Source organism: Arvicanthis niloticus, chromosome 21 (genome assembly GCF_011762505.2).
Source record: "Arvicanthis niloticus isolate mArvNil1 chromosome 21, mArvNil1.pat.X, whole genome shotgun sequence".
NCBI classification, from domain to species: domain Eukaryota; kingdom Metazoa; phylum Chordata; class Mammalia; order Rodentia; family Muridae; genus Arvicanthis; species Arvicanthis niloticus.
The window spans coordinates 50,635,938-50,695,937 of record NC_047678.1 but is presented as its reverse complement, the minus strand read 5'-3'; the positions used below and the strand labels follow the sequence as shown (position 1 = coordinate 50,695,937).

The following is a 60,000-nucleotide window of genomic DNA, read 5'->3' as shown; positions in this document are numbered from 1 at the left end:
GGTATCTCTTCTAATTTCTTGAGTTCTTCCCTCTCTACAGCCAGTCATTTGTGGAGATCCCTAATACCAAGTGAAGACTGTCATTTTGCTTGAAGATGTTCCTTCTTGACTTTAAATCAGCTGCTGTGTGGATGGAGTGATGACTGTGTCCTCCAGTGGGAAACGACCCAGGGCATTAGGTAAACCCCAGCTGGGCATGAACTTCACTGGTACAGCTACTGACAGAGGAAATGAGGGCAGAGAGACCTGCTGGGATCCATCCAGGACCAGGTTCATGAAAGGCTAGGGAGGCAACTGCCTGAACTGCCTCCCAAGGTCCCAGCAGCACACTCTGAACACCTTGACCTGGTAAGTCGTTATTTGCTGTAGCCACAGGGCAGATAGGATGGGCAGCCTGAGAGAAAAAAGACCAAGAGGCCTTGTCAGGGACAGAAGTGGACTTGGGGCTCCCGAGTCAGCTTTGGGTAGAGGTACAATATATGTGGTCACTTTTTTTTTTTTTTTTTTTTAATAATGAAGGAAAAATTATTGAGAAGGCTAGGCTGACTCCATGACAGGCTTTAAATTGGTAATTCAGGCCTAAATCTCTGTTTCCAAGAACTGGGCAAATCCAGGCCTCAGAAGCTGCCCCACCACCTGGCCTGAGGCAAGGACAATGGGTCAGCAGCAGTTTCCAGACTTCCCCAGAAACAGTTTCCAGACCTCCCCAGCAACAGTTTCCAGCCCACATGCCCCAGTAAAGGAATGTCTCTAAAGATGGAGCAAGATAAAGGTCATCTACCCTGGAATCCCCTAAAGTGCTTTAAATCAGGCCTGCAAAGCTCACTTGGTTGTCTCTCTATCTTGGTAATGGGAGACGCCAGCATGCTGGACTTCTGCAGAATAAAACACTCTTTGCGTTTACATACTACTTGAGTCCAGGGTATCATTCTTCAGTGAATCATAGACACTTAGGTTATAAAATTATAAACTGTGACAGTGGATGTGACAGGCAAGCCAGTACAGAGGTTCTTCCATCTTGTATTCTTGCTGGGGCTATTTCAGTTGTAACCAGAATTTGATCCCCTTGGTGGAGAATCCTGTGGAAAATTACACGAGTGTGTTTTAGGAACACGAGGTTGAGATGCCTCAGCTAACTTACACTGGCTTCTGTTAAACTGCTTGTCTCTGTGAAGACCCCTGCAGCTGCGGAGCGAGATTCAAGGATGTTGTTTTTGCCTTAAAAAGGTACTATCTGCTGCCAGGTTATCTGCTGCCAGGTGATGCTGGCACACACCTTCATCTCAGCCCCGGGGAAGCAGAGGCAGGAGGATCTCTATGAATTCAAGGCTAGCCTGGACTACAGAGTGAGTTCCAGGACTGCAAGGGCTACACAGAGAAACCCTGTCTCGAAAACCCACAAAACAAAACAACCCTGTACTCTGGTTACTCAGGGCTACCAAACTTAGGACCCAGATACCTGAGCATAGCCGCAGCCGGCTGGAATGGACTTTCAGTTGGTTGTAGACTGTCCAAGCGTTCATCTCCGCTGGGCTCCCTACGTCGAATCCTGATGATGCATATTGAACAGTGGTGCAGACAAGAAAAAGCAACTACAAGAATCTGAAGGGGACCAGCTCTTGGACCTTCAAACAGGCTAGGTTGACGGGATGTCATCGAGGGTGACTTTAAAATCCTATGTCTAAGACAGGCATAGGCAACCTGGATCCTTTTAGCTAAAGAGAAAGGACCGCAAGAAGACTCAAGCTGGCTCCCTCTGCAGGAAATCTGGGGCAGTGCAAGAAGTGACCTCAGTGGTAACAAAGCCAGGCTTGTGTTCCAAAGAAGTCACAGCTTGCTGCTCTGGCAGGCAGGACACCTGATAGTCTCCGATCTAGGACTGCGGGGCGCTGGGGGATTCTGTGTCGCTCCCATTGAGACTTTTCCCCTATGAAATCAGACCTTTCCTGGAATGTGAGCATGAGTTTAATGCCAGAGGCAACGAATCATCTCAATGATGTCAGACACAAAATGCAGAGAAGCACGTGAGCAGAGGAGCAGGCCGACGCGGTGCTGGGTTGGGCAGGTGCAAAAGCGTGCCAGGACTCAGGACATCTTCCTTCCAGCCATCTCCCCTCCCCCAACTCGGAGAGAGGCCTACCAGGCACCACCCAGGGAGAAACTGCCCTGTCCTTGGCTCTTCCTGTAAGAAAGGAGTCCTGGGATGGCTTCCCAGGGGCTGCACACACAGGCGTGAGTCAGAGGGAAGCACAGCTCACAAGCTCACAGAGGGATTGTCTTATCCGGGCTACTCTGAGGAAGAGTGGTCCATTTCCCTTCTCTGTAAATTCATCTGAGCGCAAAGATCAAACAGCACTGTGGTACAGCCGCCCTCAAACTTTTTTTTTTTTTTACTTTTTTTTTTTTTTTTTTTTTTTTTTTTTTTTTTAAAGCGCAGAGCCTGACATTCTTGGGATGGAGTTAGTTTATGCCCCTGTTACCTCGGTGCTGACATCGTCTGTTCTCTCCTGGCCACTACTACCAGCTGCCACCAAGTAAGAGTTCATCTTTTTCAAGACTGTCTGCACAGACAGCAGGTCCCACATCACATGTTAACATTCACAGCTCAATAGAAACACTTCAGAAGAGCACCTAACATATGTAAAAGGCGCTACACAATCAACAAGACAAAGCAAGTGACTGGAGAAATAGGAAAAATGCACCAAGATCACAGTGAATGCTGGGAGTGCAGTTCAGTAATAAAGTGCTTGCTTAACCTACAGGAAGTCCCTGCATCACAAAACAGCAACAGCTACAACAGGAAGCACGGTGACATGCCACCATCTACCTATCAGAATGGGGAAAAAAATGAAAAGAAGCAGCTCAAGTTAATAATGTGTATTTGTATAAATAATAACTATACTTATTTTGTTATTTAAACAAATTTTAAATTATTTAAATGATAAATCAAATGATAAGATCCAATTTAAATATTTAAATAACCTAATTATTCAGCTAGATGTTTGATCTTTGTGGGTTTGTTTTTTTTTTTTTTTTTTTTTTTTTTTTTTTTTTTTAATGGTTTTTCAAGACAGGGTTTCTCTGTGTAGCTCTGGCTGTCCTGGAACTCACTCTGTAGACCAGGCTGGCCTCGAACTCAGAAATCTGCCTGCCTCTGCCTCCCAAGTGCTGGGATTAAAGGCGTGCACCACCACCGCCCGGCAATTTATGTTCTAAAAAAAAAACAAAACAAAACAAAAAACAAAAAACAACAACAAAAAAACCAATTCTGCAATTGATTAACCCAAACAGAACAGAATACCAGAAAACTTCCAGGGCAGTCTGGCCCTGGGCTTCTGGTGACAGCTACTGGTCTGAGGCAAGGGAGTGTCTCCTCACCTGCTTGTCCTGCTTCCTGTTTGCTCCTCATCCTAACTTGGGGCCTCTTCTAGCACATTTTCTATCTAACTCCAAGTCCTCAGAAGAGAAACAGACAAATTTAGACTCCCTTCCTTGCTCCCTGAGAACACTATGTGCTAGCTGGGGTCGGTGGGACCCTAACTCCACTGTGAGCACTGACTGGGTTCGAAATCTCAGGAGTCATAGGACACTTGATCTCAGTTTTCAACTCCGAGCAACTTTGCTCCTCACATGGAACCTGATGGTGCAGTTTCCTCCCAGCCTCTCAGAAACACATATATGTGTATATGTATGTGTATGTATTTGTGTTTGTGTGTGTGTTTGTGGTGTGTGTGTGTGTATATAATATATCCCCCATGTATACAATCCATTCTGTTGTTAGGAATAGCCTCTGGACCAGCCCCTGTCTGGCTTACAGAGCTTTCTTATCCATAGCACTCCTGGCTGGCTCATTCCTCTCCTTCACTGCTCCTGAGACATTTGTTAAGGTTGACTGGCATATCCAACTATGGACTAGGGAGATAGCTCAGAGAGGTTAAATGATTGCCATGTATGCAAGGGGACTGGAGATAGACCCTCCAGTACCCATGTTTGAGGGGCATGGTGGCTGGCCTGTAGCTCCAACCCAGACAGAAGAGTCAGGGTGATTCCCTAAGGGAGACTAGGCTATAGGCAAGCTCTGGGTGTGACAGACAGACCCCGTTTCATTGAGTAAGATGGAAAAGCAGGGTTGTCTCCCATGTCAACCTGGGCCTTCACAAGCATCCATCTACCCATGTGGTCATGCTCCGCCCCCATGACCACATGAACATGCATGTGCACACCCCATGACTTCACGTATACATGCATAACACACACACACACACACACACACACACACACACACACACCCCAAACAAAAATGGCTGTCTTCCTTAAATAGTACTTAGGAAACGAAAACAAAACAATAAAAAACATTTTACCCGCCGGGCGGTGGTGGCGCATGCCTTTAATCCCAGCACTTGGGAGGCAGAGGCAGATGGATTTCTGAGTTCGAGGCCAGCCTGGTCTACAGAGTGAGTGAGTGAGTTCCAGGACAGCCAGGGTTACACAGAGAAACCCCCTGTCTCGAAAAACAAAAAAAAAAGACCCCATTTTATCAAAAAAAAAAAAAAAAAAAAAAAAAAAGAAAGAAAGAAAAAGAATTACCCTTAAGATTGTTATTGTTATCACACTTTGTATATCTGTATATTGTATTGTACTCTGCTTACTTCTAGATATTTTGTTCATTTGGTCCAAGACAGGGTTTCTCTGTGTAGCCCTGGCTGTCCTGGAACTCACTCTGTAGGCCAGGCTGGCCTCGAACTCAGAGATCCGTCTGCCTCTGCCTCCCAAGTGCTGGGATTAAAGGTGTGTGCCACTTCTGCCTGGCTTAGAATGTCTTTATATCTAAAAAAATCTTCAGTCCTGTATTTAGGAAATTGTCTCTATGTTCAAATGGAATTTATTAGATAAAACTATTGCAAAGATCTAGAGTCTAACAAAAACACATTCCCGTTATTGATTATATGTGATACTCAATCTATAAGTTTTAATTATGCATCCACTTTACATACAGTGTAAAATATTCAAGATTGTATTTGGAAATGAGTTTACAGAACAATGTTTGCAATACAATCACTGGTGCTCTGCCTCCACCTAGTGGAAACTTCACGTTACTGCAGCAACAAAACCAAGCCCGGGGACGAACGAAGCATTTACCTGTGAGGCACAGAAAAGACACACAAATTCACACAAATTCAGCTTACGGTGCATCCGATAACATCTCTTGTCCCAGGTAATACCGGATTCGAGAAAAGCTTGGTTAAGTCACGTCAGGTGAAAGCTGGACACCAGAGCAGACAGAGAAAAGAATGCCAGGGAACCTGGCCAGGGGCTTTGCTGCTCTCTGCACAGGTACCTGGAGATGAAGCCGGGAAGGGCTTTGCACTATGTGTATTTTTGATAAAGTTGAACATCAGATATGAAGCTTGTGTTCACACGCACAGCCTGGAGTGTGGGCAAGCCGTGAAGATGATTAAGAAGAATCCGTATGTTTAAAAAGCACCAGGCAGACGGTAGAACTGGTTCATGTCTGGTGAAAGATTATAACGCCAATGGGGGTGATCGAATGTGGGATGACGCCAGGTCTTAGTATTCAGGTTTCTCATATTGGCTTTTGTAAAACAGGTTAGCACAAGGGGAAAAGAGATCAAAGAGACCAATATTCAAAAGCAAACCTGGACTGGCTGGGGCCAATCTGTTCCTTTGGCATTCATTGCCCTTTAATTCCATAATCTACCTCAGGAGGGATTTTGGTTTTAGATGTCATATTTATGGCTTAGAATCTATTTTGAGTTAGTTTCTTTCGAGTTAATTTTTAACTGATACAGAAAATATAAAACTTGTAAATACAGAGTAACATGTGATTGTTGACTTAGCATTGTGTTTTTTTAAAAAAAAATCAAAACATATTTATTTTATTTTAAATTATGGGCATGTGGCATGAATACAGGTGCTCACAGAGGCAAGAGGGAGCTAAGCAGTTTTCAGTAGCCTGACAAGGTGGGTTCTGGGGACCCAACTCTGGTCCCTTGGAAGATCAGGAAACACTTCTAAACCACCGACTCATGTCTCCAGCTCCCAATACTTTTTTTTGTTTGTTTTGCTTTGTGGGGCTGGGGGCTGAACCCAGGCAATTTTTTCATACAGAGGCACAGACCTAAGTTCCTTTTAAAGCAGATCTCATGATCCTTTCTCCCTGTGTCAAGTTGATCCACCCTGCTGAATGGTTTCATTTTGTCTCCTCTTTGTTTCATCTTTCTCCTCTCCTGTCAGTGAAGATTGACAAGAATTAGTAACCTCAGATAGAGGAATGGGGACTCTCTGGCACCCAGGAGTACAACTCACACATGTAAGTAAGATAATGAACGTCTCAGTAAGTTAAGACACAAAAAATTTTTTAAAACTTGCCTCTGTGTATAAAATTCAGAGTTAGCTTGTTGATTTCTGCAAAGAATCCTGCAGAGATTTTGATTGGACTGGATTGACTGAATCCATTGAAAGTCATGAGGAAAGAGACACCTTACCAAGAGTGAACCTGCCATCCATAGAAATGGCATTCTCTTCAGAGTCCAGGAGTGTCTGCCCTAGAGCTTGGAGTCATCGGAACTAGGTTGAACTTGGGTGAGTGTGTGTGTAGTGACCACTGGGCTGAATGGTACCCTGGAGTCAAGAATGCTGTCAGCTTGGGGAGGATCTCAACTGAAAGTCACATGAACCATCAGTTAGAAAACCAGAGGCTCAGGTTTAGCACAGTGGCTGGAAAGTGGGAGGACTTGGGTTCTCTCCATTTTTCTCATCTGACTCTCCTAATATTTTGACAACGTTTTTAAAGCAGGATTCCTTGACAGCTCCAGGACAGTTGGCAGAGTTGTAAGCGGTCCGTGATGATCACTCCCTGAACACCTGAGCACACAGCTCTTTAAAAAGCGATCTCACAAATGTTCGGCAGGCATGAGCTGAGGTTTGCTGGCAAAGGGCGGTGGGTCACACGGTGGTGGATACCTGTCAAGAGTTATTCCTTGGCTGAGGGAAGGCAGGTCCTCCCTGGAGGCATGTGGCCCCATATCTAAATAAAATGAGATACGCCAGGGACGGCCTCTGGATGCAGGCCAACAAATCTCGTACTCCTCAGAGCAGAGAAAGATAAGCAGAGAAAGGGGTGTCTAGGATGTTCTGAGGATGGACACTGAGGGCTACAGAAGCCAACCAAGAGACTTGAAGATGATTTTATTGTTTTGGGCATAATTCTGACATAAAAGACCAGCTGGGGCATACATACATCAGCAGTAGAGTAATAGCCTAGTGTATGTAAAGCCTTAGGTTTGATCCATACCGAGGAGTGAGTCCAGTGGAGGAGAATTCACAGGCTTGCAGGGTTTTTTTTGTTTTTTTGTTTTTTTTTTCTGGTTGCCAGAGAGCCTTTGGGAGGCGCACTAGGACCCCCGAGACCATCCTCAGTGCCTAGCACACTGAATTACAGTGGTTAAGGTCTGGTCTCTAACACTAGGTTAAATAGGTTCAAATCTTGACTACTTAAACATCATTTAACTTGTGTGTTTCAATTTCTCCTACTGAGATACAGGGTAAGAGATGAGTGAGTATCTCCCTCACACCCCCACCCCAGCTCACAAGAGGACTTGTGAGGATAAGTGTCTGTGAGCCTTGTGTAATGAGGCCCGGCATCCAGCAAACAGTAATCAGCTGCTGCTGTTGGTGCTATAACCTTAAAATAAAATCTAAAAATAATTTTAGACCAACAGAAGATTGGAAAAAAAAAAGAGATGTAGCAGAGATGCTATATTCTCATTCCTACTTCCTCTAGTGGTGCATTTCTTTCTTTCTTTCTTTCTTTCTTTCTTTCTTTCTTTCTTTCTTTCTTTTTTTAAAGATTTATTTATTTTATGTATAAGTACACTGTTGCTGTCTTCTGACACACCAGAAGAGGACATTGGATCCCATTACAGATGGTTGTGAGCCACCATGTGGTTGCTAGGAATTGAACTCAGGACCTCTGGAAGAGCAGTCAATGCTCTTAACCACTGAGCCATCTCTCCAGCCCTGTGGTGACATTTCTGTGCCACCCTTCCCTTCTCCCTCCCACTCTGGCCCTGCTCACTCAAGTACACTGTAGCTGTCTTCAGACACCCACCCGAGAAGAGGGCATCAGATCTCATTACGGATGGTTGTGAGCCACCATGTGGTTGCTGGGATTTGAACTCATGACTTCCGGAAGAGCAGTCAATGCTCTTAACTGCTGCGCCATCTCACCGGTCCTTAAGGTGGTGACATCTTATCTGAATAAAATGTGATAGGCCAGGGATGGCAGTTGGATGCAGGCCAACAGATCTCACACTCCTCTGGAGCAGAAAAAGGCAAACCGAGAAGAGAGGCAGTGGTGGAAATCAGCAAAGGGGCATGTGTACAGGCTGCGAGCTGGTCCTGGACTTTAATCTGTTTTTTTTTTTTTTTTTTTTTTTTTTTTTTTTTTTTTTTTTTTTTTTTTACAATGTTCGGAACTAATGGGTGTTGCAGGGTTAAGATCCTTAAAGGGCTGAAAAGCCAAGGCAGAAGTGTCAGCTTTACTAATACAAGCTAAGCTTTTGCTGCCTTACAAGGCTTGAGATAGACATGGGGACCAGACTCATTGCTGGCCTACCTGGGAAACATCATGGATTTCTCTTTTGGTGCAGTATACCCTAGGATACAGTGAAATAAGCATTTTAATGCTTAGTTGTTGAACTGTGTTTGGACTTGCACCAATTTTTTTTCCCCCCCAGAGACAGAGTTTCTCTGTGTAGCCCTGGCTGTCCTGGGACTCACACTGTAGACCAGGCTGACTTTGAGCTCAGAGCGCCATCTGTCTCTCTCTCCTGAGTGTTGGGGTTAAAAGCACTCATCACCAATTGGTGCAGCACCTGTTGCACCATTTTTTAAAGAAACAAAACTTGCAAGGTTTAGGAAATTTTGTGTCTTGCCCACAGACACTTCCGTTTTTTATTTCACTTATGTGTGTGACTTGTACTCCTGGGTGCGTGTGGAGGTCAAAGGACAGCTTTCTGCAGTGGGTTCGTTCTCTCTTACCTTTATGTGTGTTTCGGGGTTAGGTTTGTGTGGCAGGTACTTTTACCAGCTGTACTATCTCGCTGGACCTTGGGTTTTGTTTTTAAATATTATTTCTCAGGGCTGGAGGGATGGCTCAGTGGTTAAGAGCACTGGATGTTTCCCAGAGGACGTAGGCTCATGTCCAGTGTCCACACAACAGTCTGTAACTCCAGTTCTATGGGATCCCCATCTTTTATGTCTCGGAGGGCAGATACACATGCTGGCAGGGGACACAAAACAAAGACTGTTCTTATTTATGTGTATGCCTGTGTGAATTATGTGCACCATTGTGTATGTGTGCCACATGTGCATATGTGTGAACCATATGAATAGATTCCTTTGGAGATCAGGAAGCCTAGGAGCCCCCTAGCAACTGGGATTGCAAGCAGTTGCGGACCGCCTGAGGTAGGTGATGGGAACCAAACTCTTTTTTGTTTTTTTTTCAAGAGCAGCAAGTATTCTTAAACACAGAGATATATGTCCAGCTATTGGCTTTCTTTTTCAAGACAGGGCCTTGTAACTCAGGCGCCTTCTGTACTTCTGTGCCTCTGCTTCCCGAGTGTAGGATTTCTCTACAGGTACGTGTGCCACCACACCTGGTGCCCACTGAGATGTAAACATCAACATGGCAACCAGGTCCCTTCCTTCCCCAAGTTCCTTGCATTTCTCATCAGGAAGAGGGAGAGCCTGGCAAGTATGGCTTCATAACGGGATCTAGTATGAGCAAGAACAGAGTGGGCCTGGAGGTGACAAACCGCAGACTATGGTACGTTTGTAAAAATGTCTTTTCAGGACTCTATACTGATGCATCTACATCATTTTTGGTGCAGGAGCTCAATATCTTTAAGCACATTTTTTGCGTGACACCATCCCTAACATCCATCTCCACAGCCTTTTATCTTCTCCACCACCACTCCACCCATTTCACCCAGGCTCTCAGCCCCTCCCCCTTTCCCAGCATGCTCCCTACCAACACTCCACCCATTACACCCAGGCTCTCAGCCCCTCCCCATTTCCCAGCATGCTCCCTACCAACACTCCACCCATTACACCCAGGCTCTCAGCCTCTCCCCTTTTCCCAGCATTCTCACTCTACCATCACAACCTAGCTCTTAGCCCCAGCCCCTTCCCAACATCCTCTCTACCCATTACATTTTGGCTCTCAGCCCCGCCCTCTTCACCGAGCCAATAATCATAGTCCGGTCTATGAATTTCAGGACACACAGAGTGGAATTATATAGTAGTCATTCTGTAATTGGCTCATTTTACTTAGGGTGACGACGTTAAGGTTTTTACACCTTACCATTGTTATCACAGTATATGGTGGACTGACTTTGATTTAAAACAAATATTTTTGAGGGGATACGAGACAAGGTCTTGCTGTGTAGCTACGGTTGGTGTGGAATGTGCTAGGTAGACCACGCTGGCCACGGTATTTCTGGCACTGCCTCCTGCGTATACACTGAATAGTATCCATTATTTCTGAATCACGTGCGACTCCCCACTGTTCAGTTGACAGCCATCTGGGTTTTCCTGACTTTGCACTACTGTGAAGACTGGTGCCATAGGCACTGCTGGAAGAGTTTGTCTGATACCCGATCTGCTTCCTGAGTGCACACAAACCTAGAAACTGAGTCGCTGGATTGTGTGAGAGATCCATGCTGAAAGTTCCAGAAACTGCCAGTGTTTTCCATAGAACAAGCACATCATGCTTTTCTTACCAAAAAACACTCAGAAGATTAAGATGTGAAAGAGACTGTGGCATGTGTAACTTATAACTGCACAAACACATGGCAAATTCAACTGTCATTCATAAATACAAAATTTTATTTGCACTTCATTAGTGTAGAAAGACCACGATGCTTCTCATACCACAACACTCAAGACACGCCAAGTTATTCAAATACATACTTATTTACCTTGACTAAACAAAACAGTGCAGTTTAATAAAAGATATACCAAAGATAGAGTTCACAAATTCCTTATCAGACCAGAAAAAAAAAAAAACCCTCAAGGAAAAAAAAAAAAACAAGAAAACTCGAACACAGTCTAGGCTTAATAGGAATAAGCTTCACCATCAAGGGGAGAAGTTCATCATTACAAAGATACAGAATGTTTAGGCAAATGCATGTATTTTCCTTGATATACTAAAATGTAACTCCTAAAATCCCTTTAAACAGGATTTGTGTAGGACAGCAGTGTGATTTTAAAATCTTTTCTATAGTTTCAAAAATGCTTCTTTTTCTTTATCTCTTTCTTTCCTTGTGATGATGGGGACTGAATCCAGAGACTCATGTATCCTGGACAAATGCTCAAACACTGAGCTACAATCCCAGCCCTTCGGTTCTTTCTCTATTGACTCTTTTTCATTCTTAAAAGCAGGTCACCGCCAATGGGAAACCAACCCCCAGGATTCTGCAGCCACAGGACCAAGTCCAATCCAGTCCCCTATCCAGGAAAACCTTCTCACTAGCCCATATGCAATTTCACTGGTGGCTGTGAAGGGAGCTTTGCTTTGGGGCAAAGACACTCCAAACCTTGAGATGTTACATGGAGAAAGCCTCATAAATAAAGAAAAGGCGGTTGTCATGTCTTCCTTTTCAAAAAAAATCTTCAGATTTTCATTTTGTAGATTTTCATTGAAACAGCAAGTGAAGCACCAGGTCCTCTATTCTCATTGGAGTGTCTGCCTTGTAATGTAATTAACAAGGACATTTATAGTACTTGAGAAATATTACATCTTTCTTCTCTCCCATTCTTCATATTAGAAGTACTACGTCTCCCAGTGTGTGCACACTAGACACTGGGGTAATGAGGAAATATAATTTGAAGGGAAGTGTGTAACTTATATAACCCAACCTTACCCAGGATTGCGTATTTGCATATTTACAAGTTAGTGTATAGCTGACTTGGGTTACAAAGTGCGAAAGGAAATTGTCACGTGATTGTAGTGCAGAACAGAATGTTTTCCCCCTTCTAGGAATTGCTTGCACCATCTCCAGAGTATCAAATCAACAGCATCGGACATGTGGTCTCGGTGGAGGCAGCTCTGGTGGGATCTCGGGCTCTGGTTGTAGGGAAAGGATGCTATTGGATAACTCGTTTCTCAAAACATCGAGAGGCATCTAAAGGAGAAGAGAGCACAGATATACCTCAGTCTTGCAAGTGACAGGAATGTCTTAAAAACTTTGATTTCATGTGTATGGGTGTGTTGTCTGCATGTATGTCTAGGTACCACATGCCCATTAACCAAGGAAGCCAGAATGGGGAACTGGATCTCTGGTAACTGAAGTTATTGATGGTTGTGAAATGCCAGATGGGTGCTGAGAATAGAACCTGGGTCCTCTGGAAAAGCAGCCAGTGTTGTTAACCACTGAGCCATCTCTTCAGCCTTGGAAGTATTTTGTAAGGTTCTTTGGAAGAGGCTGGGACGCAGCTCGGTGAGAAGTGTTTGCCCAGTATGTGTGAAAAGACCCAAGGCTTGGTTCCTAGCACTATGATAAAAACCACCATTTCCTTGCACAGAATCTACTATGATGAAAACTCAGTGGAAAACTGGTCTGTTGTGTAAAGAAAGAAGCAACTTCCACCAGGTACGTAAACAACTGTTCATTAGAAACTTCTGATTCATGTCACATCTGTGAGATTCTACGGGCTGGTCCTGGGGCCTTAGTAACATATTTGGTTAGTGCTTAACAGCCCTCTGCACTGAAGTTTCTACACTGCCAAATTTAATGAAACTCTGAGGAAAATACCTAGAAGGAAAAAAAAAAAAAAAAAAAAACTGTGTCTGTAATGAACACCCACAGCTGTCATTAAATGCCACAAACACGCTGCAGCTGTTTTACTCTGAGTCATCTATCGATTTCAGGTGGTTTCAGAGTTCCTAGAATCACCTTTCTGGTGAACATTAAATAGTGGCTGGAAGACATCCAACTGTTGCTGATCTGTCAGGCTGCCCAGCATCCTCTGCAAAGGACTCTCTCTGGAGAGCGGGGCCTGAGGGAAGCAAGTGGCAGTGGCCTTTCTCTAAGCTAGGAAGACTGCACACTGCTCAAGGTCTCCATATTAAACTTAATTCTTGTGGCAAAGAAGAAAAAAAAAAAAGAAAGAAAAAGAAAAGGAAGTGTCAAATAAACATGGAACTTTATTTACATATAGTGCTGGAGACTGAACCCAGGGCCTCGTGACCGCACACAACACTACACTCTCAGGCCCAGTCTATCTATGTACACAGTACTGCCCAGGAATCCAGGGCCTCAAGGAAGCTAGGCAAATGCTCTACCACTGAGCCACAGCCCAGCTTCTCACAGCCTTACTCACCACAGAACATTCTATCTCAAGGCAAAGCAAACAGAATGTCTGTCGACTCTAAGGATTCCACAAGCCCATGCATGAGCAACAGCCACCGTGGCAGCCAGCTGAGCAGACACATCCATCTACCCACCCACTCTTTTTTTTTTTTTTTTTTTTTTACCTTTTTCAGAATATCATCAACGAGTTTCAGAAAGATCTCGTCCACATTGAAATTGTCCTTGGCACTGGCTTCGCAGAAGCGCATCCCGGTTATCTGCTGTGCAAACTGAGAAGACACGTGCCTGCTTTAACCATGAGGTGCCGCCCACACCGTGTGCGTGTGCCAGGCTGCACCTCTGACAGGACCACAGACTCTGGTTTACCACTAAGGGGGGGTAGGTTCATTTATGCTCAAATATTGAGTTCATAGGGACAGCGAATTCACGTAAGTAAACAGCAATGTATAGAACAGATCTCTAGAGACCTTTAAATCCCATTATGTGTGTAAGAGTCTAAATGTACAATGTATCTGACACTTAAAATGTATCACTGTGTCTCTATGATTAGATCCTTAGTAAAAGCCAAGGCAGGAGAGATAAAAATCATGAAACCAAATCTTATAACCTCCAAACACTTGTTCTGTATAAAATGCCAACTTACATAATAATACAGTATATATTAATGTGCTTTTGCCCTCTGCGTCAAAATGAACCCAAAGAAGAAAACAGGAAGTGAACAATGGGAAGGGCAAGCCTGGACAGTCTCTGCACCCACTGTACTTTGGCGGCACACCAGTGAGCTCTGAGAGGGCTGCAGAGGGCAGGCGCTGCCTGGGAACCCACACTCACGCACCTTTTCTCCTTGCTGCCTGGAGATTTCTCTGTCTGTTTCACAGTCCAGCTTATTTCCGACCAGGAGAAGCTCAGCATCCTCGGAAGCATACTGTGGGAGTGTTTAAAGACATCACGTACTGACAGACAAATGCAAGCTCAGGACTTGTCACCTGTTACTTATTGTGCCTTCTCTCCCACTGTATCTGAGCATCATCTCCTGGGGCTGGACAGTGTTTTAGCAAGTGCCTTCTGAGGGGCGTCAAGAATGACCCTGGCCTTGTCCCTGTCCCCAGCCACTCTTAAAACTGTTAAGAAAATTATTTAAAATGACAGGCAAAGCCATGTACTCAAAATGGCCAACTGTAAAAATCAAAGTTCAACAAAACGGGCAGAGTGAAGCACAGAGCATACAAACCAGCAAGCCTTCCCTTCTGCTCTCGAACACTGAGTGACACGGGAAGGCCCTCCTGTAGAATATCTGGTGACATATTTGTGCTATAATGAAGTTAGCATTAACTCTACAATTGGGGGAAAAAAATAAAGATTTATCTGCAAGGACTTAAACTGTAGGCACAGCAGGATTGTTCTCTTTAAACAGTGTTAGCACTCTTGAGTAATTCACTCCTAAATGTGTACGTCTACAACATCATTTGAAGTGACTGCATGGAAGGAACCTGGGGAACCATGGTCAAAGTACTCTGGAGGCTAGGAGAGAGGGTGGGAGGCAGCAAGACACTGTCCTGACTGGCTGGCACATGGGACAGCCTGGCTCAGGGTAAGCATTTCAGAAATGATAGGTCTTAATGGCCTTGGTTGTGTGCACCTTTAATCCCAGCACTTGGGAGGCAGAGACAAGCAGAACTCTCAGTTCAAGGACAACCAGGGAGGGCTTTTCTTTACATCTGTGTTTTGTGTGTGTGTGTGTGTGTGTGTGTGTGTGTGTGTGTATGTGTGTGTGTTTGCATGTGGCAAGTCTGTAAAGGTCAAAGGACAACTAGTAGGCTTGGCAGCAAGCATCTTTGACAGACAAATCCTCTCACCAGACCCAGGATGATGGCTAGCCTGTCAGTTTTTTCAGGGATTTGAAGGTTTTTGGTTTTTTTTTTTTTTTTTTAAACCCTGACTCTTGACTTGGGCCTATGCACAAGTCTGATGGATGGGCTTTTGATGTCATCTTCCCCCTCAGATGAGGGGCCCTCTAGAGTTAACCACCTTCACTGCATTTGAAGAGTTGCAGAGCAGACCACGAATTCCCTTCAATCATTTCCCCACATCCTCGACCATCTGCTTCTTTATCCCATAAATATCCCTAAACCTATTTGGGGGAGGTGTGTTTGGGACTAGGGTCTTCTTCTTCTTCTTCTTCTTCTTTTTTTTTTTTTTTGTAGTTTTTTGAGACAGGGTTTCTCTGTATAGCCCTGGCTGTCCTGGAACTCACTCTGTAGACCAGGCTGGCCTTGAACTCAGAAATCCGCCTGCCTCTGCCTCCCAAGTGCTGGGATTAAAGGCGTGCGCCATCACTGCCCGGCTAGGGTCTTCTCCATTCACGGCCTCCTCTCTGCAGAGCAGGTGGAGGGAGAGGCCTGTCTCTGCTCCACTCTTTTTGGTTACTGAGATTCTCTGTGTAGCTCTGGCTGGCCTGGAACTTGTCATGTAGAACAGACTTGTCCCAGATTCTCTGAGATCTGCCCACCTCTGCTTCCTGAACACTGAAATTAAAGGTGTTTACTGCCATGCCCGGCCCTCCTATTTCTTACACCCTAACACACGGTGAAGAGACACAACTGAAAACTTGTAAAACCAGGGAAGAACTTTTTCCAGAAGCTGTAAGACATACAAACACAGGTCTGAAGTCAATTTTACATGCCCTGTTTTATGTGTGCTTGTAACATAAAAGAATTGGGGACAAAACCTCTGAAACTGTGGCCAACTGTATCTACACGGTCACATTTCAATCCCAAGTGCTGTCTTCTAAAGGTGCATTTGCTACACACATTTCAAGGAGGAAAACACAGTTCACATTACCAGGATTTTCTTCATTCAAAATTGAGTAAGAACTCAATATCCAGCCAAAGGAAATCTCTTGTTCAAAATGAGGAACCAAAAGACGTCCATGCTGAGGATGACTAGACCCCTGGGTCACCCACGGGCACCCCAACTACAGAGTGTCCACACAACCTTTCCTGTTGAGTGTAACTCTGAGGAAGCAGCAGAAAGAGCAGGAGTGAGGATGGGCTTTGAAACCATGCAGTCCATGGGACTGGAATGTGTAATGTATCCCACCAGTGCCCAGTCTGTAGCGAGGCTGCAGTATGGCTTAGATGACTTCAGTCCACTGTGGATGCTGCATGTTCTGTTCCCTTTAACAGTGAGGCACACACAGGCTGAAGGCCGTGACGGGGAATATGATGCTCACCTTATCAATCATCTTCATCCACTTTGGCAAGTCATCGAACGTCTCTTTCTTGGTGATGTCATACACAAGTATGATCCCCTTGGCACTTCTGTAATAGGCTGAGGTAATGCTGTTAAATCGCTCCTGCCCTGCTGTGTCCCTAGGAAACAGCAGTAAAAATCAGTTCTCAAAACCACCAAGGTAGCCAACTCCACCTTCCAGTGCAAACACCTGCTGTGTACTTCTCCACCCCAAGGGATGGGATGCAGGGTGGTTCTCCTCTGAGCCTTACAGGTGGACGAGGAAAAGGTCAGGCTGATCTACACCATTAGGAGACACACGGTATATGGATTCACAACTAAACTGCACGAATGGAGACAGATTACCCACTGAGATCAACAACCTTTCCAGCCTGCCACGCTCCATCAGAAAGTCACAACAGGAATGTCAGGACATCAAAACATGGGGTCATGTGTGTCTTCAAAACAACAGGGAGACGCAGCACCTACAAACCCCCTCAGTTCCCACTCCCCTCCGAAGCTCACCCCCTGACCTGCTTTTGGTACCTGACTCTGAATGCCTGCAGCATGAAAAACAGTCCTTAGAATGACTAATCTGCATGCCCCCAAATACTCAGGTTATTTTCTACCCCTCAAAGGTACTATATGCTAAACTGTGTCAACCACACATGACTGAGCAGCAGGCAAAGAGAAACGTTGATTCCCTTCAATGAGTTATTAGCTAACTACCTACTGCACATCAGTAAAGAGCCACTTTATTTATTTAAAATTTTAAATATTGGTTTATTTTATTTGTATGAATGTTTTGCTGCAAGTGTGTACATGTACCTTGTATGTGCCTGGTACCTGTGGAGGTCAAAAGAAGGCATCAAGTCCCTTGGAACTGGAGTCAGGGATGGTTGAGTCACCATGTGGGTACTGGGAACCAAACCAAACCTGCTTCCTTTGCAAGAGCAACAAGTGATCTTAACTGCAGGGCCCTCTCTCTCTATCTTCCACAAAGGGCCATGAGAAGAACACTGGATGGTTATAAGATAATCAACTGTTGACAACAACTGCATGATGCTGGGAAGATACAGAAAATCCATACACGCTCTCTCCACCTTCACCTCTGGGAAGAGGAGTCTTCATTGTAATGATAAAGATCTCACTGCTGAAAATCTGGGTTTTGCTGTCATGGGGTCTTATCCTCATTTCTGTCTTTGCTTCTGGTACAAGCTGAAAAATTCCTGAAATTCCATTTTTTCCAGTCTTGTAATACAATACTTAAAAAGATTTCTAATTATGTGCATGTAAGTGTATGTACAATGTCTGTCTGTGTACCTGAATGTGGTGCCTGAGGCTTCAGACCCCATGCAGGCAGAGTTACAGGTCTGTGTAAAAGGAACCAGACTTGGTGAAAGGAACCAGAATGTGGGTCCTCTGGAAGAGCAGTGGCAGCTAGGCACAGTGACAAACGCCTTCAATCCCAGAACTCGGAAGGCAAAGGCATCGAGCGCATCTCTCAGTTTGTGGCCAGCCTGGTCTACAGAGGGAGTTCCAGGGCATATGAGACTCTTTCTCAAAACAACAACAACAACAACAACAACAACAACAACAACAACAACAACAACAACAGCAACAACAGAGCAATGTGTGCTCATAACTTCTGAGCCACCTTTCCAGCCTTGGTTCAAAGATTTTTATTTGCTAATACATTCATGTAAGTGGCACTAATTTGCAGGACAGGGAACCAACTTTAATATGAAATGCACCACCTCTTCCAAGCAGAGGACCAAGGGAAACCTGGGGGCATCCTTAATACCAGTTGATGACTACAACTTGACCCCTACAGTGATGACTGGGTTCATGGATAATGACGTGGCCTGCCAACCAACCTGTCAATCCTACTTCCTGTCTCAAGGCAGGAGACGTATTTCAAAGGCTTCAGGTCCATTTCATCACAGTAACTTGAGAGAGATGACTCAGCAGTTAAGAATGCATACTGTTCTTACAGAGGGCCCATGTTTGGTTCCCAATACTCAAATCTGCCTATAACCATAGCTCCAGGGGATCCAACACCTTCTTCTGAGCTGCACAGGCATCTGCCCTCATGTATACATATTCACACACACACACACACACACACACACACACACACACACACACACAGAGAGAGAGAGAGAGAGAGAGAGAGAGAGAGAGAGAATTAAAGAAACTACATACTACTGGGCACATTTTGTTTTAGTGACACACTGAGTAGAAATACTTAAGTACTGAGGAAAAATGGTGCTTTAAACACAATCAAGGAATTAAAAAGGTGTCAGTGACAATATGTAATGTTAAACCACGACAGACAACTGAAGCCTGGAGGTTCTAAACGTGTAGGACTCGTTAGTACAGTATTTTTCATTTGTTTGACCACAAAGACAAATAATCAAGAAGAATCACAGTTGTTTACAGTTCCTCTGTGGCAACCAGGGAGGGAAAGCTCTGCCCTATGCACAACAGTCCCCCTGTCCTCAGACGGTGCTCCAGCTGGTGACAAAAGGTACAGCAGACAACACACAAACGTATAACAACAACAGCCCTGGGATCTCCCTGGACTGCAGGACAAACAATAGACACTGAGTCCCTGCAATCTACAAGTCCAAACATGTTCCAAGACCTTTCTGAGTACCAGCATGCCACTGCCACACATGAAAAATTCTACATGTGACCTCAAAAGATGCAGGCAGACTAGAGATACTGTATAATACTATCTATCTTGGGTTGGAGAGATGGCTCAGCAGTTAAGAGCACTGACTGCTCTGCCAGAGGTCCTGAGTTCAATTCCCAGCAAACACCTGTAATCCGATGTACTCTTGTGGCATGCCTAAAGATAGTGACCATATACTCACATACATAAAATGAATAAATTAAAAAAAAAAAAAGACATGTATCTCCGAGTACATGCCAAACAAATGTTTAGACTTGGGACCCACATGCAAGTCATTTTCATTGTGCCTATGCAAATATATTACAAACACCAGTGGTTCCAAGGATTTTGGAAGAAAGTGTCCGATCTGTACTTTTATTAAAGAAACAATAAAAAGGGAGCCTGACCCCAATGCTGTCTGTACTATCAAAATAGTAAAAAATGATTTCTGTCACTGGGCTATGCCTCAGGCTCATTTCTTATCTTTTAAATTAATATTTCAGAAGAAAGTCTTTTGAGTACGACATGATTAATTATACAGCCGGTGTAGTATAGAAATAAGATCACTCTGAAAATCCCTTCAGAAAAAAGAGGTTGCGATGGACTGTTAACTTGATCAGGGCACTGGTGAGTCACACAGCCTGCTGTAAGAAAATGTCTGCACAGAGACTTAGCTAACAGTAAGCCCAGTACTGAACAAGTGACACCTCAGTGGGCCGGGCACTCGGCCTGAAAAGCCAGGAACAAGGAGCAGGCGGCAGCTGAGCACCACATTCCCATTGTTTCTGGGCTGCTGAGACAGGAGCAAACAGCTGGCTTCCAACACACGTCCTTTCCACTGTGAAGACTGTACCTCCTTAAACCATGAGCCAACACAGACCATCCTTCTTGTAAGTTGCTCCCGTTATGGTACGTTTTAAAAGGAAGGAGGAGCTTCCTAACTCAACACTGGACTAATCCAACACAAGTGTGCGATTAGCTTTTTAGTAAACCCAGAACACACCACCGCTCTTCCCCAGTGACTGTCACCAGTGGCATGTCGACAGCTGCAGACATTTACAGGAGGGTCAAGAGGGCGGAGGACAGTTCTGGGGACTAAGAGAAAGGTGGTCTGAGTGTGGCTGAATATACAACCAACTTCATGGACCAGGTTTCCTTAAGGGAAGCCAGGAACTGATCAGACCCAAAGCCACTCTAAGAGAGGTCAGACAAATCAACAAAAGGGACTTGAACATTCAGATATAGCTAAAAAAAAAAAAAAAAAAAAAAAAAAAAAAAAAAAAAAAAAAAAAAGCAACTGTGCTCTAATTACGTATACGGGTGAGAGTGCCCTTATAGGCCAGAAGATGTCTCATGTTCTAGAGCTGGAACTACAGGCTGTGAGCCACGCAGTGTGGGTGCTGGGAACCAAAACTCAGGTTCTTCACAAGAGCATAGCTGCTCTTAACTCGCCAGCCCCAGGACATAATCTGCCTGTCACCCACTCAAGCCAGCTGTGACACATCTGATATTACCTTCATTACCCTTCTCAGGACAAAGAACAACAGCCACAGATGTAGTCACAGAGGTGGACATGCCCTGAACCCTTCAAAAGCTGTCTTTAAGGAGCTTACGGTGAGAAACAGCAGCTTATGTTAGAGACTAAAAGTTTATGTCTATGGGTGTTTTTCCTGCATGTATATGTGTGTACTATGTATGTGCTTAGGGCCCAAGGAGGTCAGAAGAGGGTGTTGGATCCCTGGGACTGGAATTATACAGCTGTGAGCTACCCTGTGGGTTCTGGGAATCTGGGTTCCAGGTCCTTTGGAAGAACAGCCAGTGGACTTAATTGCTAAGCATTCTCTCTCCAGCCCATGAAAGCTAATCTTATGGACAGCGATGAACTATACAAAGATTGTTACTTTGTGGACTAGTGTAAGAAATACTTATTTTTTGTTATCTAAGTATTTAGGTAAAACTGTTAAAAACAAAACCATAAAACCCGAGAAGCCCTTCTGTGGGTTACACAGTTGCAGATGACCAAATGAAAGTGATTACCTCAGGACGCCAGTTGAGCAAGGCTGGCTTGGCTGCAGCTGTGCCCCAGACAAGGACATGGATGAAGGATGGAGACATGCCACTAACATTCAAGCGTTAGATGACCGGTGATACCACAGATGCGGCAGCGATTAACGCAGATGAAAGCAAACACACACAGACGGTGGACAGACAGTCAGAGCTGAGGGCAACCTGCCAAGAGGAGTTAGTAAGCTGAGTGTGTTGCTGCAACACTGTCTTGAGAACCACAATGCATTCTCCAAACAGCCGAGCAGGGCTACCACTAAAGGACATGGGCCAGACCCCTGCCCTTTCTTCCACAGAGGCGGCCAGTAACATTGGTCGGGTACTTCTAGCTGCCACTGTAGGTTGTTAATAGGGAAGAGAAGATTTAAGCACTGACTACTGTTAGAACACAGCTGGTCTGGCCTCCTGTTCCAACGCCGAACTGAGGGTCTTCTCTCATCGGATGGGGTTTCTGGGTCCCCTTCTGGTATGCAGAAGAGGCCCCAGTTACACGGCACCCACAAGCCAGCAAAAAAGCGCACGCCTGCCGTACTATGTCCACACTGCACCAGCACAAGGGCCCTTGAGCTGCTTGTGTAGGTGATGTGTTTCCCCCACCTCACAATAGGGTTATGAACATACTGGGATCTTTTGAAGACCATGCAGTAATTTAAAAATACACAAAGACACACCTCCCACGCAGTAGCCCTGGGGGTGAAAGCCAGGGCCTTGTACATGCCAAGCAAAGAGGTCTAGCACTGAGCTGCATGGCAAGTGCAAGGCAAACGATCATGCAACCACTTCAATGATGGAGTCTGGAGACAAGTCAATGATTGGAAAACACAGGCAGAGAGGCTCCTGCAGCTCTCAGGATGATAGCACAATACTCATGTGCAAATGAAGTGTGAAGGGAGGAGCGGCTCCCAGGAAGTGCTGCTCATCTGATTTTAAAGGGAGTGAAGGGAAGAAGGCAGGTGAGAGGGCTCAGGGGTTCATTTTAGTGGCCAAGTGTGTAGACTGCTAAGCATACAGGGCATGACTGGGACCGGCTGCTACTTACCAGATCTGTAATCTAATCTTCTTCCCTCTTAGTTCTACAGTCTTGATTTTAAAGTCAACACCTGCAGAGAAAACACATGACTATGAAGCAAAGCAATAAAGACACAGTGTATCAAAGAGCCCTTCTTATGTGTAGAGAAAAACAAATGAATACAAGCAAAGCAATAAAGACATAGTGAGACACAGTGTATCAAGGAGTCTTTCTTATGTGTGCCTCTCAGAAAACGAAAAGAATTGGGGTACCGCAAAAATTTAAAAGTGAGAGGTCAAGGGTGCCTTGGTCTCAGTGTGCAAAGGCCTGCAGCTGCAGGGCTTTCTTGAGCTACACACGCAGCCTAGAAGCCACCCCCAGCCCCAGCTTATTTTAGCACCTAATTTATGACTCCTGATTTTAAACAGCCTTTGTTTGAATCTAGAAGCTACTAATATATTAAAATCGTTAGCCCTCAACTAGTATTGGTAAGAATGTGCATGACTCAGTATATTACAGAGGAACAATTGTTATAGAAATGTTTATAGTAAGCCAGGTTAGGTAGGCAGCCTGGACTCCTAGCCTCAGAAGGCTGAGGTGGGGCGCACATGAGGCAGGCTGGATAACAAAATAAGAGCTCAGCACAAAAAAGAAATCTACTCATCTGATTGGCATATTCAGTTTTAATTTTTATTCATTTTTAATACTGCAACCAAACCATCACATACATTTTTCTTTTTAAAGATCAGTAAGCTTCAAATAAATTGCAAAAAAATCCAAATTTCATTTGTATATCTCATCTGACATCTTTTAAGTTATAGAAAAAATATTTCAAGCCACACTTTTTAAAAACACAGTATTTACAAGTAGAGAAATGAGATGCTCGCTGACTACAAGTACTGGAAACATTTCCCTTCTGGGTCTACTCCCCAGCTGCCTCCAGGCCTCAGGCAGACGATCCCAGGCAGCAGACATGTGCAGGTGGAGCACAGCCAACACAGTGACTCTGCCTGTCCTCTGGTCATCCACTTTGGGACCTGAGGCAGCAGTGGTCAGATGAGGATCTGAGATGAACAGAAAGACATGTGACTGGCTTTAAAATTAGCAACACAAGACGTGTTTATAATATTGAGCTGGTGGGCAGTCCCTAGATATATGACACAAAAGTTCCATGAACATAAAATGTCACAGTAGAATAAAGGAGACAGGTCTCCTGTATTTCTTCTTAAACATTTGTTTGCTTTTTGTTTGAATCAGGATCTCTCTTTATAAATAGCCCTGGCTTCCTTGGAACTCACTCTGCACACCAGGCTGGCCTTGAACTTACAGACCCTCCCTGCTAGGATTAAAGGTGTGCGCCACCACACCTTGTACATTCTTTACACCAGACTGGCAAGGCTGACTAACAAAACCCTACTTTTAGTTCTCCAGCTGACTGCTTCCCAAAGTCTACTGGTTCACAGGCATAGCTGCGAACCCAGGAGCAAGGAGCAGGTCTGAGTAGTCCGAGATACCTAAATGCCTCACTGGAAGTGGCAGCTCCTTAAAGTGACACCTTGGAGGCATGACCATACTGCCGCTCTGACTAATAGTCAGAGGCACATCCTGGTGACAAACCACTGCCTTTAAAATAGTACCCTAAAATTGTGTGATGTGAATTATAGATCAAATTCAAGGTGCCATGACCGCTTTATTTCACTTTTTAAAAATTAAATTACGGGCTGGAGAGATGGCTCAGAGGTTAAGAGCACTGACTGCTCTTCCAGAGGTCCTGAGTTCAATTCCCAGGACCCGCATAGTGCCTTACAACCATCTGTAATGGGATCTGAGGCCCTCTACTGGTGTGCATAAAGATGGTTTACTCATATGTGTAAAATAAATAAGTAAATACATCTTTTAAAAATTACTTGTTATTTAATTTATTGTTTGTGTAGCTTGTGAGAGTGGAGGTCAGAGGACAATCTGAAGGAGTTCATTTTCTGTACAGTGTGGATACCAGGGGGCAGGTTATCAGCCTCCAAGGTGAGCCCTCACACACAGCCGCCCTCCAGCCTCTTTGATTTTACGCTTCCCCGACTTCAAATGAATGTTTTCAGAATCTGAGTTAAGGAAGACGAAATGTTTGTAAATATGTTCTTTTACTGAAGAGGATTGGCCAGTGACATCATCTCTCCTGAGGTCTGCTTCCAGTCGACTGACAGAACCCTTCACAAGGCCAGTGCAGGTTGTCTGTGTCCTGGGGACAGTTTTCTTTGCTATGCCATGCTGGGCCTGCACGTGTCCTGTGCTCTCCACGCCTTCTCAACTGGTTTGAAAAACCTGCCTGTCTTAGTAGCTCTCCATGAGCATCATGTCTCTACCCAGGAAGCGTAACGGACGAAAACAAAAGGATCAGGCATTAATACTCCTCAGAGTCTGGAAATGTAGCTGGGTAGCAGATACTGAACCGGACAAGGAATCTGCTCAGCCACTGAGAAGGACTGAGTGTGCGCACAGTGTGACCACAACCACACCGTGGCTGCGACAGAAAAGTCCCGGTGCAGTTAAGTGGCTAAATCTCTAAGTGTATGAATCAGGGCCAAAATGTGGCTAAGTGTAGCTGTTGCTCTCAGTGAGGAGGGCCCAGGTTCAGTTCCTAGCACACACATGGCAGCTGACAACTTTCTGGATCTTCAGTTCCAGGAGATCTAATGCCCTCTTTTGACCCCGGCAGGAGTTGTGTGCACATAAGTGCTGCAGGCAAACCCACTCATAGCCTAAAATAAGTAAATCTAAAACCAAACCAAACCAAAAACAAAAACCCAAGTCTATAAATGGTAACAGCTCATTAAAACTATCCCTCTCCAAAATAAATAAATAAGCAAATAAGTAAATGGATGGATGGATGGATGGATGAATAAATACAAGAGCCAGGTGGAGCATACCTTTACCCCAACACTGGGGAAGCAGAGGTAGATCTCTATGGTCTAGAGGCCAGCCTGGTGTACAGAGTGAGTTCCAGGACAGCCAAAGAAACAAAAAGAAACCCTGTCTTGAAAGACCAAAAAAAAAAAAACACAAAACTGTCCCCTTTAAGTAAAATCATCTGCACTGTACCTAACAACGGCTCCAAGTAGCTTGTAATAATTGGAAACTTAATCCAACTATGGCTTGGATACACGTCTTTGTATTAATACAAGTATGCCATCGGACATGTCTAGAAACCCCGCCTCCTAAGTATAAACTGACTCCATGTTTGTGTATCTGCAGCATCTGCAGGCCACAGAAACAGTAATGGTCCTTAATGAATCACAGCAAGTCATCAACAGTCTCAACTGTTTACAGGAGTTTTGGGGACAGTCAGCGGAGACAGGAGTGGAGAACTACGGACTCAAGGGACAAAGAGACTGTCACCCTGTTTCTTAGAGGCTTGATTAACAGGCAAGTGACATTCCTCACTAACCTTCAGCTTAATGGGGACAGTCCCTGCCCTGGGTCACACTGACCCACATTAATACACCACACACTTGGCAACAAAGTGCCTTTCCCTGCCATGCACTCTTAGAGAACCTTCTTGTCTGCCCAGAAACCTTTTAAATCCTAGATTTCCCAAGGATTCTTCCCTGACCACATCTACCCCACTCCTACCCCAGTTCCGGGTCTGGCACTCTTCTGGCCCTTACAGCATCTTTCTTTGCTGGCCTCACCCATAGGCTGTGTAATCCCAAAGACCCAGCATCCTTGGCTTCCTGCCCAGACTCACAGTAGGCCTCTTTTCTCTATTAAAAGCTGTGTATTCAAGAAGAAATGCTGACTAATTTAGGAAAAATTAGGGATATTCAGGACTGACCAGTTTGTTTGCTTGTTTGTTTGTTTTTAAAGAGGCAAAGGAGACAGATGTGAAATGGAAGCAGCAGATATGAACACTTGGGCACCAATGTGTGTGTGTGTGGGAGCAGACACATTTTACTTCCTGTATAACTGTGTGAAGGACAGGCAGTTTTACTAGATTGCCCACACTCAGCCCAGGAATCACTATGGTAACAAATTACTTTCCCCGTCACTTACATGGAGTGGTTAGCCCCTAAGTAGATTACTCTGGTAACAGGGACCCACATTTAAGCTTACAGTTGTTTAGAAATCATCTGAAAATAGTTTAGCAATGTTTCCAGAAAGGTTTCAGCTTACAGGGTTAGGCTCCCTATCACCAATGCCAGCATGCAGTCTCTGAGGTACTGTGGCTCAGGCTCAACCTTCATTTGTTTTAGTAGCAATGACAGTTATATCTGTCATTTCTAGTGCCTTGCACCCCAAAGCATCCTGTGCTCATGGCAGCCTAGTCAGGTGGGCATTGTCCTATCATCTTGCAGGGGACATCGGATCAGAGACAAGAGGGGTAAATGACGCAACACATGCTTACACAACAGCAGCAGAATTCAAGTTAACACTTGTGTGCATTCAAGTTCACACTTGAGTGTACAACAGAAGGTTGTTATAAGATCAGATGTATGGCATGTTCTACAAATGGCCCATTATCATCCTATCACCTCAGGAAGCGAGCCTCTCTTTGTTCCTTCTGGGTGGTCTTTCATAGCAGAAGGAATTGATGCCTAGGAAGGCCAGAAGGAAAAACATTTCCAAAACATTGTTTCTTTTGCTGGGCCCTAAGAAGTACAAAATGAAAACAGCAGAAATACAGACTCCTCTTTCTTCACATTCCTTTCCTGTCCAAAGAAGAAATAACGTTGGGGCCCACGTCTTTGATAAGAGGCAGCCTCCTCGATTCCCTGTCCAGTAGGTCACCTTGCTTCTCTGCCAACCCAAGACCTCAGCTTGTCCCAGACTGCACTGGAATGTACCCAACATTAACACAGCTATGGAGTCCCGGGCTCTGACACAGGTCTCCATGTAAAAGGCTGTGACACTATAGTTGCAGCACAGTACTTAGACAAACAATGTCAGCCACTTTGGACATTATATCCCTGCATTGATGGTGAGAGACTAAGAGAGGTGTCAAGACCATAGAGGCAAACCCAACACTGGGTGGGAGGCACTAAGTGTGTGACAGACAGCTCTATCTACTATTGTTAAAGGAAATGTGTTTCCTGCCCAAGCTGCATGGCCCATGAGAAGAGTAGGGGTGAGTCGAGCCTGCACACCATGAAGGAGAGGGAGATGCGCCTTGCTGCCTCCGGACCTGCACAATAACATTGTATCAATCCCAGAAAGTACATTATGGGTGAAACCTCACAGATTTGGCTGATTTTTCTTCCCTAAGCTGTGTTACTGTGAGGATTCAGTAAAACTAAAAATAATATTCTAATTATGAAATCTTGTGATCATTTCTGAAAAGACACCATTAAAGAGCATAACTGGGGATGGGGGAGGGCTGGACAGACGGCTCAGTGGTTTAAGAGCACTGGCTTCTCTCAAAGAGTACCCAAGTTTGGTTCCCAGCATCTACATGTTAATTTGCAACTATCTGCAACTACACTTCAGGGAGACCTGTCAGCTTTTTCTGGCCTCTAAGAGTATTGCACACATGCACTGCAGAGACATACTTGCAGGCAAAACACCCACATACATAAAATAAATGTTTTAAAAGGCGGCAGTGTAAACGGACCATGCTTCGTTACACAAGCTCTCTGGACTGTGGACAGCACAGGTCCATCTGCAGCTCTGCCTTCTCTTTCATTCTGGCCTTGACAAATGCAAACCACCCTGGGACGACTCCCCCCCACCCCCACCCCCTCAACCCTCACAAAACAAAGGACACAGCTGCACATAGGAGAACACACAGCTACAAGAACCAATAGCCAGAGCAACCACAGCCACAGCTACACAGCATAGGGCAGGGGAAGTGGGGATTGCTGAGTGCCCACACCTCCTGGAGGGAGTTCTGTTTTCACGGGAGTACAGAGGAAGAATCTCAGAAAATGGTGTGCTTCTCCCTTTGTAAGTAAAAGGACCAAGAACTGTTCTGGTGTTTGCTGTGGTCCAGGTTCTACTCTAAGAGCATAATGTGTCTTATTTCATTGCCGTGTATCCCTTTAGTGAACTTTATTATACACAAATAAATGAAACCTGACACCAGTGGGCGTCTGCTACTCCTTGGGCCACAGACCACTCTAGTTCTAACTCAAGAGAGGAAGAAAACATTTACAGAGGGAAAGAGCTGGGGAAAGCCAGGTGCTCAACCAGCTTCACTGAGGCTCAGTGCAGGCATTGTGAGGTGGTTGACTTCACCAGGATTGTGCCTGACACTTGCTATTTCTTACTCTACGATGTACACACACACTGTGTACATCGTAAGGGTACAGATTCTGCATTTTAGCATTTATATAGAAAACAGAATGATGGATTACCTTTCTGGGCCAGGTACTTAAGACATGGTACCCCGTTTATTCCTACATTGTAAACCTGGAAGAGCAGAAGGTTCCCCCTAACCCACCCTTCTTTCTTTCTTTTCTTTCTTTTTGAATTTTTTCAAGACAGGGTTTCTCTGTATAGCTCTAGCTGTCCTGGTACTGGCTTTGTGGATCAAGCTGGCATCAAACTCACAGAGATCCTCCTGTCTCTGCCTCCAGAGTACTGGTATTAAAGGCGCACAACACAATGCCCGGCCTCCTGCAACCCTCTTTTAAGGTACGAGGGACCTGAGGGGAGTGGTCTGCTTTAAGAAGCATTAGTCACAATGAAGTCCAGGTACTACCTACCAAACTCCCCAGCATAGAGAAAGGCCATTATGGCTGAAGTATCGACAAGAGCTTCTCTTTTTGAGGGGGAAAAAAAAAAGACTACTGGTTTCCATTTTATTTTAGTTAAGAACAGGAGAGAACTAACTTCCTACTCTACAAAAACATGACGGGATGGTGACATCATGGGCTTCTGGCAGAGTTCAGAGGTTTCTCCATTAAGAAGGTCCAGGGACAGGAAGGCTCTCCATGCCCACCCGCCAGAGGTCCACTGGAGCTTGTTTTACTTTTAGTAAACTTAGGAGCACAAGGGCTGGAATCAGCAGCCTGTCAGAGTCAGACTGAGGAGGACGGACAGGGAGACCTTTCAGCCGCACATACACGGTTCCTGTTAGGTCTGTATTGTTGCTTCCTGGCTTTCCAGGATTAAGTACCAACATAGCCACACTTGATTAGGGTAGCTGGTCTGTATATACTTTTGTTTTCCAGTTGTTTTTCCAACATCAAAGCTGTACAACAGAAAGAAAACAGGTAAATGATCAATTTCTTCGCTCTGATGAGACACAGCAGCTCTCACTCTTTCTTACACTGAACTGCCAGTTTCTTTGTGACACACATCCCCTCTGAGAGGATAAGCCAGGTGTTAGCTTTGTGCCCTAGTTGAACGGCTCCCAGAATTTGAGGTGTTCTGTGATGTAGATACACAGAACACCTCAAAAATACCTGCTTAGTGACTACTGTACAAAGCCATGTCTTCTTTCCTGGTTCAAGCCAAAGTTTAGTTGGAACAACTTATCTGATGCCTAGGCAGTAAAACATCTCTCACTGATCATTCTCAAAGGAGCCTCTTTGCGTCTCCAGCCCGTTCCCGGGCTTCCAACAGACTGCTTCTGGCTGACTCTACAGGCTGGAACAGGGGCCTTTTCTACCCTGACCTCATAATAAATAGAGGCATAATAAAAAACGTACCTTCTTCTGTGTGAGAAGCAGAAACAAAGGGGAAGTTTGGGGGCCAGGTCTAACCAGATTTTTTATTTTCCCTATAAAACTGACTCCAAAATCTATAGCCTTTCTCTGAAAGATAGCTTTTAAGTAGACAGAAAGATAACCAGGTGTCACAGAGCAGACATTGCACAAGCCTGTGGGCTTACACTAACCCACTTAAATAAACCCAATAACAGCGGACCACTACTCCCTGGGCCGGTGACCCAAACCTCAGTTCCACTCACTCTCAATTCTTCCTGTTGTCACGGTACATCACTCTGGCAGGGGATAGGGTGACTCGGGAGGCTGTGTTGTTCTTCTGATGCTTGGGAAGGGAATTATGGACATTCTTCCCTAGTTCTCTCTGTGTGTTTTATTTTATGTGCATGGGTGTTTTTGCCTGCATGTGTTATCTGTGGTCCACATGCATGCCTGGTGCTCTCTGAGGTCAGAAGGGGGCGTAAGATCTTCTAGACTGGAGTTGTATACAGATGGTTGTAAGCTGCCATGTGGATACTGAGTATTGAATCCAGGCTCTCTGGGTACTGAGTACTGAATCCAGGTCCTCTGGAAGAGCAGCCAGCGTTCTTAACTGATGAGACACCTCTCTAGCACCCCCTCTCAACAATTCTCAGTAGATGGTTTGCAAGACCGCACTTTAAGTACAGTAGTGCAAACAAAATAAAATCAGCTTCAAGTTTTAAGCCAGAATAGTAAGTTCATCTTGACTCTTCTCACCTAAACCTCATGTGATGGTACATGACTTTAATTCCAGCACTTGGGAGGTAGAGACAGGCAGATCTCTGTAAATTAGTGGCCAGCCTGGACTACAGAGCCAGTTCCAGGACAGCCATTGCAGAGAAACTCTGTCTCAAAAAACAAAAGTCCCAGACTAAAGAGCAGAAGAGCCAATTTCTTCCATACGCATTCTGAAACTTCTAGGTGAAGTTAGACATCTATGCTGACATTTACAGGCAAGCCAGATAGCCATTTCTGCAGGGACTTAGTCATTCACTTGTTTTATGGGCCCTCAATTCTGTTGTCAGTTCAAGTATTCCAGCAAGGGTGGCCTGGCCCCTGTAGCTGAGGCATATCCCATCCCTGCATGATCTAGCAAAGACATCCAGGAAGGTATTAACACAAGGACTACGGCCAATCAGTTTGCATCGCCTCTAAGTACTTAGTTGTCTTCTGAGACCAGGCCTTGGAACTTAAACTCAGCAGTGCATAGTCTTCTGCTATGAGACCTTTTCAAAGGTGGGGCTGGGAAGCTTTAAGTATTGCTGCAGAGGTCAGAGATCCTCAGAGGGAAATCCAAAGAGCTTTAAATCTGCTACCTGATCTTTCCCAATTTTTTCTATCTTCTTCATTCTCATTCCTCACCCTCCCCTCCTCCTCTCTTCTTTCTCTTTCTCTCTCAGCTAGTGACGGTGGGATTTTAAAATGTACTTACTTGGCAAAATAAAAGAACTGATGACCCCATGGCAGTCTCTAGCATTTTTAAGGGGAAATTATACTGTCCAGAAATAACAAGATTCTAGTTTAGACAGCCTTACATCAATTTACTTGTGTTCCAAAAGTTTTAGAACATTTTCATACACATAATGAAACCACAGAGCCTAGACAGAAGTCTAAACACAACACTTAGGTCTCACATGCCTTATAAATACTACAGGAAAGTCATTTACTCCAGTAGTTTAGGAGAATGTCTAATCAGCCTGGAGCTGGAGTTACAGGAAGTTATGAACTACCTCATGTGGGTGCTGGCACACAAGCTCTGATCTTCTACAAGAACAGCAACACGCTTAACCACTGAACCATCTGAGACAGGGTTTCTCTGTGTAGCTCTGGCTGTCCTGGAACTCACTCTGTAGACCAGGCTGGCCTCGAACTCAGAAATCCGCCTGCCTCTGCCTCCCAAGTGCTGGGATTAAAGGTGTGCACCACCACTGCCCGGCAAAACTATACTTCTATTTGAACAGAATTTTTCTTTCTTATTTACTTTATTATTATTATTATTATTATTATTATTATTATTAATTTTTTTCGAGATAGGGTTTCTCTGTAGAGTCCTGGCTGTCCTGGAACTCACTCTTGTAGACCAGGCTGGCCTCGAACTCAGAAAATCTGCCTGCCTCTGCCTCCCAAGTGCTGGTATTAAAGGCGTGCGCCACCACTGCCTGGCTAATTTATTATTTTTAATGTGTATTTTGCTTGCTTGTACGTCTGTGTACCACATGTATGCCTGGTGCCTGAGGAGGTGGTGAGCTTCCATGAGGATATTGAAAATCGGACCCGAATCCTTTGTAAGAACGGGTGCGCTTAACCAGAGCCAACCATCAAGCCCTAAGCTATACATTAAAAAAGTTATTTATACTAAATTTAGGGGATTCAGTACAAGGAAGACAGAACAGGAATTCAGAACCGCTCTTCTATTTTCCACCCAGAGAGTGATCATGTAAACTTGCACATACCTAGGGAGTCACAGCACATAAAATATGCTTACAACAACACAGGTATCCAGGGAAGGAAAGTGGATGAGTATGTCAGACACTGTCTAGGCCAGAGGTTCTCAACCTGTGAGCCAAGAACCCTTGAGAGTTAAATGACCCTTTCACAGGGGTCATTATGAATATTAGAGATCTTGCATATCATATATTTACACTATGATTCCTAACAGTAGTAAAATTAGTTAGAAAGTAGCAACAAAAATAACTTTATGGTTGGGGGGGGGGGTCACCACAACATGAGGAACTGTATTAAAGGGTCACAGCATTAGGAAGGTTGAGAACCACTAGTCTAGGCAAAGAGGAAACTAGAAAAACTGGCATAGGAGCCTGTGAGCTCAGATGGGTACTGATGTCTACAGCAAACAAGCTTTCTTTTCCTACCTTTCTATCTTCATAAACACTGCCCCTTTATTAATTATTAATAATCAGCACTGGCTGATTATTCCAGTTGTATCAGACCAATTCAATTCTGCAAATACAAATCTACTTGAAAAATCATGATAATTTCCATTAAATGATTTGAAACACTGTAGCTTTTCACGTCCTTGTGAATTCTGTGTTTTAAACCCAATAATGCCCTATTATTAATCATAACAATAAAAATATCAACATCTCACTGATTCAAACTTTACATTCATCTACCACCACAGATCCTACGGAGTTCCACTATTTCCTGTCACACAGGTGTCTGATTTCCCGTCAAAGGTCTGTTTCAGGAGCCCGCCTTCTAGCTTCTGAATGACAGGGGCCATGTCCTCGCTTCTGTGACCCATCTTGATGTACACATGCTCAGGGACTGTGGTCTCTTCCAGAAGCAGCCTTGACCTAGTAAAACATCAGGGAAGGCACTCCTCTTTGTGGGGCTCTTTGTACTAGGATGAGAAGGAACTAGAAAACAGGCCACAGGAAGACCTATGAGCTCCGTGCAAACAGTAGCTACAAGGATATACCACACCTAGGGTCATATTTAAACAGCATTTTCTAAAGGAATTTAAGGAATGAACTTGGCTCCACACGGTTCCGTGGGAAGGAATCCTCTAACAAGCCCTTGGCCCCAGCCAGGAGGCTTGCGAGTTAAGTACTCTTCACTGTTCGTCCTCCCCTTGAGCACTGTAATCTAGCTCCTACTGGCACCACTTGCACACTGAGCCCACGCTAGGCTTCCACATTACCCCACAGGCAGCACAACACCCAACACACAGCAGGTGCTCAACAAACCACAGGCTTGCTTGAAAAAAAAAAAACAAAAAAAACAAAAAAAACAAAAAAAAAAAAAAAAAAAAAAAAACCGCCACTCAGAGGCAGGAGCTAGAGAGGCACCTGTTAGCATTTAGTGTCTTCAGGCTTTCGTTAAAGCTATGGTCTTTCTCTGAACTCTCCACCATCTTTCTCTGAACTCCCCACAACAAGAAACAATTACTGAAATTAGTTACTTTAGGTTGCATATGAAGTAAACAAAAACATTCAAGGAAAAAAATTCAGCCACCCTCAGTGTGGGTAGACACCTGTGTACGTGTAGATATAATTATGTGTGTACTGAGGCCTGTTTCCACTCATTTCCACATAGTCTATGTAATCCCATGATGTCCCAGGCTAGTTTCACTTTGCCAACAAGGGGAAAGTTCACAGAGCAGGCCCACTTTTCTCAGGAGGCCAGGTCAGGTCTCCAAGCAGACACTTCTATGTGCCTGCCTTAGGAAACCTTCCTAGAATGTGGGTGTGTTGTCCTGAAGGGCAGCTCTCTCCACCCCTTCCAAAACCTCACCCCACTTCCTAGTGCTGTTATCCAATTTCCCTTCCACATTAAATATAACCATTTACCTTTCAATTTTGCATATGTAAGTGTGGGGCTATAAACAACTGGTAATTCTCAACTGCATTCAAGCTTACTGCACTTATGTCAGAAACAAAACAATATAAGCCTCATTTCCTGGTTAATAACTCCCTGTATACTCTTATGATCCAAGATTGGATATTTGCAGCGGGTGTAATTATGTTACTGGGTTCTAATAACATGTCCCCAAGACAAACATTTAAAAAACAAACAGGGTAGATGGAGCATAAATATTTCCAAAATGGTCTGGTTTTTTTTTTTTTTTTTAGGCATTAAGGGGCATACTCAAAAAGGAAATTAAGTCAGTGTGAAAATCGGAGGTTTAGTTTTCCTGTAAGTACTTAGAACTCTGGTAGTTTTATTACTCGACAACTTACTAATTAAGATCTAAAAGAAAGACCCTAAAATTCTCTACAGAATTCTCATCTCAAAACGGGAACCATCAATGGTTACAACGGAAAATATGTGTATTAGTATTTAGCTTTTCAAACCTCCAAGCTGAGACTTTGTTTGTTTTGAGACAGGGTCTATCTATATAACCCTGACTGTCCTGGAAATCACTGTGTAGACCAGGCTGGCCTCAAACTACCTGCCTCTTCCGAGGGCTGGGATTCATAACTTTTGATTCTGTCCAGTCTCTCCTGCTTATTACTCCGTGTCTTCTATAAAGTCCACCAAATGAGAGTTTTCCAGGCGTATACATGGGCACAACTGTTTCCTATAACCCTGACAAACCTCTATGTCAAGGCCTGTCTATCCAACGTCACAAAAACATTCCCTTGCAGTTTCAAATCCAGATCCTGAAGAAGGTAACCGGAGCGTTACCCATGGATTTCCCGGTAATTCACCGAGCTCGGGTGAGTGCCGGGGAACCGTCCTCACTTTGCCTGTCTACCCGGTTATTTGAGGTCAAGGATAAACACAGCCGAAATCCTTTTGCCCTACATTTGTGCACAAAACAAGAAAGAGACCCGGAGTGCAGCTTTCGCGCGAACGGTCTCTGCAGTAAACTTCTTTTCAGTATACCACGAAAATAGACGGAAAATGAGAAAGCAAACCCTGGCCTATCCTTCCAGCCCGTGAAGCTCCGAGGTTCGGCCCGCTTAGGATGGTGACCCCGGAGGCACTGCACCGGTGGGTGGCCTTCGGCTCTAATTTCGGCTCACAAAGCCGTTTTTCCTGGGCGAGCTGGAGTAACGGACCGGGAGTTTCCGCGGATGCATCACTTGGACCTCATGACCAGAGAAGGCTGCAGGAGGGAATGTCGCAGCTCTAGGGGGTCGGACAGCCGTGGAAGGGCCACGGAAAAACTCGGTCTAGCCCCGGGAAGAGGGTCGGGCTCCCACGGGAACCTGGACTGTGCGCAGCTCGGATGCCAAAAGTGCCCACGGCGGGAATGGCCGACTACCGGTGGAATAGCTCAGCGTGGCCCCGGGAGAGGGTCAGAGCTCCCACCGGGACGGGGACGGGGACCGGGCCCCGACCTCCCCCAGGCCCACCCGCCACAGGCCCGGCGTACCCACGGTGGACTTGCAGGCCTCGCAGAACGTGTCGTCGGTGAAGCGCTCCATCAGGCTGGTCTTGCCCACGCCTCGGGAGCCGATGATGATGACCTGCAGCTTGAAGTCGGCGGGTCTGGGGGGCTGCTTCCTCCGGCGGGCCTGGCCGCCCGACAGCGCCGGGGAGACCGCGCCCAGGCCGCCGCCCGCGGGCCGCCGGTGCAGCGCGGCGCTCGGATCCATGCACGCATACGGCTCGCGCTCGGGCCGCTGTCCGCGCGCCCCGGGCCCCCGCGCACCCTCTACCCACTCCGCGCCGCCGCCGCCGCCGCCGCCGCCGCCGCCGGGAGTCGAGGAAGGGAAGCAGCTCCTCCGCAGTAGCGGCAGCAGCATCCCGGACCGGGAGGGGCAGGAAGCGCAGGCGCGGCGCCACGCGGGACCGGAGCGCGCCCCCTGTCGGCCGGAGGACCGAGCCGTGCGCTCCGCTCCGTGGGGTGTAAGTGTGTGTGGAGTGGGTCGCTCTCGGTCACCCCTGTCCCCTCGGCCCTTCCCCCTCCGCGCACTTAAACTCGTGGTTTACCCTCACCGTGCACAGTTCTCAAGAACCACACACTTCTTTTTAGCAGCCCGTTCCTGGAACACGTCTCACTTTTCCTGTGTGGGGTCCCGAGGAATCAGCTATCTTAACTGGGTTGCTGTCTTCCTCAGACACTTGAGTTACAGTCCGTCAAATTCAGTGATTGACATGCACCTTAGGGGAAGCCAGCAGTTAAAAACTCAGATGATAAGCGATCTAAACTCCGAAAGTTTAGGTATTGATGTGGGTGAGGTATTTTGCCATTTCTACTTGAAAGTATTTACGGCTACAGAAGCTTGCCAGGGATTTATTTAGCAAATTCCTCTGTGTGAACTTGAGTACCTCAGAACACAGGGTTCTAAACATGATAGGAGCTGGCATGCTTGCGAAGAATGATCACACTACTCACCAAATTTCAGAACCTATTTAGAACTAGGTTTACTAATACATAGCGCATGCGTTTCGCTATGGATGCAAAGTTGAAGAAGTCATATTAAACTGCAGAAGTAATCACAATTGGATTTTAAAAGAGTTTTATAGCCCATCCTAAATCATCTTTCTTTTTTTTTTCTTGGAGATACTGGGGATGGAACCTAGAGGCTCACACGGGAATGAAAAGACTCTTTTTGTCTATCGCTGATGCAAAAATAGCAATACAAACTAACAACAAAGCAATAAGCCACACAGCCTGTTGCAAATCTCAAAGAACAATATAAATGTAAGGAATTCAACTGGTTCCTAGTAGGCAGGCGGCTCTGCCATGACTTGTGAGGCTAGATACCCTGGTATCCAAAACACTATCTCTTCCCTCATAAGGCAGGTCTGTAATGTATTAGGAATAGTGAATGTCTGAAATGAGGAGTTTGGAAAGAAGTCCACAGGGCTCAGGCTCCATGTATGTTTGCAGCTTTAAGCCAACTATCAAGGTCACTCCAGGGTGCTCCAGCACTTACAGCTATGGCACACACCAGAAAGCCAGTATTACAGAGATAAATGAATGAATGAATAAATGAATGGGTGAGCGAATGAAGTCACCACAGATAACCATATAAAAAGGTAGTTGGCTTTGTGCTTGTTCTTAAGGTCAGACTGTGTAATAAAAGGAGTGCTCTCATAGCCTGCCTTACGATTATTCCCCCATCATTCCAAAGGGCCTCCAGTCAATAGCACCTTAACTCATATGGAAGAAGCCTGATCCAGAAAAGTGATTACAGAACCCAGGGTCTCCCCTGTAGAAAAGGTAGAAGCTGAAGAACAAACTCCAGGGAGACAGGACAGATCTGGAGACAGCACAGCCACAGAAAACCAAGGGTTGTAGTTCACAAAGTGGGAGATTATTTAAAGACCCTCCTGTTGTACCATCTGTACTTTGGTGAATACTTTAAAATATATTTATTTTTAATAGACTCATATAATTATGCATACCAACAGGTTACCATGTGATGCACCATTTTGATGCACACATATTAATATTTAAATCAGATTAAACATATCCCATGGGACATTTGTTATATCTTCACTGTGAAAACACTGAAAGTCCTTGACTTTAGCTTTTTGAAGTGTATAGTATACTGTCACCTATAACCAACCTACCAAACAATGGTATGTCAGGGACTTCTGGCTCTGGTCATACTATTAATATGACTGTATTTATTGACCACTGTATTAATAGTGGAGCTGTTGTCCCCCAGCTCCACTGTCCCAGCACTGTACTCTTAAGCCTCTATGAGGTGAAGGTTATTTTGAAATCCATGTATGAGTGAGATTGTATGGCACTTTATCTTTCTGTATCTGGTTTATTTCATTTAACAGATGATTCCCAGTTCCCAGTGAGGCAAAGGATGGGATTTCAGTTTTTAATGGCTGAAGATACGCACCACACTTTCTCCATGTGTCAGTTGATGGATACTTTATTCTCTTTTCATGGCTGATGTGAACAACACTGCAGTAAACACAGCAGCACAGATGTGTTCTTGACTTGTTGACTTCATTTCCTCTATTTATCAAATGGTGTTACAATTTAGGATTTAAATGTCCCTCAAAGACCCATGTTGATTAAAGGCTTGGTTCTTAGCTTGGTGTAATAGAGAAGTGATGGGGACATTTAAGAGATGAGACCTTGTCTGGGCATGGCGGTACCTATCTTTAATCACAGCACTTGGGAGGCAGAGGCTGGTAGATCTCTGTAAATTCAAGGCTAGCCTGTGCTACACAGTGAGCCCCTCTCTCAAGAGAAGAAAAACCAGAAAGGGATGAGGGAGTTAGGTTGTCAAGGGCATGGCTTGAAACAAGGATGTGGGGATCCCCACCCCTTTTGTCATTTTCTCACTGCAGGCTCAAATCTTTGGGGCCGATTAGTCATGGAGGAAATTCCCCAAACTGTGAGCTAAACCACACCTTTCCTACTGTGAATTGAGTCTCAGGCATTTTGTTACAGTGACAGAAAGCTGACAGAGAGGGGTTGCTGCATCAGTAGCAGTTCTCTTTTTATTTTGTTTCTTTTTAGATTGGTGAATTGTTACATTCTTTTCTTAAGTTGGATCAGCTTCTGTCTTAGTCAGGGTTTCTATTTCTTCATAAATATCAAGACCAAGAAGCAAGTTGGGGAGAAAAGGATTTATTCAGCTTACACTTCCACATTGCTGTTCATCATGAAAGGAAGTCAGGACAGGAACTCACACAGGGCAGGAACTTGGAGGCAGGAGCTGATGCGGAGACCATGGAGGAATGCTGCTTACTGGCTTGCTTCCCCTGGCTTGCTCAGCTTGCTTTCTTATAGAACCCAGGACTACCAGCCCAGGGAAGGCACCACCTACAATGGGCCCTCCCACTCTTGATCACTAATTGAGAAAATGCCTTACAGCTGGATTTCATGGAGGCATTTCCTCAAGGGAGGCTCCTTACTCTGTGATAATTCCAGCTTGTGTTAAGTTGACACATAAACCCAGCCAGTACAGCTTCCAACATTTTATGCTTTTTGCTCTCTATGTTTTGAAGTAGATTCCAAAGTCCACCGAGTGCTAAGTGTTTTGCTGGCACCATTCCCTCCAAGTCATCTTTATTCTTTTTATTCAGATGTCTTGTCTTTCTCTTTTCATGAAGAAAGTAGGTTTGCCACGAAGGACTTTCTCTGGCTGCACACCAGGAGATTCTGAACAGGGGTGGGCCCACTTTGTACACAGTTAGCTGTTTCTTCTATGATTATACTCAAGGCGGATTGGCATCTCACATGCAGAATTATCAAGGATTGTTCCTTGGCTGCACTTGTATTTTTGTTGGAAAGTTATTCCTTTCACATAAGCAGTTTTGTCAAATGGCTAAAGTGTGTAGTGCTGGGAGTCAACTTTAGCAATCTGTGGTGAACTGAGTAATATATATGCTGTGGTGGTTTGAATGAGCAGAGTCCCCCACAGGCTCGTGTATTTGAACTCTTGGCCCCCACTGGCAGTGCTGTTTGGAGAGGTGATAGAACCTTAAGGATGTGGAGCCTTCCTGGAGGAAGTGGGTCACTGGGGATGGAGTTGGAGAGTGTATAGTCTTGCTCTAACTTCCTGAGTGATGTCCCACTGTGCTTTCTGCCTCCTGTTTGCAATTGAAGATGTGATCTTGAGCCTGCCTGCTTCAGTTTCTTGCTGCTATGCCTCCCTCAGGAGGAGGACTCTCTCTGGATAAACTATTCCATAAGTTGCTTTTGATGTTTTCTCACCATGACAAAAGGTGGCTGATACATTTGGAGACACAGCACTGGAGCAATCGGTGTCATAGTAACGAATTTGACTCCAATTTTTATTTATTTATTTATTTATTTATTTATTTATTTATTTATTTATTTAGATTTTTCGAGACAGGGTTTCTCTGTGTAGCCCTGGCTATCCTGGAACTCACTCTGTAGAGCAGGCTGGCCTTGAACTAAAAAATCCACCTGCCTCTGCCTCCCAAGTGCTGGGATTAAAGGCGTGCGCCACCACTGCCCGGCTGACTCCAGTTTCTAATACTGACTGACATCCCTTGAATATTGAGTCTTTTCTCCTCCAATCTTTCATCTAGACAAGACAACTAGAGGCCTGGGTGCTCCCTTGCTGAGGTGCTGATGAGAGAGTCAAACCATGTAAGCCTGTATTGCAGAGCCCACTCTACCTACTGTGTGAACAGCTTTCCAGCTTTCCCTCCTTCCTCCCTGGGTTCTCAAGCCATCTCTCACCAAAGCTTGAGAGGAAAGCTTCAATTATGTAAACAACAGGGGTGAATAACAGGCACACCCTTTTGGAACAAGTACAGGCTTTGTTATTTTTGACATCCAATGGACATCCAGGTATCTCTTCCCTGGAGTGTTCTGGACAGTCATGAATGGTCACATGTTTCAATGGACATGTTGTTGCTTATACGATGACCAGTGAACTAACAAGTTGGCTGTGAGTTGATATTTTCTGTAATTACTCATGTAGTAAGTATTCCATGGTAGCTGAAATTGGAACCTTTGATAACATGTTATTTAACTAAATGTGACATGGGAAACTTTCCATAACAGAGACATACAAAGATTATTATAAAGCACTAAAATACAACGTGAATGGGAACTGGGCAGCACTGGATTGACTGACACATACAGAATGAAGACCAGATGCAGATAGGCAAAGAGGTGCTGCCTTCTCACTGAGATGTATTTAAGCACACTTCATCACATGGCCCACGACATATCACTTCCATTGTTCTTATCATAACATAAATGCTTTGTTCTCTCCTAGGAGAGCACATCGGAGTCCTTGCGAGTGGCTACAGTAACCACTGATGCTTATCCTCTCACGAGCACCCCCTATTCATCCCTAACAGAATTTTGACTTTTGTTCAGTTATCCACACTGCTCTGTGAAGTCATGTGTTTCAGGTACACTTTGGTCAAACAACAAGTCCAGGGAGCTGAGTATTAATTTTCTAGGTCAGTCATGTGTATTCTAACCCCCTTGTAGTCAGTAGCTTAGGAAGAGTCATACAATCGGACTGGTCACTGAGAAGAAGCTAACACGCTCTTTTGTGCACCATAGATGGCAGAATGGAGAGAGTACAGTGTTGGGTGGCTTCGACACCACCAAATTAACCCATCATGGAGACGTCCTGTCTAGGGTATATTTTCACCACACACGACAATAACTTTTCTGTTGCTTAGCAGCCAGACACCCTATTATTTAGAGCTGAAAAAAATTTCTAATAGACACTTTTCCTTCTTAATAAAAGGCTGCATTTTATCAATATATGTGTGGTGTGTGTGTGCATGTAGTGTGTGGTATGGTATGTCTGGTGTGATGTGTGTGTAGTGTGGTATAGTGTGTGTGCATGTGGTGTGTGGTATGGTGTTTGCGTATTGTGTGTGTGAGAGAGTGTATGTGTGTGCATGTGTGTGTGGTAAAGTGTGGTGCAGTGGATGTTTTGTATGTGTGTGTTGTGTGAATGTGTGTGTGTGTGTGTGGTGTGGTATCTGCAGGTGTGATGTGAAGTGTGTGTGGTGCCGTGTATGGGGTGTATGTGTGGTATATGTGTGTATATATGTGTTCATGTGTGATATGTGTGCATGTGCCTGTGTGTATGTATGCACATATGTCTGTGTGTGTGTGTGCATGTGTGGGTACGTGTAGGTGTGTGTCTGTGTGCCTGCATGTGTGTGTGTTACATGAGTTCTGGAGATTGAATTCAGTGTCTTGTGTTGCCCAGCTTCATTTTTCTTAAGCCTCTGTTCATTGCTCTTGTTTTCCAGGGCAGCTCTAGTGTGATGGGATGGATGGGCTGGGTGGTGATGAGGAGACTGGGGGAAGTCCATTTCAGAACAGTGGAGAGCAGTGGTTCGATGGATAGACGGCAGAGAGACAAAGTTAAAGCTGTCTGCTTCCGTATACATATGCCCTTTATGCAAGGAGTCCTAAGACAAAATGAGAAATCACTTACGATAAATGACATAGTATTTGTATACAACTCACATACTTTCCTTTATTATTTTCCTTCCTTCCTTCCTCCCTTCCTTCCTTCCTCCCTCCCTTCCTTCCTCCCTCCCTCCCTCCCTCCCTTCCTTCCTTCCTTCCTTCCTTCCTTCCTTCCCTCCCTCCCTCCCTCCCTCCCTCCCTCCCTCCCTCCTTCCTTCCTTCCCTCCCTCCTTCCCTTCCCCTTCCTTCCTTCCTTCCTTCCTTCCTTCCTTCCTTCCTTCCTTCCTTCCTTTTTTCCTTAAGACCAGATCTGACTCTGTAGCACTGGGGATCCTAGAATTTTCTACGTAGACCAAGTTGACCTCAAATGTGGAGAGATCCTCCTGCCTTTGCCTCCTAGGTGCTGGGATTAAAGGAATGGACCATCACACCTGGCTCCTGTGTACTTTAAATCATCTTGGTACCTTAAAATGCTGAATACAATGTAACACATAGACTGTCCTGTTTGTGGAATAATGCCAAGACAAAGAAAGTCTATAACTGTCCGACACAGACACAAGCTTTTTACTTTTTTTCCCCTTAACATTTTCTATCACTCTTATTTGAGTCTGGGAACACAGAACCTGATACAGAAAGTTGCTGTAGAGGAAAAGAGAGGTGTGAGAAAGTGTTATTACACCATCAAAGATCATGTGCGGAGCATCTGAGTGTCCCTCTTCCCAAGGAAGAAGGACACTTTTCAAGACCCGGCTCAAGAAATAAACAGTGACAGACTTATGGGAGTGTTTTAAAGTGTTTCTCTCCACTGTCTTTGCATGTTTCCTGTGTTACAATAACTATGCTTTGTAATTCAAAGAAGTGGATTTAATAATAGTAACAGACATAATCCAGGGGACATCAACATTTTCAGAGTATTCCTTTAGTTTTCTGAACACTCACAACTTGTGATTGGAACAGACATGACTCAGAAGCTGTCATCATGAAATCACTTCATTTCATGTTGCTACTTTAAAAAAAGGATTTATTTTATGTGTCTATGTATGTACCTGGGTGTATGTACATGCAACACATGTGTGCAGGTGCCAACAGAGGCCAGAAGAAGGAATCAGTTAACCAAGAATTAGAGTTACAGGTGACTGTGATAAACCAGGTGGGTGCTGGGAACTGAACTGGGGTCTCCTGCAAGACCAGCAAATGCTTTTAACTGTTGAGCCATCTCTCCAGTCCCTTTGTTCATGATTCTTTTAAATTTATTCAGAGGGGCTTGTTGGTCATGCCTCCACCCATGGGAACCTAAGTGTTTGTACAACTTTCAGCTCATTCTCAATACAAATGGTCTCGGTGCAGAGACCATTCTAGTCCCCTGTAATATTCTAGGTGCAAATTTACACAGGGAATTTTCCCATGAGTCAGGGCAGAAGCAGGTGCAGAAAGGAGGCTAGAAAATCAGGCTCCCTTTCTTTATCCATCCCACAGAGTCCTAGACCCCTGCAGTTCATCAGCCATAGTTTTGGTCACTCAGGGGCCGGCAGGTGTAATGGGTAATGGGAAGAAGAGAAAGGCGATTAGAATTCAGGTGCTACTGTGGTGAGTTGCCTCCTTTCGCCATAGTCCTGGAAGATCATCAAAACTAATCCTTTCTTTGAGGAGGGTTTGTATGACTTTCTTGGACATCTTCCTCCTGTCGTCCATGCCCATTGCCATCTCTTGCTGGCAGTTCCCTAAGTAGGAATGGTGATTTCTTCTCACTCTGTTCATGCTTTGCTCACGCTCAGTGTCCCTCCAGATGGCTCTCTTGGGCAAGACCTAAACTGACACACGGTGGTGTTCTTATAGTTATGACCTCACTGGCTCTGAGGCAGCACTCATGTCCCTCTTCCCTGGGCTTCTGGGGTGAATGCTCGAGGCTGATGTCACATGCCTTTCCCAGTCTCTCTCCACTTCCACTTTTCTTTCTGAGACAGACTCTCTCAGTGCACTCAGAGCTAACAGATTGAGTCTGGCTGGCCAGCCAGTGAGCTCCAGAGATCTACTTGCCTATCCCAAATTGTTGGGGTTACAATGCCTGACCTCTATGTGGGTACTGATGAATTGACTCATGTGTGTGTGGCATACAGTTTACCGGCAGAGCTGTCTCCATAACCCCCAACTTCTCATTCCTTTGTTTTCAATTAATTAGCTTATTCACTTGACATCCCATTATCAGCCCCCCTCCTCCAAGTATCCCCCTCTCAAAGCTCCTGTCGCTATTGCCCTCCCCTTCTTTTCTGAGAAGGGGGAGCCCCCACTGGGTATGAGCCCTCCACCCCACTGCACATCAGTCACTGCAGGACTAGGCACATCCTCTCCCACTGAGGCCAGGCAAGACTGCCCAGTTTGGGGAACAGGATCCACAAGCAGTCAACAAAGTTAGAGACAGCCCCCATTCCAGTTGTTCGGGGACCCACATGAAGACCAAGCTGCACATCTGCTACATATGTGTGTGTGGGGTGGAGGGAAACTTCCTGCTTTTAAATTCTCTTTATGTACAACACAATGTACCATTTTCCTCTTCTGTCTTCACCTTCATTTTAAAGAATATTGCTTTACCTTTGAGGGCTGTATTTCATTGGAAAAATTTAAAAGTTCACCAATACCACATTTTCAGTCCATCTATTTTTTTTTTTTAAGTTACTTACATGAGAGTTGCTCCCCCCGCCCCCCTTTGGAGTTAGAGCTCGGCATGACAATAACTCTCATTTATACAGCACTTTGGAGTTTACAAAGGAGAAACTTCAAGTTGCTCACACACAAAGAAAAGCAGTGTTGGAGACATAACAGTGATGTGAAATGAGGTAGCCCTGGGCGTCTACCTCAAGTGTCCAGGGACCGACAGGACGGCTCTCAGACGTAGGAAGCAGCTTTGTGCTTCATGAAGGTGGTGTTTTTGTCACCATCTTCCAAAGCTGCTTCTGGACAGCTTCATGGATAGTCATGCTGTCAAGGAAACAACTCAAACGTTTCTTCTCTTCCTGTAGAGCAAGCTATTTAAACTTGAAGATTAAACCCATGGTGATGGGTTTTAACACTGCCCTTGCTAGCTGGTGTTAATGGTGTGAAATGGTTGCTCTCCAGGTAACAAAGAGCCTTTCAGACCCGCAGTTGTAAGGCAGATAAGACTGCCTGAGATGTGGTTTGTGCAGCGTGTCCTAGCCCACGCCACTCCATTACACACTTTTGCCTTAATTTCAATTTCATCTGCAAAGTGTATAGTTCCTGTTCCCTACTGTGACTCATCCTTTTATTCAGAAAAAAAAAATTGTTTGCTACCTATGGGATTGTGGTTTCTACTCACTCTGTCTCTGTGTTTCTCTCTCTCTCTCTCTCTCTCTCTCTCTCTCTCTCTCTCTCTCTCTCTCGTGTGTGTGTGTTTCTGTCTCTTGCCTTTGTTTCTCTGTTTCACTGTCTCGTCTGTCTTGTCTGTCTCGTCTGTCTGTCTGTCTTTCTCTGTCACACACACTTTAAAACAACAACAGAGGGCTGGAGAGATGGCTCAGTGGTTAAGAGCACTGACTGACTGCTCTTCCAAAGGACCTGAGTTCAAGTCCCAGAAACCACACGGTGGCTCACAGCCATCTGTAATGGGGTCTGATGCTGTTTTCTGGTGTGTCTGAAGAGAGCAGTGGTGTACTCATATACATAAAAAAATCAATCAATCAATCAATCAATCAATCTTTGGGCTGGAGAGATGGTTCAGTGGTTAAGAGCACTGACTGCTCTTCCAAAGGTTCTGAGTGCAGTTCCCAGCAACCACGTGGTGACTTACAAACCATCTGCAATGTGATCTGATGCCTGCTTCTGGTATGTCTGAAGACAACTACAATGTACTCATATACATAAAATATATAAACCTTAAAAAAAAAACAAACCCACCACCACCAACAGAGCCCTTGCTCACTCTTCCTCTTTCTCCCTTATTTCCCAAAACACCTTTCTTCTCTCCATTTTAGTATCTACATAAATTGTTCCCTCTGGCTTTACAGTAACCTGGTAGACATCTTGATATTTATACGTCTGGAGGATGAACCTCCATTTTTATTCCCATCAAGGGGTAGAGGTCATGGAGGAGGGTCCATCATCTTGCCAGCAGTCTTCCCTTCTTATCTATGGAGGTGGTGTTCTGAATCCCACAGTTCTACTCATAGCAGGCCAAGGTGATGTCTACCAACAGGGAGTCACTTATCCTTCTAAAGAAGTGGAAACCTTAGTCTGCATCTGCTCATGACTTCTCCAGTTTCTTAGCTCTGACTACAGTTAGGAAGCTTAATGAGATAAAATGTATTTCTCAATGAATAATACATGCTTCTGTCTCCAGAGCCATAAAACCTTCTTAAATCTGTGCCAGGGTGATCCACCCTGGCCTCAACAAGCCATGTCCAAGCTCAATGACTCATGAAATTTAACAGGGCACTGTCCTTCTACTAGGCATGATAAATCCATGTCTGCCATACCTTTGAACACGACTTGGGTCCCTCACTACATGTCTTATTTTCCTCAGCAAAGGTTTGCTGAATACTTCTGATGACTCTGTGCTCCATGATCAAGGTGGTTGTGAAGGAACTTGGCCTTTAAAAAACTGACCATCCAGTGGGAAGAACCTGTTCTTTCTGCTTTGTCCAGCAGGTTGGACTGTGCACTGCTTAGCAGCTTCAGATACTCTTGGTCCTGCCTTTGTCTCCAGCCCCAGCTCCTGTCACCCACAGGGATGGCAGTCTGGTGAGGTCTTGCTTCTTAACAGTTTCAGGTTAAGAATCTCTGCTTAGGGGATCCATAGCATTCATATAAAGCCAGGCCAGCTAGCAAACATCTGTAACCCCAGTCTTTAGCGGAGAGAGGAGGAAAACAGGCAGATTTCAAGGTCTTACTGGCCAGCCAGGTTAGCCAAAATGGCAAATTGCAGGGGCGGTGAGAGATACTGTCTCAAAAAACATGGAGAGTAATAGAGAAAGACTTCTGTCCTCATGTGCAGGCATGAATGAATGCACATACATGCACACACACACACACACACACACACACATAAACACATGTGTGCATGCACACACACATATAGACACATGTATAAATATACGCACACAAAGACACACAGACACAGGCACACACATATGCACATACAGTCACAGGCACACAGATATACACACATGTATACACACATATGCACACACAGAGTCACAGTTGCACACACACACCCCTCCAGGGCTTCTCAGATACTGTGTCCTGCCCCTCAAGGACACCTGCTTAACACCTAGGCACTTACAACCTGGAGATGTAGGAACTGGATAGTCCTTGTGATCTTATGCAGTGGATACTGACGTCTGCTTTTTATTGCTTGGTCAAGAGAGTCAATCAGAAGCAGAACCTCATAACAGAAGACATGGCAGTGATGAGTACTGTGGCCAAAGACAAACACTGGAGCAAGTGTGAGCTCCATCACATTCATTCAGTTCCTCATGGGGCTTTTGTACAACTCAGACGGTTTGCAGCTGATTCAAATGGGTTACCCAATGTAACAAGTGATAGGGAAGTAGGTATCTTTCTCAGTAGGTCTCTTCTTTACTTTTTGAGAGAGTGTGCTGGTTTGTATATGCTCAGCCCAGGGAGTGGCACTATTAGAGGGTGTGGCCCTGTTGGAGTAGGGTCTAGGTATTGCCCAAACTGGAAATCTCATCCTGAGATTGGCAGGAGTAGGTAGGAGGTAGGATCAGAGGTAGGACAGAGGTAGCTGCACTATGAGCCAGTTTGCTGGAAAGATACAAAGACCGGCAGATTCCTAAATTCAAGGTCAGCCTGGGCCCAGGTGTGGTGGGAAGGGTAATCTCAGGAAGGATCCCACCTAGCTATCTTATTGTTTGTACTTACAAAGGCAGACAGATCTCTGAGTTCATTTGAAATGTTAAAAAAATGTGCTTGCTGTCTCTTCCAAGAATCAAGGGGCAGAGTCATGGAATGCTGATTCAGGGGATATTTGAAAGGGTGTCTGGAGTAAATGACTGAATTGGTATATAAATAAAAGAAATACAAGGAAAAAAAAAAGATCAGGCTTTGAGACCTGATCTATCTGGATGAGCTGTCTGGGGGTCTCTACAGAAAGATGTCTCAGATAGAACACAAGGCTGTCAGCTTGTACCCTGATTTGATTTTGAGTCATTCTTTTTGCTGCTCCTGAACACCTCTTCCTCAGACACCCTCTCCAAGCTGAGGTTGATCCTGGGCACTCCTGTGCTCGGTATAGTACCTATCTCCACAGCCAAGACCTGGAATCAATTTGCTAAGGAACAGATAATCAACCAAACAAATAAAATCCCAAGCGTGTTATGTACTTTTTAAACAAAAGTAGAAAAATACAAAGTCACGCAGCTTAAATTGAGAAATATAACACATAACTCAGACTTGGTGCCATTCATTAGATGAAACAAGTGCAGTAAAGATAGCCTCAGAGGCACCAGGATTGTTGGTGTTGTATTAAGGAAAGAAAATGTAGTAGTTTCCCTGGGATTCATTTGACTGAGAATGAACCCAGGTTTGAACTTGCTATGTCTCTCCCCTGTCTTCTGTTTGTCTATAGTTTGTGGTTGTCCGTAGCCTGTTGGTCGTGTGTCTGATCTGTCTGTATTGCCAGTGTCTACTCCTGACACAGGGGTTTGCTCTGTATTTATTGAACAGCGTGTGAGAAGGAATGAAGGTACTGTACAGAAATTTTTAGCAGAGTTTTACAAGAAAAAAGAGAGTTATACTTTCTAACTGACCCCAAGTGACCTCAATGTATTCAATACCACAAACACACCATTACCAAGCAATATCCATATGTTGTTTCTAACATTTATGGCAGATATTTTTTGTGTAAGGTTGCTTCTGAGTTGTTTGCTGTTTTCAGCAAATGAGTACTATAACACACACACACACACACACACACACTCATTACTCTCTGGCTCAGTGGCAAGGAAAAACACATAATTTAAGATTGAAGGTACACATTGGCTGAGGTTGTAAAAGCTGAGTATGTGGAAGTCCAAGGCAAGTGGTTGGCTGTGACCTTGTTCTTTTAAGGCAGGTTAAACAAACAGGCTGAGTACACAGAAGGATTTCGAGCTAAGTCTTAACTGACCCAAGCTGTATTACTAACTCAGCTGTCAGGGTTAGGGAAAGCTCCAGTCTCTTTGGATATAGGAGATATTTTTATAAAATTGTATCACTACAATTAGAAAGACAAAGTCATTGACATTGAAAGTCTTTGGAGCAGTGCATTGTGGTTCTGGAACTCTGTTGTCTAGGACATTGTAGACCTCCAGTAACTTTAAAAAGACTTAATCTTGAGAAGCTGTATTCTCCACAGAGGACAGAAACTGGAGAAATTAAGACATCTTGGAGGCTATGAAGATATTCTGAATTGCACCTCAAGACTCAAAAATCGCTGTTGCAGACATAAGTCACTTCTTCGGCCAGGGTGATTATGTATCTGTATATGATGTGTATATGCATATGTATAATGTACATATGTGTATGTATGTGTATACATATATACACATATAGACACTACACATATACATATATACATATATAACATATGTATGTATATATGTGTATATATATGTATATACATATGTATATATGTATGTATATGTCTCAAGGTGTTTATCAGCAAACCTCAACTGCAGATCTGCATTGCTTACCAAAATTACTGATTAAAATATTCTCCAAGCTATAGATTCTTACAAATATTGAAATGTCTACAGTTCTGTCAACATCATGAAATTTGCTTTTAGGGATATACGTAAAAATTAAGCAAACTTTTAAATGTAGTGTTTGGTTGTCTGTTGTAAGACCCACACATTTTCTGCCGTTTGTTATTTCACTGTAGGACATCGCTGTGATGTGTTTCACCTGGATGTTACACATTAAAAACCAGATCATCATTTTTCCCTTAAGCAACTTCTCTATCTCCGAGATGCTTTTAAAGGCATCAGTGAACCAGACATCTCTTGTGGCAACATTCTTCTTATGACATGAATTTTACGTTAAAAAGATTCCAAATTAGTGCTGAACACATTTAGTTGAAAGTAGGAGTTTAAAAAAATGACACTTTAGCTTATCTCTAGAATGTGTCTCCTATTGTATACTTTCAGAGATTTCCACGTGGGTTCCCTTGGAATCTCTCTCAGGGAGATTCAGTCACAGCAGGCTTTAAAAAGAAGTCCTTAATACACACCGGTTTTTACTGCTCACGAAGCTCGTTGCTAATAAAGTGTTTGAGCACATGGAGGTCTTGCCGGAGGTTTGCTGACAGATTTGCAAATGTGTAAATAAAATGAGGAGTATTGATGTCTTTGACTGATCTGTGGCTCTGCTGTTGCAGCCTGTTCTATTTCCTAGGCACATTCACGTCCTGTTAAATATCGTGACAGCCCAGACCTTAGCACAACTGTTGCCATGATAGAAGCCCATTCAGCCTTGGAACCCAGCATGTGGCAGCAATGCCTGCCAAAACAGGAACAAAAGCTGAGCCAAGGGTCCCAAGATGTGGCTGGGAAAGTCCCTTAAACCAAACTAACTTTGCTTTTTTTTTTTTTTTTTTTTTTTTTTCCTGGTTTTGCTTCTTGAAAAATGTCTTGTTAACTGAAATGTATCGATCCAGGATATGGCTCCTTTTGCTTAAAAAGCCAAGAACATTAGGGACTGCATGATTTGGACAAGTCCCCTGTGCAGCCTCTGTTGGCTGTGAAGACTCTCTATTGGCTTTAAGGGTCTGTGTGTCCTCTGAAGGTGGGGAGGAGTTGGGAGGAGCTGGGGGACGGGAGAACACGATAAAATGTATGAAAAACAACAGCAGCAACAGAATAGATTCCTCACTAGTCACATGGAGCAAAACCCACAGATAAAGAATATCTGGCCAGGCGTGGTGGCTCATGCCATTAAAATCCAACTCTCGGAAGGATCTCTGACTTCTAGATCAGACTGCTGTACAGCATGAGTTCCAGGACAGCCGAAGCTATACAAAAAAACCCTCTGTAGTGGCTCCGTGATGTATGCCTTTAATCCTAGCACTAGGGAAGCAGAGGCAGGTGGATCTCTAAGTTTGAGGCAAGCCTAGTGTACAGAGTGAGTTCCAGGACAGGAATATAGAATAGACAGGATGGAGAATCCCTGTCTGCACACCACTCCCCAGCCCAAAAAAAAAAAAAAAAAAAAAATTGGAATCTTGGAAACTCAGAAGGCAAATGATAATTTCCTGCATCATGTTGCTTAGCATGGGGTTTTATCTAAAATCTAAGGAGGATATTGGCATAGGGACATGAATCTGACAAACCTTCCTTGTAGGTGAGTCAGCCAATCCACTTCAATGTCAAGGTTTACTTCTGTTCTTTAAAGATTTAAGTTGGTGATCCAAACAATTTCATCACTTGTGGTTTTGGTTTTTGCTTTCTGATCTTGATAATTCCCGTGGCTGGGGAAGAGAACGAAATGGATAAGAGTACTTGCTATGCAAGTGTGAGGACTTGAGTTCAAGTACCCTGTATGCCCATGGAAAGCCAGGTATAGCTTGTGTGCCTGTAACTCCAGCATTGAGGCACAGGTAGATCCTGGGACCAAAGGGCAAGTCAGCGGTAACTTTCCAGGCCTCTTGTTGACATTATTCCTGGAGAGATGTGAACCCTCACCTCAGACAGGGAACAAAGTGACAGACCAAAGTGACATTACTTCCCGAGGCTGATTTTGTGAAGCAGTGAGGTTATTGGGGGTTACTTAAAGGAGGAGAGATGACTCAAAGACAGCCGCATCCGGGGAAAGCCCATCACAGTGTAGGTGCCGACCAATGGACCAATGGAGGCTAGACTCCTGGAGCTCTCTGCATGATTTGTAGATGTCTCAACCGGAAGGAGGAGCTCCCTCCTCAGCAGCTTTTACAAGGAAGTGGGCCCAGTGTGACCCTGAACCAGCCCTCTGGGCCGCTGGCTTTTCTTCACTTCATTTTTGTTGCCTTTAAAAGTCACCACTTCTAGAAGTCACACAGGCTGAGCTACATATTGTCAGTCTCCCACCAGTTCAGCTGCAGATAGCAGCTCTACCAGCTACGATGTTCCCCTGACAATGGTTGCCTAGGTTACTGTTCCCACAACTTACAGGCCAGTGTCTTTATCGAAAACACGGACTCCTCTAGCCTTGCAGATACCTGATAGATGACCTTTTGATGCCGGTGATCCGACACCCCGCTCCCATACCATGCTAATGTTTCTGTGTTCTTCTTAGATTTATTTCATTTTAAATTGTGTGTATGTATGTGATTGCACTTGCCTTCAGAGACCAGAGATGTCCAAACCCTTCCAACGTCCAGAGCTGGAGTTAAGGGCAGATGAGAGCTTCCCAGTGTGGGCGGGTGCTGGGAACTGAATCCAGACTCTCTATAAGAGCAGTTTTTAGTTTTAACCAGTGAGATATCTCTCCAGCCTCAACACTGCCATTTTCTAAGAAGAGACACAGACTGATTGATCGGCACTTCCCTCCACCCTTCCCCAGGTCTGATACCAGCCATGCAGCTTCCTTTACTCCATAAACACCCTCAAATTTTATCCTTAACGTTTTGAGGCTTGGGTCTCCCCACTTCCATGTTCCTTGCTTTATGAATAAATCCCCCTCCACACACAATTGATCATTTCAGTGAGTGGCACCCTGGGCAGAGGGCAAAACGGGACTTGTTCAGTGGCAATATGTAATCTAGAGACATTCAGAAATACAGGAGGGTGTGAGCAGCCTTGGCTGATCCTACTTCCTTTAACAGGGAGTTTGGTCTCCCCAGGGATGAAGCCAGTGCCCTGGGATTCTGCTGGGTATATTATTATGCTATAAATTATAAACAAAAGTTTCTTTCTTCCAAGTTCTGTAGCCAAAGCTTTTGGCAATTCAAAACAGCTTTTGGAAATATAACAAGAGAAACTTCTCAGGTTTAACTTCTGAAACATAAAAAACCCCACATCTGCCTGGAGCAGTTTGAAGACCAAAAAGCCTGGAACAGTGTGCAGCAGCACAAACCGAAATCCTGACATCAAAGCTTGCAAAGGCCAAGCTAATTAGCAGAGGGCAACGGGCTCCAGACGCAGGAGAATCCAGGCTGCAGCAATCAATGTGCTGGGAAAGCAAAACCAGTGACTACCAAGCAATCACACCCCTGCCTGAACCTTAATTAAGGCACCACTCCCTCTCCCTTTCCCAACTTTCCCAACATCCCCTGGGGCAGATTTTCACACTGGCTGAGAAAATGTGACCTAGGGGTTTATTTATTTTTTAAAAATGCCTAGGATAGACTAGTGAGGTTTCTCAAGTAGAAGAGAAATAACTTACTAGTCTGGTTACACATTTAAGAAAGTTCAGATGGTTCATATTGACTAATTTTAATGCGTTTGATGCATTAGATGATTTTTCTGTTCAGGTTTTGAGGCAGTCTAAGGCTTTGGATAGGAACATCCTTCTCTAGGCATTTGAATGAGAACTGGATTGAGACCACACAAGGTCTGGGCTTGAACTGTAAGCTCTGTGGTGGAGACCAAGCAAAAGAGAAGAAAAACAAAAAGCAATACAGGACACGTCAATGTACAACCCACTTATCGAACCTGTATCTGGCCCAGGAGCAAGGACAAAGGAAATCCAACCAAGATGGTTGCTAAGGGGTCTCCCAGCACCACAGGCTGTACCTGAATTTCGGCTTCAGTGAACACACACCAAATGTTAGAATGAGATGAGAGGAAGAGAACTTTCTCCAGGGACTGTGATTTTTGGTTACATCAACAACTAGCACACTTGTAGAAAAATGAGCCAACAGAGCCTTTGAAAAGGAGAAGGGAAGGTCTGAATGGCTCAGTGGTTAAGAGCAAGAGCACAGATTGCTCTTCCTGAGGACCTGAGTTCAAGTCCCAGTACCTATATCAGGTGGCTCCTATCCTCAGCTGGGATTAAAGACCTGTGGTGCCATCCAATCATAATGCATTCATTACTTTGGCTTATAATGTAAAGGCAGCATTAAGTATTGCCATGTCAGGGGCAGCTTTGCTTATACACTGAAGGCCTAAAATCAGCCAGAGGCCTAAGTCAGCCTGCTAACACAAAGTCTCGGGTCTCTGTCGAAAAACACTGAAACAGACGGCTATAATATATTGTAAACAAGCAGCTTTGGTGGAGATTTGCCAGCCTGGGTCGTCATAGAACTTGTAGATAAGTAGCCTTGGTGGATAGTACCAACTTAGATTAGGATAAGTGAATTCATAAGTGAAGTCATAGTGTCCTGTCCCCTGAACCTTCACCCAGCTGACACTCTGTTCTGGAAGATATCTGTATTCCCCCTGAGCACCTATGCTCCTGCATCATCCCCTTCCCCACATCCTGCCCTTTTGTGTATATAACCCCTATGTGAAAAAATAAAAATGTTGATTTGATCAGCCTATAGACAGATCGCCATTTTTTGCGTCTTTGCCTGTCCCCCCCCACCCCCTTTCAGGTGACCTCCCCAGACCACTGTTTAATGCCCTGCTGGACAGGACACTGCCACAGTGGGAGGGAGGAGCTGTCATTTTCTTCAGTGGTGTAGCTGCTGACATGTTGCCCTTGCTCCAGCAAACACCCTCCAACTGGCACTCAAGCAAGCAGTTCTAAACTCAGTGGCCACACACAGAAAGAGAACATGAGAGAGGGGAGTGAGAAAGAAAACATTATAGAAATGTCAGGTAATCAGAAATATGCAATAAAATAAATATACAAAAGAATAACAGGTTGTTAACCAAGACAATAATAAATAATTTTACTCTTTTTGTTTGTTCCTTTATTTTTTCTTTTCTCTCCTTTTCTTTTCTTTTTAAAGTCAGGGTCTCATGTAGCTCTGGCTGACCTGGAATTTATTACATAGATCAGGCTGGGTTCAAGCTCACAGAGATACGCCTGCCTCTGCCTCTGGAGGGCTGGGATTAAAGGTGTACTGTTGCAAGCCGCTCTGGCTTATGTTTGGGGGCTAAAATGTCGGGGACTGCTCTGTCAGTGTTGGAACCCACACTGCCAAAAGCCTTAGGGGCTAAATTGTTAGAGCCTGCACTGCCCCAAGCTGCTCCAGTCGGCAGGTTGGGGTTCAGCAAGAGAGAGAGGACGGATTCAAGGAATGGAGACCAGACAGTGTGATTCAATCCCATTTACTCTTCAGTCTCTCTTCTTAGTCTAAGTCCCAAGTCTTGAGTTCGTAGTTCCTAGTTCCTAGACATCTCTGGTCTCAAGTACTTGCAAATTCAAGTGTCTAATCCTAGTTGCCTGTCTCGAGTCTCAAGTGCCTACTCCAAGTGCCTAATGTCTAATTCCAAGTTCTTCCTCCAAGTGCCAAGTGCCTAATACCTAATAATAATTTCTTCTGTCTGCCTCTCGCCTTTTATATGTCTCACTGCTAAGCCACACCCTTAGGTCTTGTCTCTAAATCTGATCTCTAAGTCTCGCCCTTAAGTCACACACCTTTAAGTCTCACACGCCCAAGGGAAGATCCTGGGTATCTAAAACAAGATGTTATCAGAGTGTGCTCAGCTGTTGTAGGCTGTTGTAATCAAGTCTCTTCTCAGGGTATATGGTTCAAGATGGCTGCAAGGGCGATAGCTGCCTCCTGTTGGCTCCCCACAGTGTACAGCATTTCACCCAGCTTAAATTTAAATCTTAAATTATAAGATTTCTGTTCCATTTCAGGCTGAAATGTATATAGATGCCACCAGACACTGCTCCTTCCCTACAGGTGTCACATCTGGGTCTGGAAGCACTGGTCTTCCTCTCCTCCAGATGGCTGCATTCAGATGTAGGGCACATAAGCAAAAACACACCCTATCCTCTCTGCTTCTCATAGTTTGCATCCTTGGCAGCATCCTTTGAGGAAGAAAATTTCCAGATAGTTTTACTGTTCACATTAACACAACTTCCCTTAAACTTCTCAAGAATCCTGTGACCAACGTTTACTCTGAAGAATGCAACTTTAAATGTAGTTTCAGTGACGCTATTTGGGTATTTTTCTCCCTTTGCTTAAACAAGTAGGGTTTTTTAAAAAAATTTGTTTTAAACTGAAAATCATTATTTTGAGCTTTTTCTCAGTGTCTTAGGGTTTTACTGCTGTGAACAGACACCATGACTATAAGGCAACTCTTATAAAGGACAACATATATTTGGGGCTGCTTACAGGTTCAGTCCATTATCATCAAGGCTGGAACATGGCAGCATCTAGGCAGGCATGGTGCAAGCAGAGCTGAGAGTTCTACATCTTCATCTGAAGGCTGCTAGTGGAAGACTGACTTCCAGGCAGCTAGGATGAGGGTCTTAAAGCCCATGCTCACAATGACACACCTACTCCAAAAAGGCCACACCTCCTAATAGTGCCACTCCCTGGGCCGAGCATACACAAACCATCAGGCTTCCCAAAGGGATCACAGCATATCATAGAATGAGCCAATAGCCTTAGTGGTTTCATGCTTTTCACTGTTTTCATTCATGTTGGTTTAGAAATTTTGTTGAATTTATTCCTGTGTTTGGGGTGTGTGTGTGTGTGTGTGTGTGTTTTATGTGGGTTAGATTATAAGTCTTTAACTGCTTGTAAGATTACCTTCTCCCAAGCTGGGCAGTGGTGGCATACGCTTTTAATCCCAGCACTTGGGAGGCAGAGGCAGGCGGATTTTTGAGTTCAAGGCCAGCCTGGTCTACAGAGTGAGTTCCAGGACAGCCAGGGCTACACAGAGAAAATCTGTCTCAAAAAACAAAAACAAACAAACAAACAAACAAACAAACAAAAGATTACCTTCTCCCTATCTATTAGGAGTCTACACATGGGTGACTTTACCGAATACAAATACTGACTACAGATGTGAAGAGCATCCTGTTCTTTGGCTGGGACAGAGACAAACTGGATGATAATCAATATGTTCTGAACCTACCAGCTACACAAATTCAAGTGCACGTGCCTGAAGCTGCTGGTGAAAACCTGAACAGAAGATACAAACATCCCAGACAGTTTTCTAGAGATTTTCAATTTCCTTAGCATTAAACTGTGATCCCAGAATGTCAGAATTGTCACAGGAAATGGCAAATAATGATTAGTAGAACATTGCAAGATTGCATTCCAACCCATAATGAGGTATAAACAGATGTCAGCTTCAGGGAGAGTGGTTAGCAGGGACCGTGAGTCTTCAGAGTGATCGAGATGCCTGCTAAGACCATGGGCATGAGATGCAGGAGCTAGGGATGCAGGAGCCAGGGATGTGGGAGCCAGGGATGCAGGGGGTTTCTGTGAGACCACATTAGAGCTGTAAACAGACAATGTGTGCATTGGAGTGACACATGCAACCGCAGGCAAAGGATGTGACTAGAGAGTAACACAGCTGTCATCTCCTACCACCAAGCAGCACATCCCCAGCCATTTGTCCCCTCATCAGCTCTGCGCTATGGAGGTGAAGTTGGGGTGGGGTCTAAGAGGTGGCTTCCTACCTTACTCAGAAGTCAGAATGTGTTAGTTTTTCATTGCTGTGGCAAAACTTGGTGCGGAACACTTTAAGGCAGAAAAGATTCCCTTTAGCTCATGGTTCCCTGTGTATCATGGTGGAATGACTCAAATCGTGGTGGCAGGAGTGTGTTGTGGAGGTTCTTCACACCACAGAGGACCAGGAGCAAGGAACAAGACAGGGAATGAGGGAACATGCCCTTCAAAGGCCCACCCCCAGTGACCTACCCGTTGGTGGAGAGTTACAGGCAATCATTGAGTACAAAGACAAGGAAAATTAGTTTTTTTCATGGATGAGAGTCCTCATAGGTCTCCATTCTAAGTCGTCTCTCCTAAACATATGGGTTGTATACATGTATGCATGCACATATGTAACATATGCATATACATGTAGGCATGCATATATATAACATATGCCTATACAGGTAGGCATACATATATGTAACAGGCATATACAGGTAGGCATGCATATATGTAACATAGGCCTATATAGGTAGACATGCATATATGTAACACAGGCATATACATGTGTTGCGGCCCGAGCTGCCCCACGTTTGGGGGCCAAAAATGCTGCAGACCGCTCTGTTAGTGTTGGAACCCACACTGCTAAAAGCCTTGGGGGCTAAACTGTTAGAGCCCGCACTGCCCCAAGCTGCTCTGGTCCACGGGTTGGGGTTCAGCAAGAGAGAGAGTGAGGATGGATGTGAAGAATGGAGACCAGACAGAGTGTGATTCAATCCCGTTTATTCTTCAGATTCTCTTCCTAGTCCAAGTCCCAAGTCTTGAGTTCCTAGTCCCTAGTTTCTAGTCCCTAGTGCCTCCAAGTTCCAAGTTACTTCTTCCAAGTGCTAAGTGCCTAATGTCTAATTCCAAGTTCTTCCTCCAAGTGCCTAATACCTAATAATCATTTCTTCTGTCTGCCTCTCACCTTTTATGTCTCACTTCTAACCACACCTCTAAGTCACGCCCTTAAGTCATGCCCTTAGGTCTTGTCTCTAAATCTGATCTCTAAGTCATACCCTTAAGTCACACAGCTTTAAGTCTCACACACCCAAGGGAAAATCCTGGGTATCTAAAACAAGATGTTATCAGAGTGTGCTCAGCTGTTATAGGCTATTGTAATCAAATCTGTTGTCAGGATATATGGCTCAAGATGGCTGCAAAGATGATAGCCGCCTTCTGTTGGCTTCCCACATACATGTGGCATGCATATATGTAACACAGGTAGGCATGCATATATGTAACATAGGCATATGCATATATGTAACATAAATGTAACATATGCATAGATGTGTGCATGCATATATGTATGTAACAATAATAACTAGAATAAAAGAAGAGGAGGTCATGAATTTGAGAGGGAGGGGGAGTAGGAGAAATTGGAGGGGGTTGGGTGTTGAAATGATGTAAATGCAGTACGCACGAGGGCTTACAGGACAGTATTTTATGTGCTAAATTCAATACCGGATAGCATTTGGATTGTACCTCAGTGTACCTGGGTCTTAGTGAGCCCTAGGCAGGAGTCGATGGGATCTTTTGGATTGGCTCATGAGTCTTCAGAGATCAGACCAACTGACTCTCAAAGCCTAGAGGTTAATCTCCCTCTGCCCCTTTGCATGAGAGACAAATGTTCACTGAGTGCTCCAAGGTCAGTCTGTAATAACTGTTTACTTCCACCACTGGGAGTTCACTGCACTGTGGTCCCTTCATATAATGAGAGAGCCCTAGAGTTTGGTGACGCAGTCAGAACATGTTCCAATCAAACTCTGAGTTACTAGGTTGGGTCAAATTTTAGCTGTGCCTCCTGTGGGCTTACTGTACTTCCAGAGTCACAAGAACTAAATGCATGCCTCTTAAGATGCCACTGGCCTGACTTTTCCCACTCCTGGCTCTGTCTGGTCAGACCTGGCTCTTCCACGTTGACTGTATGTTTATGTAATTAGCAATCATAATTAAGGAAGAGGTCATGGCACTCTTTTTATGTCTATTCCTAATTTGGAAAACTTTTACTTCCTTTGTGCAGTAGACTCTCCTTCCTGTGAGTAAAGCTTACTTCCTGCTCATTCCACATTTGTCACTGACACTCCACACCTGTCACCTG

The 60,000-nt window shown here is 44.6% G+C and overlaps 1 protein-coding gene across 1 annotated transcript; it reads right to left on the bottom strand.

The window, feature by feature from the left end:
• Window positions 1–10,888: 10,888 nt before the first annotated feature.
• On the bottom strand, window positions 10,889–36,287 carry Rab12 (RAB12, member RAS oncogene family). Its single transcript, XM_034484289.2, has 6 exons — window positions 35,900–36,287; window positions 22,409–22,469; window positions 16,630–16,768; window positions 14,233–14,322; window positions 13,562–13,666; window positions 10,889–12,209 (listed from the first exon to the last, which is right to left on the bottom strand). Exons 1-6 carry the CDS (start codon window positions 36,270–36,272, stop codon window positions 12,096–12,098), a joined length of 882 nt encoding a protein of 293 aa, XP_034340180.2. The 5' UTR covers window positions 36,273–36,287; the 3' UTR covers window positions 10,889–12,095.
• Window positions 36,288–60,000: the final 23,713 nt, after the last annotated feature.

What these genes read in the sequence shown, in the direction of transcription:
- Rab12 (XM_034484289.2), bottom strand. Translation starts at nt 36,272, where the DNA reads ATGCTGCTGCCGCTACTGCGGAGGAGCTGCTTCCCTTCCTCGACTCCC. An exon ending in GGATGAAGATGATTGATAAG is followed by an intron (nt 14,323 to 16,629) that starts GTGAGCATCATA and finishes ACACTCCCACAG; the next exon opens with TATGCTTCCGAGGATGCTGA. An exon ending in CCAGGCAGCAAGGAGAAAAG is followed by an intron (nt 13,667 to 14,232) that starts GTGCGTGAGTGT and finishes GTGTCTTCTCAG; the next exon opens with TTTGCACAGCAGATAACCGG.